Below are 72,089 nucleotides of genomic sequence, written 5' to 3'. Positions count from 1 at the left end.
CTTTATTAATTGCAGTGTACATATGTATAATATAGCATATAGTGTTTATTAAGAACGGTTATTTAATCAGTTACGTTATCTCGGTATTATGATATACGAAGTCATGTATATGATTTTGCATTTGAGATAAATCTTGATGATATAGTTTTTGCAATTCATCGTGACTCATTTTTTATTCGCGTATCTATAATAGCGTATACGCTTTATAATTCGACAAAATTTAGAATTGCTAGTTATTATTTCCAATTACATAGTAACAAGTTGGTCCATTGAATTCCGAATGTGTTAGTTGCTGTAACCATCAATTACGTTAGCGAATTCAAGTACGTTATATTCATCGTTTATTTAGATGATAGCTATCACAAAGTTTGCGAATCGCGTAAAATAGAATATTTCAACTATTAAACGAATAATAATATTTTGAAAAATAATTTTGAAATTAATATCTATTCTCTGTCTCGTTAGAAGAGAATGTGTTCAATTTTCATATTTTATCAGATTCTCCCACGGAAATCGTTCACTTGAGAACAAAAAAAGTGTGAATTATTTATAGATAATGACTCCGCATATGATATTGATTGAAAAGATGATACAATTTGTTTCTATTCTACTAATGTACACAATCGCACGATGAACAACATCAGTTTGATGTCAGATACACATTTGTGATTTTAAGATAGAGAAGATTTGAAAATATTACTGATTTTATTACGTTGCGTTAAAATAAACTTGTAACAGTACGCGAGTTACTATTTTTAAAGCATAATATTGAAACACGATTTAATCATAAATTTCATACAGAATGAGTGTTATATGCGTAGTTGATTATCTAAAAATTTTTTTATATATATCGTGTCTGCTCCTGCCCGCTTTATTTTCACTTTGTTAAATACAGTATTCTTTCATTTTCATAATAGAATATATTAAGATAAAGTAATGAAATTTTTCATTTGGTTAATTTTATTTCATTTGGTTAATTTCACAGTCCGGCTATCACTCACCACTCCTTCCTCACTTACCGTTTCGCCGCGCGCCTAGTATAAGGTTACAGTGGGGCGACACTCGTCTTCACGCAGTTTGGCCGATCTTTTTTAATTAATTTTTTATTCATTATTGCGAATATAAATAGTATAGGATCTTCCTTCTTAATTTGATCCGATCTACCTACACACTTCAGAGCTACGAAAAGTTTTGAGACACTCTGTATATGTGTATATATCAAGCGACGCAGTAGCGTCGCGATGCCAAGTATATAAAAAACTGATAAAAAATTGGATCCAAGTATTGAGAGTCACTGTTTTCGACGCGGCGGTACCAAGTAGCTTATCCGGAATTTTACGTTAAAATGACGTTAAATAAACTTTCACTTGAAATATTTCAGAAACTGAGTAGCCGTAATTAAAAATCCAACGGCATTTTTCTGATATAAAGTGAATACAAACTTTCGATTGTGACCAGTTTGAATAAAATCGGCAATCAATCCCGAGAAATGATAATGTCAGAATTGTGACTTTTTCATTTTCCTTCATAATAAAGTTCAGATTCATGAACGTATCTTCGCACGTACACATTCAAAGCGATTTTGTCCCTCAAACTGCGTTCACTCCGCGCATATATGATTATTCGCTTTGGTGTGCAACAATGCTTTAAGAGACAAAATCATTTATGTACCATATGTGTGCATACGTGTGATATGTGTATGTGTGTGTGTATGTATACGTGTGAGAGATTAATTCATCGCATAACAATTTTCAAAAACCTCTCGAGGGTAAAATCTAATATCTCGAAAAGGGGTATCACAAAAAACAGTACTATTAAATAAGAAGACTAATTCTAAGGAGACTAATTTATCGTATTATAACAATATTCAAAAACCACCCGTTGGGAGTGAACTTTAATATCCAGAAAATGAAGTCTTGTAAAAATACGGGACTTACCCTTAGTAAAGATTTATAAAATGCATATATATTTTTTGCAGAAATAATATAAATTTTTACAAACAGGTGGTGATATCTCTCTAAAAACAACCTTATAAAGGTAAAAAAATACATAAAATAACTTTTAACAAATCAAAAAATCTAAAGGAGTGATTAAAAATAAAATATTTAAAAACCGATATGAGATTAATACTATTAGCCAAGTACAATAAATTATGTGATATTAATTCGTAATCGATATTAAATGAGTTAAGATTGCTTTAATTCCTCAAGCATTTTTTATATGATGTATATAAACTAAAAGTTTTACACAAATTCTAAATCGCATAAATGACTTTCAGATCGAAGTAAGATATCATAAAAAATCTAGCTTTTTCCTGTTTTAAACTGTATGATTTAAATACGAAGCATGATAAGTTTTCATATAAGGTTACAGTGGGATGACTCTCGTCGCCGCGCGCTTCTATTCATGCAGATTGGCCGATCTTCTTTAATTAATTTTCTGTTCATTATTGCAAATATCATAAAATAAGACCTTCCTTCTTAAATTGAGAACTACCTTACACCTCGGGACTGTGAAAAGTTTTCAGACACTCTGTATATATATATATATATATATATATACAATATATATATTCTGTGAGGAATAGAATACAGATCGCAAATGAATCGATAAGTTTCGCAACGTTCCTCTGATTACGCTCGTCATCTTTCATATGTTACATTTCTCAATAACTAACGCTCGACCGACACATTAATTTGTCGCCGGGATCAATCTTTTTCACAAGTAATTATAAACATTCGAATATAGAATATTCTTAAATCGGAAACCGTTACATAACGGGTGGCTCGTCAGTATATCATATAATTTAAGTCCCTACAAAATCTATAAGCAATCTATTAATATTGATAAAATGCGATTGAAAAATTAGTTGCCATAAACTTATATTTCATTAAATATGCATTTGGCTTATCAAATTTTTTGCTAAATTTTAAATTTTCTAGAACGTTTTTTTTTAATGATAAAGTATTATTTTTTTTTAGCAAACGTCACTTGAAATAATTGATTGGTAGCTAAAGAACAATGGGATTTTTTGAAATACTATGCTTTATTGCTACTACATTCCTCGCTGTTTATTATTATTATTTTACATCGAACTACGACTTCTGGAAATCACGTGGTATTCGCGGTCCAAATCCAAAACCAGTTTTTGGTAATATTAAAGATTTTAATATTAAAGATTTTGTACTTAATAATAAGTTTATAGGTGATTATTTACTGGAAATATACAATAAGTATAAAGATGAATCCGTGATTGGAATATTCTCTGGAATGACACCCATTCTGATTGTAAAAAATCCAGATTTAATTAAGGATATTTTTATCAAAGATTTTTCTAAGTTCGTCGATAGAGGACTTCCTGTCAGTGAAAAAGTATGTAGATAATTTATATTTTATTATAATATAGTATTATAATATTTGAATTACATGAATGTATTTCTAATTATATAAATATCATAATTTTATATATTATACTTTACTACGATATTTTCTAATAACCATTTAACATTTTCTAATAACCATTATTCAAAAAAAATATTAGTTTTAAATAGTGAGTATCTTCAAATTATTATAATTTAAAAAAAATGATAAATTTATTTGAATATAATTACGTTTTTTATTATATCGTAGCATGACCCACTGTCACAACATCTTGTTGGTTTAGAGCCTAAAAAATGGCGACCTTTAAGAACATGTTTATCGCCCATTTTTACATCTAGTAAACTAAAAGAGATGTTCTTATTAATAACGGAATGCGCTGATCATCTTGAACAATATATAGAAAAATTAGTGAGCAAAAATGAACCTATAGAATGTCGCGAGGTAGCGGCAAAATATTTGACCGATGTAATCGGTACTTGCGCATTCGGCATCGAAATGAATGCTCTATCAGATGAAAACAGTGAATTTCGTAGGATTGGAAAAATGTTCTTCACGCCAACCTGGAAAAGTAATTTACGGTTGAGTATAAGACGATACATGCCACAACTTTTCAAAATATTCAGTTATATGATACCACGAACGGAGGTTACCCAATTTTTCACACGCCTTGTCATGGATACAATAAATTATAGAGAAACCAATAATATTATTAGACATGATTTCATTGATATTCTGCGCGAAATGAAAAAGAATCCAGATAAATTGGGCGATATCGGTGAGTGACGGTTATTTAGTATTGTGAAAATTTTATGTGATGCAAGAACTTTTTAAACAAAAGTATTAGTTTTTGCAAATATATAAATTTGTAAACTCACTATATATTAATTGTTAAATAATAAATATCTTTCTCATAATTGTTAATATTCGATGAAAGTTAAAACTAATAGTAAAAAAAAATATATTACATTTCAGAGATGACCGATAGCTTAATAACTTCTCAAGTGTATGTATTTTTCGTTGCCGGTTTTGAAACTTCATCGTGGGCCATGAGCCATGCACTTTATGAATTAGCATTAAATCAACAAATACAAGACATGCTACGTGAGGAAATTCAAGAGTATACTAAGCATGGTAACAATTTAACATATGAGAAAATTAAAAAAATGAATTATTTGGATAAAGTTTTCAAAGGTACGTCATCCAAAAAAAAAATTAGTAATTAAACATAAAAAGGGTTCACTTTCGCACAAATATTATTGACGTATGATGTGAAGATGTTATCCTCGATTAATATTCTGAAGGTTTTAGCCAGCGGTCGTTCTTTATTCAAAAGTTATTAACAATTAAATGTGAGAAATATTGACATAAAGATTCTACTTTATTTGTTCATCGGTTTTCATTCATTTTTAAATATGATGAGGGAGATTTTCCCGACTAATTTCACATATATAAAGGTCGGACTCAAATAGATTTGGCGATATATGCTGAAAAAGGATAAACATAAATATAAAAATAGCGTAAACCTTTTTGGAAAACCTACCTATATGAAATAAAGATTGAATTGAGTAAGAATATCCTATTTCTACGTATTTTTACCTCCTGAACACGAATATGAAATTTAAAAATAGAGGTTGAACTCGCAACTCCATAAAAAACTCATAAAATCGTAAATTAAATGATAAATAAAAAAAGGTAAACAATTTAAATTTATATAGAATATATTACAATTTAATACAATTAAAAAATATCACAAATGTATGTGTAAAAATTTTAAGCAAAAAATATAGCCGCTGAAAAACTGTACAAAAAAGGTTCTATGCATTTTTTTCATAAACCTACTATTTTAGATGTTATAAATAAATAAATTTAAATTCTATTAAATGTATTTAAAATTATTAATTTTTCGTATAACAGCTAGAATAGTAGGTTTATGAAAAAAATGCATATATCCTTTTTTCTAGAGTTTTACAGCAGCTTTATTTTTTGCTTATTTGTTTTCTCAAATCAATATTTTCGGAGATAAAAAGCATTAAAATTGTGAAATTCTTTAGTTAATAACTCTTTAATAAATAACAAACGCCGGCTGAAACCTTTAGAATATTAATTAGAGATATGACCCTGACAACATATGTTAATGACATATTTGGGCGAAGGTGGGACCTTTTTATGCATAATTATCAAAAATTTAATAAAAGAAAAATATCTTATTCATTTTCAGTGCCACTATAATATCAATAGCGCGAGAAAAAAAGTTTATATCTAATTACATATAATTATTGTTCGCGATCGCACCTTTGATTTGCGATTTTGTTTTGCCGGTACACACCCGAGTGGGTATCGCGAGCTTGACGTATACGTGATTTCGCGAGGTGTGAGTGATAGGGTTGAGTAAGATACACTTTGCTTCTTTTGATGTATCACAGTAATGTTGAGAGAATTACTGTCCGTTTTATTGAACTATAACAAGATAAATTTACACTGTTCATGAACGTTCGTGGGACGCTCTTTCTAATAGTTTGAGCGCATTGGACGCTATACAAGATTATGCGAGATCGCACGATACAATTGCTCACTTTAATTAGCGACACAGCGTTTGATCAGCTGTCCGTTAGATTGAGCGAGAGTATACAATTACACGGTTCGCGCGAGAGCGAGCGAGACAGCGCTCTATCAGATGTCCGCGAGATTGAGCGAGACCGCACTTTTTACGGTTGCACGCGCGAGATTGAGAGAGACAGCGCTCTATCGGCCGTTCGCGAGATCGAGCGAGACCGCACTACTCACGGTTGAACGCACGAAATTGAGAGAGACAGCGCTCTAATGGCCGTCTGCGAGAGCGAGCGAGACCGCACTATTCACGGCTGTACGCACGAGATTGAGAGAGAGAGCTTTCTAACAGCTGTTTGCTAGATTCAGCGAGAGCGCACTATTTACGGTTCGCGTGAGAGCGAGCAAGACGGCGTTATTTCAGGAGCACACGAATGAGCGGAGGCTCAATGGGAAAGAAGCTCTACCTCTCACTTAGAGTGGAGGCGCTCCGATGAATCCCGGCACTCGCGCTCAGAATGTTCACGTGTGATACGGAATCGATTGGCTGAACTGAGTTCGAAACTGATTCTCCGCGATACTAGATACAATGACTCGTCAATTTATGTACTCGCGATTTTAACGTCTCACTTCCAAGGCACTTAGGAAATTCTCGATTTTCCACTTCCGATTCGCTCTCGATTACTAAGACTTGAACTTTCAATGAACAAAGACTCTCACAAGGATTCCGCAATGATTCTGATAAGATCTCAGTCATGACTCAGCAATGACTCCGCAATTATTTAACGGGAGAGAGCCTTTTTCCCGATAATAAGGAATCGATTGCGCATCGGATGATCCGATTTGAGCCTATTTCGGCACGTCAATCGCGTGATGTTTCGAGTTTCTGATTGGCCAAGATCATGTATTCTTACGCGATCACGTGGATCCTGGCTGATTTCGAAAAACAGGACGGCATTACATTTCGGATCGAGTTCGATTGCGCACAAATGGATGGCGCCAGTATGACCGGGGGTGATATTTTAATTCTAATTTCAAGGCGAATCCTGAACATACCGGGGGTGATATTTTAATTCTAATTTCAAGGCGAATCCTGAACATACCGCCCGCCTCGAAATGATAATTTCGAAATAATAGCACTTTCTTATGCCTCCCGCCGTGACGGGATAATTTCGCAATCGAGGGCGATTGAGAGTTATAATTCGTCGTGGTTTTACATATTTGCATGTGTACATATTTACAGATTTGTATGTTTACATATCTACATGTTTACATATCTACATATATACATTTTTGCGGACTCATGTTCGCAATTCCGGGAATTTTAACTGTCGCTAGGAGAGTTATTTGCCGGATATTCGATATCGATAGGCAAAATGCATAATTTAACTATCGGTCTTTTGTACTCGGAATGTGCACTTTGACTACGCGAACGTATCCGTCGGATCCGGGATGGCATTGCGTAATCCGGCCTTGCATGGCGGAAGTAAGGGGTTGCGGATTAAGACCATTGTACCATTTTTCACGGAAGGTTGCACTTGCCTCCATTTTACTCGTTGCTGCAAAGTATTGACGTAATCACTCTGCCAAATTTTCCAAAACCGCTCCGTAAGTTGACAAATTAATGCCAGCGAGAAAGTCGATTTTCATTAACGGATAAAACGACGGTTCAGGATTCGTGATTGATGAACCGATTAAAAAATGACCCGGTCAGGGGGTTGTAGTCATCGAGAGTATCTGTGAGTGAACCGATAGGTCGAGAATTGAGGCAGGCCTCAATTGATAGCTTGATTCCCAGCGCTGCATCGTTTGTGAAGGAATGGCATCATACCAGTTTAATTTTAATTTTCACAACTGTTGCATGAAGACTTTAGCATTGATGGTAACGGGGGTGACCCATCCTAATGGATCGAATAATTTGGCAATCGTTGACAATATCTTTCTCTTTGCGTTAGGAAGTGCTGATGGAAATAACACTCGAAATTGAAACGCGTCGCAGGCGGGATTCCATGACAATCCAAGAACGCTAAAATTTTCCTCGATCGTTAACAATCTATTTCCTGCGAGTCCATGACATTCTTCCGGAATGTCGGATAGAAGAGCGAAGCTGTTGCTGGTCCATTTATGTAAGTTAAATCCGCCGCGAGATAATAAAGAACAAAGTTGTTCACGCGATTGACGTAGCAATGGGATGTCGTCGGCTCCGAACAAAACGTCATCCACATAAATGTTCTCTTGGAGAATCGGAATTGGAGGGGAAACGCGGCCCCTTCGTCCGTTAATAATTACTTCAGCACTCTCAGAGCAAGGAACGGAGCTGAAGCGGTTCCGTATGTGACAGTTGACAATTGATAATCCTGGATGGCGGATTGATTCACATTATACCAGACGATAAGCTGATAATCGCGATCATCGATCAAGATTTGTCGATACATCTTGGCAATATTCGCTGTAAACGTACTTATGTTGTTGCCATCTCAATAAAGTCGAGATTATTTCTGTTTGCAATTTAGGCCCGATCTCTAGATGCGAATTTAATGACTTCCCATTCGAAGTGAGACTGGAGGCGTTAAATACTACACGCAGTCTTGTGGTCGCGCTAGTTGCGCGAATTACGGGATGATGCGGAAGGTAAACTATTTGGGAATGAGGTGCGACTGGGAGTTACACCTTTTGCATGTGGTTTAGCTGTTTATATTTATCGAGAAAGGCGGAGTATTCCGACTTGATGTCGGAATTCTTGTCGAGACGTTTTAACGCTATTAATCGCTGTATAGCTATCGATCGAGATTCTACGATTTCAATCGGAGGCATCGTTTTAAGAGGAAAACGAACGATGTAACGCCCGTCGGAGGTTCGTGAATGAGTATTACTGAAATGATTTTCACAATGTTCCTCGGCAGGAGACAGAATTTTCGGTCGTGGGATTTCTTCAATCTCCCAGAAACGACGCAAGTCATGCTCGAGGGAACAGTGATAAACGTTAACTGTATGAGCAGAAGCATTTTGAGTTTGAGCTGATCCGGAAAGAATCCATCCAAAGTGAGATCGTTGGGCGATAGGTTGCCCGATTGGTCCTTTCCGGATTCCATTCTGAATGACGTGACAATAAATGTCAGCGCCAATTATGACATCAATGGGACTTGATCCTGTGGGATCGTCGTCCGCTAACGTGAGAGAGTTTAAGTGTCGCCAGTCAGCTACTGATGCTGACAATCGCAGGGCGTATTTAGTTAGCGCCTTGAGAACGTAAGCGACCGTTGTGAAAAGTGGCTTAGTCTTTCTGCGGGGTACGAGTTCAATGATGGCGGAGTATCGACATGTGTCAGCATCGATACCTCCTACCGCGGAGATTTGAGCGAAAATTCGCTTTCGATTTAAACACAATATTCTTGCTAATATTTCTGAAATAAATGTGACTTCAGACCCTTGATCAATCAGAGTGCGAGCTTCACAGACACGACCGTCGAGATAACGGACCGTTACTTTCGCCGTGGCCAGTAGGACGGATGAGATCGGAGCACTCGAACATACGACGGACATTACGACGGCCTTTGACGTCTCGGGAGCATCGACGGTATCGTTTACGCTTAACGCATTAGGTTTAGTCGCGCTTGTATCGATAGAAGAGGCCGAATCAATGTGCAAGAGAGAGTGATGCTTCTTTTGACAAGTGCGACATATATATTTACTTTTGCATTCTTGCGCGGAATGCTTTATGCCAAGATAGTTGAAACATCGGTTTGAATTTTTAACTAATTCGTGTCACTGATTCGGACTCTTATTTAAGAGTTGCCGACACTTACTAATAGAATGCGGTTTTTTACAGAGGGTACATTGACCGGGAGACTGATTAGAAAGTGTCGCATTATTCGCTTTTATGGATTGATGACCTTTATTTGAGGCGGAAGGCGACAATTCTTTAAGTGCGAGCGCGCGCGACGAAATAAAGTTTATTAAATCTTCATAATTCGGTGGCGTCGATTCCGATTCGTTTTGAGTTTCCAGGCGCGATGAGTGGCGGGGTCAAACTTGAGCGATACAAAGTAAACGAGAATATCATTAAGGATATCATCTTGTGTTCGGTTTAAATGTTTTAAGGCTGAGAGTGCTTTATCGGCTTTGTCTCGTAAAGCGTGCAATTCTACGGCAGACTCCCGTTTGACGGGGGGTAAATTATATAATTCCGCCACATGAATCTCAATGAGCTTCCGTTTATTTTCGAAACGAGAAGTTAACGCTTTCCAAGCGACGGCGAAATTATCAGCGGTTACAGGTGTACCGGCTACAACATCGCGAGCTCTATCGGTCAAGCTTGATACTAAAAAAGGCATGCGAGCAAAATCGGATAGTTCATGATTTTTAATAATTAACGCTGTGAATCTATCGCGTAAATTCTCCTACTCGTCCGCTTTACTGGAGAACGGAGGTAATTTGATCGATAGCAAATGCTTTAACGATAGCGCGGATTCCGATTGTATGTGAGATACAGATCGATCGCTTGATTGGAGTGGACTTACGCACGGTTCCAGCTCCTCCAAACACTCCGACATGAAATCCAGCGCAGTCTGGTAGATCTTTCCGTAGTGATCCAGCTGTTCCTCTCGAAAGTAGACGAGCGATTCGCGCTTTGACGCTAATGTTACAGCAACAGGCTGTGCCCTTCAAAACACTTACTCCAGATTTCCTTCAGGAACGTCATTCGAGATTGTATCTTGGCTGGAGTGATATTATTCCGACCAATCTTCTTAAAATTGTCCAATGATTCAGCTACGTGGCGCAGAATTGAGAGCTGGTTTTCCAGAAACTCATTCATGGTTATTGATATACACAACAATCACACTTTTCAAATTCACTCACAGTATTGTTATCAGTTGTTTTCGACTTCTCGCGATCCGGCTCGAAAGACCAAAATGTTCGAGAGCGCACCTTTGAATTGCTTTTTTGTTTTGCCGGTACACATCCGAGTGGGTATCGCGAGCTTGACGTATACGTGATTTCGCGAGGTATGAGTGATAGGGTTGAGTAAGATATACTTTGCTTCTTTTGATGTGTAATGTTCACGAGAGAATTACTGTCCGTTTTATTGCACTATAACAAGATAAACTTACAATGTTGATGAACGTTCGCGGGACGCGAGACGCTTTTTCTAATAGTTTGAGCGCGTTAGACGCTATACAAGATTATGCGAGATCGCACGATACAATTGTTCACTTTAATTAGCGACACAGCGTTTGATCAGCTGTTCGGTAGATTGAGCGAGAGTGTACAATTACACGATTCGCGTGAGAGCGAGCGAGACAGCGCTCTAACGGCTGTCTGCGAGATTAAGCGAGACCGCACTACTCACGGTTGCACGCACGAAATTGAGAGAGACAGTGCTTTAACGGCTGTCTGCGAGAGCGAGCGAGACCGCACTATTCACGGCTGCACGCACGAGATTGAGAGAGACAGCGCTCTAAAGGCTGTCTGCTAGATTGAGCGAGACCGCACTATTCACGGTTCGCGTGAGAGCAAGCAAGACCGCACTATTACACGGTTCGCGTGAGATCGAGCGAAACGGCGCTCTATCGGCCGTCCGTGAGATTGAGCGAGACCGCACTATGACACGGTTCGCGTGAGAGCGAGCGAGACGGCGTTATTTCACGAGCACACAAATGAGCGTGAATCGATTATTAAATATTCTGGTAGCTTACATCGAGAGCATTCCAAAACACTATAATTAAGTTAGTTTTCATTAAGTACTTTTCGAATTATGAGACTTGAAATCATTTCTTAATTTTACATAAACCGTAAAATACTCGTATCTTGTAAAATATTCATTTTTCGATTATCTTATCTTAATACTTTTATGTGCGAAATAAGGAGAGTAATCAATTGGTGTAAAGAAAAAACATAGTTGTTTTAAAAAAAAATATGTAATTAGCTATTCACAATTACATATTTTTGTAAAACAACTATGTGTTTTCTTTACAACAATTGATTCCTCTCATTATTTTGTATATAAAAGTATTAAGGTAAAATAATCGAAAAATGAATATGTTACTAGATATTTTATGGTTTATGCAAAATTAAGAAATAATTTCAATCTTTATAACTCGAAAAGTACTCAATGAAGAAATACTTTATTATAGTGTTTTGGAATGCTCTCGAGATAAGCTACACGAATATGTAATAAAAAGTGAGGGTTCCGTTTAAGAAATTAAATGTGACCTTTACGTCACTTTCAAATGACTCTTCAATGTCAAATCATTGCCACTATATGATGGCCCCCTTCAAGCCATATAACTTTTGTCTGAAACATTTCTTTCTAAAGTGCATAGTTTATGAAACATTAGATCGGTTCGGGTCTTTTGGGACACCCTGTATGTACATATATACACTCTTTAATGTCAAACTAATGACACCATCTTATGTCCTCCTTCAAGCCATATAACTTTTGTATTAAACATTTTAAAAAAATGCTTATTTTTCGAAATATTAAGAAGTTTCCAGACTTTTTCCTAACCCTATATATACATATATTGAGTAGAAACATTTTGAGTACATTTAATTATAATTTATATTTGACAAATAACTTTTCAAATAATTCTTTCTTACATTATTCTTAATATATGCAGAGACTGTACGAAAATATCCAGTAGCGACACATCTTTCAAGAAAATCGATGTCAAGTTATACTTTTAATAATACTTCATTTAATATACCAAAAGATCAAATGATATGGATTCCGATGTTCGCGATTCATCGAGATCCGGATATTTATCCGAAGCCAGATGTTTTTGATCCAGAAAGATTTAATGATGAAGCAGTACAAGCCAGACATCCGATGCATTATTTACCTTTTGGTCATGGACCGAGGAATTGCATTGGTAAAATGAAACACGCGTAGATTTAAATACATTTAATTCAACTTCTGCTTGTTTTAATTTATATGTAACAATATTTTAATCGAGAAACTTTTCTTATAATAATAATTTTTTATTTTCAGGTTCTCGTTTTGCCATTTATCAAATAAAGATTGGTCTTGTAAGGATACTACAAAATTATAAAGTTGAGGTCTGCGATAAAACGCAAATACCCTACATAATTAATCCCAAAGCAACTGTGTTAGCATCAAAGCATGGAATACATTTGAGGATAACTAAAATTAATCAAGTTTCAGTAATCAATCATCTTAGTTTAAGGGTCGGCTAAGGCAAGATAATGATGAAGAAACAAGGATAATAATAGTTATTATCTAATCATCGTATTCAATGATGTATATGTCATATACATCACATATAATGTTATGTACGTCATTAATGTCGCATTCGTATACTAAATATCACATTATGGAATTATCTAAAATTCTAAGATATGTGTATAAATATATTAAAATAAATAAATTAAAATAAAAAGAAATAAAAAATTAATATTTATATATGTATATTATTAATTATATGTATAATATTAATTTGATTAATTCCTTGGTTATAGAATATACACACACATAAATATATACATATATATATATATGTATATATGTGTATATATATATATATATATATATATATATATATAATGTAATTTATTAAATAAAATATATATTATACAAACTTTCATTGTTAGGCTTATTGTTTAAAAAAAATATTACTATTTATAAATATTACTATTTATAATATTAATATTTGACTTATTGTAAAAAAAAATTTAAAAAGGTTAATAAATATTAAATGTAAAAAATTGATTTTTTCCATTTTCCCCTCCTCTTAAGCATCCTCCCCTGTCCTTCCCGCGATCCCATCCCCTCCATTCTCTTGATAATGGCTGTCGTGGGACTGCTGGCAGTGAAGGAAATTGCTGGGATCGCAATGGTGGCGGCGGCGGCGGTTGCTGGGGTGGCAGTGTTGGCGGCGGTTACTGCTGAGGTGGCAGTAGTGGTTACTGGTATGACAGTGGTGGCGGCTGTGGCTGCTGAGGTAGCAGTAGTAGTGGCGGCAACTGCTGGAGTGGTAGCGGTGGCTGGGGTTGTAAATATCCTAATACTAGTTGCTGCTGCTGCTGTTGCTGCTACTGCTGCCGCTCCTGCTGGCGCCGCTCGCGACGATGTTAGCGATAATTATATCGCTAACATCGTCGCGAGCGGCGCCATCGTTCCTTGGAAAAGTAATAAAATAAAGTAAATTAATTCTTTTTAATTATATAAATTTATTACGGAAAACATTTTGCTTATATTTTATTTTTCTCTGTCTCTTCCTTATGTAGTTTATAATATAATTTAAATATTATTGAAAAAAGCATTTTGCATAATTTTTTTATGTCATTTATAAATTGTGTTCATACTAATATTTTTTATTCCAATAAATAAAAATATAGATTTTTTATATTTTTATCGGAATCAAAAGATATTATCAATATAAGCATAATGTTTATAATTAAATATTATAAATTACATAGAATGTTTTTTCCATAATAATTAAAGTTATGAAAGAATAAAAAAAAAGGTAATGTATTTGCCCTATTAAAATATACTTATATTTCGTGATTGTTGTGTTTACATTACAGGCACAACAATTACAGGTAGACGCCAGCCGGGTGTACAAGTTCATTTTTATTCATTTCATAAGAAGGCGGTAATGCCGGCGACAGAAACATTGTAAATAAAAATATATTTCATAAGATATATGTGATAATTATATATGCATATGTAATTCCGTATATGTTGAAAAATATAAGAGGTTATAAGACAAGTTACATGCAAGAAAATTCTATTAAAATCTTGTACTATATTCATTTTATTGTATTCTACTACAATATTTTAATAATTATATTATCTCATGCACATGTATTCATTTACATATTAGTGTGTACATATAAATGAAGAGAATAATTACTCCATACAGAATTACTATCATACTAGTAACCTTCGTGATCCGCCATCATTACAGCGTGTACATACTATCGAGATCGAGAGCCGGAGTTCGGTATTCTATCTCTTTAAGATCCCCTTGAACGTATATGCTACGGCAAAATCATATTATATTCATTAAATTTTTTAATAAATAGTGAGCGACACTTAAAACCTTTTGATACTTACTCAGGAGAATGAGCTTGACAACATATATCAAGATCATTGAAATCGATAAAGTCGTCCGTAAGGTGCATAATTACCAATTATTCTTTATTTAATAAATTTAAGAATAATTTTTTGCAAATTAACATTAGATATTTTTCTAAAGAAAAGCAAACTTATCGATATATTGAGAAAATACGAAAATAAATGTTAACTAGAAAACAACTATGTATAAAATTGTCCTAGTAGTAACACACTTTATTGCAGCAATATTGGCTAACAATATTTCCCATGTTGGTACAATATTGCAAAGTAGACGCGATTTCATTTTGAGCCAATATTGAATTGTAATATTGAACGAATATATTATTTTTATTTTAACTAAGATTGGCTAATTATACAAACCCAAATATTTTTACAATTTTACATTTTTTAATTTATGGAGCTCTGAAGCTCCTCGCAAAAGCTAGAGGAGGCTATAATAGTCCATAGTTTGCGGCTATAATAGTCCATAGTTTTTGACTGATAAGTCGTGATCAAAGCTGCCAGATCTCCGCCACAAGCAACATGCAACACCTTGTGGAGGGGATAACGGGGATGTGAGCGTAACGTACGTGTGAGCTCCGAACTCACACGTACGTTACGCTCACATCCCCGTTATCCCCTCCACAAGGTGTTGCATGTTGCTTGCGGCGGAGATCTGGCAGCTTTGGTCGTGACTCGTGTGTCGCGATCTTAATATACTGCTTTAGATGGAATCCCACTCTCGAGTTAGGTGTTTTCCTATTCGCCATCTAGTGGCGACGCGCGAAGTTCACATATAAGGTATGAACGTGCAATATTGGCACACATTTACATTTACATCATAACCAATATTGGTATTATAATGGATGCAACCATATTGACAAACACATTTATATTTATATCGTAGCCAATATTGGTCATCATGAGCACTGCAATATTAGCAGAACACTTGCATTTTGTTAACAATCAATATTAGTTTTATATTGAGAAATATTGGCCATGACATTTCCAATATAACCAATATTGAGCCAAGATATACCAATATTTTGCCAATGTTTTGTGCTACTAGGTGTTTCAGTCCTGCCAATTCAGAAGCCAACTTTCGAATGATTAAAGACATAACAAAACTCATGCACATGTATATAATAAAATGTATTAATTAAGTCTGAAATGAAAGTAAAATAATTAACAGAACATATGTTTTTAATTGACACACACAAATAATGGATGTAATTCACAGTAATACTATATATTATCATATTCTTAAAAAATTTATTTTTATTAAAATTTATTTTTAAAGAACTATTTCTTTAATAGTTTATCTACTCGAAACGTTATAATCTGGTATAATCTCGTTAATGTAGAATCTAGTTAAAAAGTTAATAATTAGTTTAATATATCTGACAATGTATAGTACAATGTATTTTATATTTCATGTCTTACACAGACAATTAATTATAATCAGCGAAAAATAATTAACATTTATCTTACGAGTTAATTTTATTAATAGCAGTATACATATGTATAATAGCATATAGCATATAGTGTTTATTAAGAATGGTTATTTAATCAGTTACGTTATCTTGATATTATGATATACGAAATCATGTATTTGATTTTGCATTTGAGATAAATCTTGATGATATAGTTTTTGCAATTCATCGTGACTCATCTTTTTATTCGCGTATCTGTAATAGCGTATACGCTTTATAATTCGACAAAATTTAGAATTGCCAGTTATTATTTCCAATCACATAGTAATAAGTTGGTCCATTGAATTCCGAATGTGTTAGTTGCTGTAACCATCAATTACGTTAGTGAATTTAAGTACGTTATATTCATCGTTTATTTAGATGATAGCTATCACAAGGTTTGCGAATCGCGTAAAATAGAATATTTCAACTATTAAACAAATAATAATATTTTGAAAAATAATTTTAAAATTAATATCTATTCTCTGTCTCGTTAGAACAGAATGTGTTCAATTTTCATATTTTATCAGATTCTCCCACGGAAATCGTTCACTTGAGAACAAAAAAAGTGTGAATTATTTATAGATAATGACTCCGCATATGATATTGATTGAAAAGATGATACAATTTGTTTCTATTCTACTAATGTACACAATCGCACGATGAACAACGTCAATTTGATGTCAGATACACATTTGTGATTTTAAGATAGAGAAGATTTGAAAATATTACTGATTTTATTACGTTGCGTTAATATAAACTTGTAACAGCACGCGAGTTACTATTTTTAAAGCATAATATTGAAACACGATTTAATCATAAATTTCATACAGAATGAGTGTTATATGCGTAGTTGATTATCTGAAAATTTTTTTATATATATCGTGTCTGCTACTGCCCGCTTTATTTTCACTTTGTTAAATACAGTATTCTTTCATTTTCATAATAGAATATATTAAGATAAAGTAATGAAATTTTTCATTTGGTTAATTTTATTTCATTTGGTTAATTTCACAGTCCGGCTATCACTCACCACTCCTTCCTCACTTACCGTTTCGCCGCGCGCCTAATATAAGGTTACAGTGGAGCGACACTCGTCTATTCACGCAGTTTGGCCGATCTTTTTTAATTAATTTTTTATTCATTATTGCGAATATAAATAGTATAGGATCATCCTTCTTAATTTGATCCGATCTACCTACACACTTCAGAGCTACGAAAAGTTTTGAGACACCCTGTATATGTGTATATATCAAGCGACGCAGTAGCGTCGCGATGCCAAGTATATGTATAAAAAACTGATAAAAAATTGGATCCAAGTATTGAGAGTCACTGTTCTCGACGCGGCGGTACCAAGTAGCTTATCCGGAATTTTACGTTAAAATGATGTTAAATAAACTTTCACTTGAAATATTTCAGAAACTGAGTAGCCGTAATTAAAAATCTAACGGCATTTTTCTGATATAAAGTGAATACAAACTTTCGATTGTGACCAGTTTGAATAAAATCGGCAATCAATCCCGAGAAATGATAATCGCATGTCAGAATTGTGACTTTTTCATTTTCCTTCATAATAAAGTTCAGATTCATGAACGTATCTTCGCACGTACACATTCAAAGCGATTTTGTCCCTCAAACTGCGTTCACTCCGCGCATATATGATTATTCGCTTTGGTGTGCAAAAATGCTTTAAGAGACAAAATCATTTATGTACCATATGTGTGCATACGTGTGATATGTGTATGTGTGTGTGTATGTATATGTGTGAGAGATTAATTCATCGCATAACAATTTTCAAAAACCTCTCGAGGGTAAAATATAATATCTCGAAAAGGGGTATCACAAAAAACAGTACTGTTAAATAAGAAAACTAATTCTAAGGAGACTAATTTATCGTATTATAACAATATTCAAAAACCACCCGTTGGAAGTGAACTTTAATATCCAGAAAATGAAGTCTTGTAAAAATACGGGACTTACCCTTAGTAAAGATTTTTAAAAATGCATATATATTTTTTGCAGAAATAATATAAATTTTTACAAAAAGGTGGTGATATCTCTCTAGAAACAACCTTATAAAGGTAAAAAAATACATAAAATAACTTTTAACAAATCAAAAAATCTAAAAGAATGATTAAAAATAAAATATTTAAAAACCGATATTAATACTATTAGCCAAGTACAATAAATTATGTGATATTAATTCGTAATCGATATTAAATGAGTTAAGATTGCTTTAATTCCTCAAGCATTTTATATATGATGTATATAATCTAAGTTTTACACAAATTCTAAATCGCATAAATGACTTTCAGATCGAAGTAAGATATGATAAAAATTCTAGCTTTTTCCTGTTTTAAACTATATGATTTAAATACGAAGCATGCCAAGTTTTCATATAAAGTTACAGTGGGATGACTTTCGTCGCCGCGCGCTTCTATTCATGCAGATTGGCCGATCTTCTTTAATTAATTTTTTGTTCATTATTGCAAATATCATAAAATAAGACCTTCCTTCTTAATTTGAGAACTACCTTACACCTCGGGACTGTGAAAAGTTTTCAGACACCCTGTATATATATATATATATATATATATATATATATATATATACAATATATATATTCTGTGAGGAATAGAATACAGATCGCAAATGAATCGATAAGTTTCGCAACGTTCCTCTGATTACGCTCGTCATCTTTCATATGTTACATTTCTCAATAACTAACGCTCGACCGACACATTAATATGTCGGGATCAATCTTTTTCACAAGTAATTATAAATATAAACATTCAAATATAGAATATTCTTGAATCGGAAACCGTTACAAAACGGGTGGCTCGTCAGTATAATTTAAGTCCCTACAAAATCTATAAGCAATCTATTAATATTGATAAAATGTGATTGAAAAATTAGTTGCCATAAACTTATATTTCATTAAATATGCATTTGGCTTATCAAATTTTTTACTAAATTTTAAATTTTCTGAAACGATGTTTTTTAATGACAAAGTATTATTTTTTTTTAGCAAACGTCACGAAATAATTGATTGGTAACTAAAGAACAATGGGATTTTTTGAAATACTATGCATTATTGCTATTACATTTCTCGCTGTTTATTATTATTTTACATCGAACTACGACTTCTGGAAATCACGTGGTATTCGCGGTCCAAAACCGATACCAGTTTTTGGTAATATTAAAGATGTTGCACTTAATAATAAGTTTACAGGTGATTATTTACTGGAAATATACAATAAGTATAAAGATGAATCCGTGATTGGAATATTCAATGGAATGACACCCATTCTGATTGTAAAAAATCCAGATTTAATTAAGGATGTTTTTATCAAAGATTTTTCCAAGTTTGCCGACAGAGGAAGTTTTCCTCCTGTCAGTGAAAAAGTATGTGCAAATATTAATTGTATTATAATATAGTATTATAATATTTGAATTACATAAATGTATTTCTAATTATATAAATATGATAATTTTATATATTATACTTTATTACGATATTTTCTAATAACCAGTTAACATTTTCTAATAACCATTATTGAAAAAAAATATTAGTTTTAAATAATGAGTATCTTCAAATTGTTATAATTTAATAAAAATGATAAATTTATTTGATTGTAATTATGTTTTTTATTATACCGTAGGTTGACCCACTGTCACAACATCTTGTTGGTTTAGAGCCTAAAAAATGGCGACCTTTAAGAACATGTTTATCGCCCATTTTTACATCTAGTAAACTAAAAGAGATGTTCTTATTAATATCGAAATGCGCTGATCATCTTGAACAATATCTAGAAAAATTAATGAGCAGAAATGAACCTATAGAATGTCGCGAGATAGCGGCAAAATATTTGACCGATGTAATCGGTACTTGCGCATTCGGCATCGAAATGAATGCTCTATCAGATGAAAACAGTGAATTTCGTAGGATTGGAAAAATGCTCTTCATGCCAACCTGGAAAAATAATTTACGGTTGAGAATAAGACGATACATGCCACAACTTTACAAAATATTCAGTTATATGATACCACGAACGGAGGTTACCCAATTTTTCACACGCCTTGTCATGGATACAATGAATTATAGAGAAACCAATAATATTATTAGACATGATTTCATTGATATTCTGCGCGAATTAAAAAAGAATCCAGATAAAATGGGTGATATCGGTGAGTGACAGTTATTTAGTGTTGTGAAAATTTTGTGATGCAAGTACTTTTTAAACAAAAATATTAGTTTTTGCAAATATATAAATTTGTAAACTCACTATATATTAATTGTTAAATAATAAATATCTTTCTCATAATTGTTAATATTCGATGAAAGTTAAAACTAATAGTAAAAAAAAATATATTACATTTCAGAGATGACCGATGGCTTAATAACTTCCCAAGCGTTTGTATTTTTTGTTGCCGGTTTTGAAACTTCATCGTCGGCCATGAGCCATGCACTTTATGAATTAGCATTAAATCAACAAATACAAGATATGCTACGTGAGGAAATTCAAGAGTATACTAAGCATGGTAACAATTTAACGTATGAGAAAATTAAAAAAATGAATTATTTGGATAAAGTTTTCAAAGGTACGTCTTTCAAAAAAAAAATTAGTAATTAAACATAAAAAGGGCTCACTTTCGTACAAATATTATTGACGTATGATGTGAAGATGTTATCCCTGATTATTATTCTGAAGGTTTTAGCCGGCGGGCGTTCTTTATTCAAAAGTTATTAACACTTAAATGTGAGAAATATTGACATAAAGATTCTACTTTATTTGTTCATCGGTTTTCATTCATTTTTAAATATGTTATAAGGGAGATTTTCCCGAGTAATTTCACATATATGAAGGTCGGACTCAAATAGATTTGGCGATATATGCTGAAAAAGGACATAAATATAAAAAATAATATAAACATAAATATAAACATAAATATAAAAATAGTAAACCTTCGGAAAACCTACCAATATGAAATAAAGATTGAATTGAGTAAAAATATCCTATTTCTACGTATTTTTACCTCCTGAACACGAATATGAAATTTAAAAATAGAGGTTAACTCGCTGATAAAATCGTAAATTAAATGATAAATAAAAAAGGTAAACAATTTAAATTTATATAGAATATATTACAATTTAATACAATTAAAAAATATCACAAATGTATGTGTAAAAATTTTAAGCAAAAAATATAGCCGCCGAAAAACTTTACAAAAAAGGTTCTATGCATTTTTTTCATAAACCTACTATTTTAGATGTTATAAATAAATAAATTTAAATTCTATTAAATGTATTTAAAATAATTAATTTTTCGTATAACATCTAGAATAGTAGGTTTATAAAAAAAATGCATATATATCCTTTTTTCTAGAGTCTTACAGCAGCTTCATTTTTTGCTTATTTGTTTTCTCAAATCAATATTGTCGGAGATAAAAAGTATTAAAATTGTGAAATTCTTTAGTTAATAATTCTTTAATAAATAACGAACGCCGGCTGAAACCTTCAGAATATTAATTAGAGATATGACCCTGACAACATATGTTAATGACATATTTGGGCGAAGGTGGGACCTTTTTATGCATAATTATCAAAAATTTAATAAAAGAAAAATATCTTATTCATTTTCAGTGCCACTATAATATTAATAGCGCGAGAAAAAATCTAATTATATATAATTATTGTTCGCGATCGCACCTTTGAATTGCGATTTTGTTTTGCCGGTACACACCCGAGTGGGTATCGCAAGCTTGACGTATACGTGATTTCGCGAGGTGTGAGTGATAGGGTTGAGTAAGATACACTTTGCTTCTTTTGATGTGTCACAGTAATGTTGAGAGAATAACTGTCCGTTTTATTGCACTATAACAAGATAAATTTACAATGTTCATGAACGTTGGTGGGACGCTCTTTTTAATTGTTTGAGCGCGTTGGACGCTATACAAGATTACGCGAGATCGCACGATACAATTGCTCACTTTAATTAGCGACACAGCGTTTGATCAGCTATTCGGTAGATTGAGCGAGAGTATACAATTACACGGTTCGCGCGAGAGCGAGCGAGACAGCGCTCTATCTGCTGTCCGCGAGATTGAGCGTGACCGCACTATTCACGGCTGCACGCACGAGATTGAGAGAGACAGCGCTCTAACGGCTTTGCTAGATTGAGCGAGACCGCACTATTTACGGTTCGCGTGAGAGCAAGCGAGACGGCGTTATTTCACGAGCTCACGAATGAGCGGAGGCTCAATGGGAAAGAAGCTCCACCTCTCACTTAGAGTGGAGGCGCTCCGTTGAATCCCGGCACTCGCGCTCAGAATGTTCACGTATGATACGGAATCGATTAGCTGAACTGAGTTCGAAACTAATTCTTCGCGATACTTGATACAATGACTCGTCAGTTTATATACTCGCGATTTTAACGTCTCACTTCCAAGGCACTTAGGAAATTCTCGATTTTCCACTTCCGATTCGCTCTCGATTACTAAGACTTGAACTTTCAGTGATCGAACAAAGACTCTTACAAGGATTCCGCAATAATTCTGATAAGAACTCAGTCATGACTCAGCAATGACTCCGCAATTATTTAGCGGAAGAGAGCCTTTCTCCCGATAATAAGGAATCGATTGCGCATTCGATGATCCGATTTGAGTCTATCCTATTTCGGCACGTCAAATCGCGTGATGTTTCGAGTTTCTAATTGGCCAGGACCATGTATTCTTACGCGATCACGTAGATCCTGGCTGATTTCGAAAAACAGGACGGCATAACATTTCGGATTGAGTTCGATTGCGCACAAATGGATGGCGCCAGTACGACCGGGGGTGATATTTTAATTATAATTTCAAGGCGAATCCTGATCATACCGGGGTTGATATTTTAATTCTAATTTCAAGGCGAATCCTAAACATACCGCCCGCCTCGAAATGATAATTTCGAAATAATAGCATTTTCTTATGTCGTCCGCCGTGATGGGATAATTTCGCAATCGAGGGCGATTGAGAGTTATAATTCGTCACGGTTTTACATATTTGCATGTGTACATATTTACAGATTTGTATGTTTACATATCTACATATTTACATATCTACATATATATATTTTTGCGAACTGATGTTCGCAATTCCGGGAATTTTAACTGTCGCTAGGAGAGTTATTCGCCGGATATTCGATGTCGATGGGTAAAATGCATAATTTAACTATCGGTCTTTTGTACTCGGAATGTGCACTTTGACTACGCGAACGTATCCGTCGGATCCGGGATGGCATTGCGTAATCCGGCCTTGCATGGCGGAAGTAAGGGGTTGCGGATTAAGACCATTGTACCATTTTTCACGGAAGGTTGCACTTGCCTCCATTTTACTCGTTGCTGCAGAGTATTGACGTAATCACTCATGCCAAATTTTCCAAAACCGCTCCGTAAGTTGACAAATTAATGCCAGTGAGAAAGTCGATTTTCATTAACGGATAAAACGACGGTTCAGGATTCGTGATTGATGAACCGATTAAAAAATGACCCGGTCAGGGGGTTGTAGTCATCGAGATTATCTGTGAGTGAACCGATAGGTCGAGAATTGAGGCAGGCCTCAATGCGGCAGAAGAGAATAGAAAAATCCTCGTAAGTTAAAGTGTGAGAACCCAGAATCCGTCGCAAGTGATGTTTGACATTGCGAACTCTGGCTTCCCAAAGCCCGCCGAAATGCTGGGTATGGGAAGGGATGAATTGCCAGCAAATGTTATCGGTTGCAATCTTATTTTGAAAATCGGAATTACGCATTGCGTTCTGGCTAAGCTTTTGATAGCTCGGTGTCGGCTCCCGCGAAAGTGGTACCGTTATCAGAATACATTGTGGATGATAGACCGCGGCGAGTGCAAAAGCGAGAGAAAGCGTCGAGAAACACTTCGGTGGAATAATTGTTCGCTAATTCCAAATGCACAGCTCTGGAAGCTAGGCAGATAAATAGAACGATATAGCCTTTTCGTGATGTAATTTCACGACCTGATGATGCGCGAGTGAAAATGGGGCACACGTAATCTATTCCCGAATGGCTCGAGCGGGCGTGGAGATTCGAGCTTGCGGAAGATCGCCCATTAACTGCGTGGGAACTTTGGCTCTTTCTCGTACGCAATTAACGCACTGATATATAATCTGTTTGACCTGCGTTCGCGCTTGGAGAATCCAATAGTCTTGGCGTATTGTGGCTAACGTCAGTTGAACGCTAGCCTGTAGAGCTCGAACGTGAGCGTGTCGTATTATGAGCTTGACTAATGGATGGGGAGCTAGAAGTATTGGATGCTTAGTGGCGAATGAGAGTGCGGAACGTTTCAGACGGCCGCCGATTCGAATGATATTTTCTTCGTCCAAGAAAGGTCGCAGCATCGTTAGCGGTGATTTTAATGGGAGTGATTGATTGTTCTCGAGCGCTTTAAGTTCTTCATCGAATACTTCCGACTGAATTACTCTGATCCAAAATTGATGCGCATTTCGACATTCACTTGCAGATAAAGCTTGGTCTTGAATTTCGGAATTAGATGAGGTTTGATCTCTTTTTCGGCATTTATTCGCAAAACGGAGGATATATGCCGTGATTCTTATTAATTTTGGCCAAGTGGAGTATCTTGTCGCTAAATCCCAACCGGCTTCTGTTTAAGAGGAATACACGATAAGACTCCGATTCTCCTCAGGTGTTTCCTTAAGCGGAGGAGCGATGTCCTTTGGCCATTCGGTTGAAGTGAGTTAAAGCCAGGGAGGACCGTGCCACTAAAAATGAAAGGAACCGAATTCGGAGTTTGAGATGCCTCGAGAGGCGCAATTAGCTGGATTATCCGAGGATGGGACGTAACGCCATTTGACGTGAGGTAATCGTGATTGTATATCGGCTACTCGATGAGAGACGAAAGTTTTCCATTTCGATGGATGCGAGCTTAACCACGCTAATACTACGGTGGAAGTCCAGCAATGACATGTAATATTTGACTAGCAATTTGATGTAGCGATGATTGAGTAAACTCGATTAATCGAGCAAGAAGGCAAGCTGCCTGTAGTTCGAGTCGAGGGATACTCATTGTTTTGAGTGGCACAACTTTCGATTTGCCTGCTAATAAAGTTATCGTTACTTCTCCTGATCGCGATCGTTTGCATATAAACTGCGGCGGCGTACGCAGCGTTAGATGCGTCTGCAAATCCGTGTAAGTCGCATTGAACAGTGTCATGATCCTGACCCGTCTATCAAGAATTTAAAGATTATTTAGAGCCGATAAGCTTTGATAGCTTGATTCCCAGCGCTGCATCGTTTGTGAAGGAATGACATCATCCCAGTTTAATTTTAATTTTCACAACTGTTGCATGAAGACTTTAGCATTGATGGTAACGGGGGTGACCCATCCTAATGGATCGAATAATTTGGCAATCGTTGACAATATCTTTCTCTTTGCGTTAGGAAGTGCTGATGGAAGTGACACTCGAAATTGAAACGCGTCGCAGGCGGGATTCCATGACAATCCAAGAACGCTAAAATTTTCCTCGATCGTTAACAGTCTATTTCCTGCGAGTCCATGACATTTTTCCGGAATGTCGGATAGAAGAGCGGAGCTGTTGCTGGTCCATTTATGTAAGTTAAATCCGCCGCGAGATAATAAAGAACAAAGTTGTTCACGCGATTGACGTAGCAATGGGATGTCGTCGGCTCCGAATAAAACGTCATCCACATAAATGTTCTCTTGGAGAATCGGAATTGCGAGGGGAAACGCGGTCCCTTCGTCCGTTAATAATTACTTCAGCACTCTCAAAGCAAGAAACGGAGCCGAAGCGGTTCCGTATGTGATAGTTGACAATTGATAATCCTGGATGGCGGATTGATTCTCATTATACCAGACGATACGCTGGTAATCGCGATCATCGATCAAGATCTGTCGATACATCTTGGCAATATTCGCTGTAAACGTACTTATGTTGTCGCCATCTCAATAAGATCGAGATTATTTCTGTTTGCAATTTAGGCCCAATCTCTAGATGCGAATTTAATGACTTCCCATTCGAAGTGAAATTGGAGGCGTTAAATAAATACTACACGCAGTCTTGTGGTCGCGCTAGTTGCGCGAATTACGGGGTGATGCGGAAGGTAAACTATTTGCGAATGAGGTGCGACTGGGAGTTGCACGTTTTGTATGTGGTTTAGCTGTTTATATTCATCGAGAAAGGTGGAGTATTCCGACTTGATGTCGGAATTCATGTCGAGACGCCGTTTTAATGCTATTAATCGCTGTATAGCTATCGATCGAGATTCTCCGATTTCAATCGGAGGCGTCGTTTTAAAAGGAAGACGAACGATGTAACGCCCGTCGGAGGTTCGTGAATGAGTATTACTGAAATGATTTTCACAATGTTCCTCGGCAGGAGACAGAATTCTGTCGTGGATTTCTTCAATCTCCCAGAAACGACGCAAGTCATGCTCGAGGGAACAGTGATAAACGTTAACTGTATGAGCAGAAGCATTTTGAGTTTGAGCTGGTTCGGAAAAAATCCATCCAAAGTGAGATCATTGGGCGATAGGTTGCCCGATTGGTCCTTTCCGGATTCCGTTCTGAATGTCGTGACAATAAATGTCAGCGCCAATTATGACATCAATGGGACTTGATCCTGTGGGATCGTAGTCCGCTAACGTGAGATAGTTTAAGTGTCGCCAGTCAGCTACTGATGTTGACAATCGCAGGGCGTATTTAGTTAGCGCCTTGAGAATGTAAGCGACCGTTGTGAAAACTGGCTTAGTCTTTCTGCGGGGTACGAGTTCAATGATGGCGGAGTATCGACATGTGTCAGCATCGATACCTCCTACCGCGGAGATTTGAGCGAAAATTCGCTTTCGATTTAAACACAATATTCTTGCTAATATTTCTGAAATAAATGTGACTTCAGACCCTTGATCAATCAGAGTGCGAGCTTCACAGACACGACCGTCGAGATAACAGACCGTTACTTTCGCCGTGGCCAGTAGGACGGATGAGATCGGAGCACTCGAACATACGACGGACATTACGACGGCCTTTGACGTCTCGGGAGCATCGACGGTATCGTTTACGCTTAACGCATTAGGTTTAGTCGCGCTTGTATCGATAGAAGAGGCCGAATCAATGTGCAAGAGAGAGTGATGCTTCTTTTGACATGTGCGACATATATATTTACTTTTGCATTCTTGCGCGGAATGCTTTATGCCAAGACAGTTGAAACATCGGTTCGTATTTTTAACTAATTCGTGTCGCTGATTCGGACTCTTATTTAAGAATTGCCGACACTTACTAATAGAATGCGGTTTTTTACAGAGGGTACATTGACCGGGAGACTGATTAGAAAGTGTCGCATTATTCGCTTTTATGGATTGATGACCTTTATTTGAGGTTGAAGGCGACAATTCTTTAAGTGCGAGCGCGCGCGACGAAATAAAGTTAATTAAATCTTCATAATTCGATGGCGTCGATTCCGATCCGTTTTGAGTTTCCAGGCGCGATGAGTGGCAGGGTCAAGCTTGAGTGATACAAAGTAAACAAAAATATCATTAAGGATATCATCTTGTGTTCGGTTTAAATGTTTTAAGGCTGAGAGTGCTTTATCGGCTTTGTCTCGTAAAGCGTGCAATTTTATGGCAGACTCCCGGTTGACGGGGGATAAATTATATAATTTCGCCACATGAATCTCAATAAGCTTACGTTTATTTTCGAAACGAGAAGTTAACGCTTTCCAAGCGACGGCGAAATTATCAGCGGTTACAGGAGTACCGGCTACAACATCGCGAGCTCTATCGGTCAAGCTTGATACTAAAAAATGCATGCGAGCAAAATCGGATAGTTCACGATTTTTAATAATTAACGCTGTGAATCTATCGCGAAAATTCTCCCACTCGTCCGCTTTACTGGAGAACGGAGGTAATTTGATCGGTGGCAAATGCTTTAACGATAGCGCGGATTCCAATTGTATGTGAGATATAGATCGGTCGCTTGATTGGAGCGGACTTACGCACGGTTCCAGCTCCTCCAAACACTTCGACATGAAATCCAGCGCAGTCTGGTAGATCTCTCCGTAGTGATCCAACTGTTCCTCTCGAAAGTAGACGAGGGATTCGCGCTTTGGGTCGACGCTGGGTAATGTTACAGCAACAGGCTGTGCCCTTCAAGACACTTACTCCAGATTTCCTTGAGAAACGTCATTCGAGATCGTATCTTGGCTGAAGTGAGATTATTCCGACCAATCTTCTTAAAATTGTCCAATGATTTAGCTACGAGGCGTAGAATTGAGAGCTGGTTTTCCAGAAACTCACTCATGGTTACTAATATGCACAGTCACAGTTTTCAAATTCACTCACAGTATTCTTATCACGTTGTTTTCAAGTTCTCGCGATCCGGCTCGAAAGACCAAAATGTTCGAGATCGCACCTTTGAATTGCTTTTTTGTTTTGCTAGTACACACCCGAGTGGGTATCGCGAGCTTGACGTATACGTGATTTCGCGAGGTGTGAGTGATAGGGTTGAGTAAGATACACTTTGCTTCTTTTGATGTGTAATGTTCACGAGAGAATTACTGTCCGTTTTATTGCACTATAACAAGATAAATCTACTATGTTGATGAACGTTCGCGGGACGCAAGACGCTTTTTCTAATAGTTTGAGCGCGTTGTACGCTCTATAAGATTATGCGAGATCGCACGATACAATTGTTTACTTTAATTAGCGACACAGCGTTTGATCAGCTGTTCGGTAGATTGAGCGTAAAATTACACGGTTCGCGTGAGAGCGAGCGAGACAACGCTCTAACGGCTGTCTGCGAGATTAAGCGAGACCGTACTACTCACGGTTGCACGCACGAAATTGAGACAGACAGCGCTTTAACGGCTGTCTGCGAGAGCGAGCGAGACCGCACTTTTCACGGTTCGCGTGAGAGCGAGCGAGATGGCGTTCTATCGGCCGTCCGCGAAATTGAGCGAGATCACAATATTATACGGTTCGCGTGAGAGCGAGCGAGACGGCATTATTTCACGAGCACACGAATGAGCGGAGGCTCAATGAGAAAGAGGCTCCACCTCTTACTTAAAGTGGAGGCGCTCCGATGAATTCCGGCACTCGCGTTCAGAATGTTCACGTGTGATACGGAATCGATTAGGTGAACTGAGTTCGAAACTGATTCTTCGCGATACTTGATACAATGACTCGTCAGTTTATGTATTCGCGATTTTAACGTCTCACTTCCAATGCACTTAGGAAATTCTCGATTTTCCACTTCCGATTCACTCTCGATTACTAAGACTTAAACTTTCAACGATCGAACAAAGACTTTCACAAGGATTCCGCAATGACTCTGATAAGAACTGAGTCATGACTCAGCAATGACTCCGCAATTATTTAGCGGGAAAGAGCCTTTCTCCCGATAATAAGGAATCGATTGCGCCTCGGATGATCCGATTTGAGGCTATTCTATTTCGGCACGTCAAATCGCGTGATGTTTCGAGTTTCTAATTGGCCAGGACCATGTATTCTTACGCGATCACGAGGATCCTAGTTAATTTCGAAAAATAGGACGGCATTACATTTCGGATCGAGTTCGATTGCGCGCAAATGGATGGCGCCAGTATGACCGGGGGTGATATTTTATAAATTTTGACCTGATCATCTCATCATATACAGGATGTCCCAAAAGTCCCGGACCGGTCTAATATTTCATAAACTATGCACCTTAGGGCCATCAGATAGTGGTAATGATTTGACATGGGAGAGTTTATCAGTTTAATTTCAAGCTGAATTTAAAATAATTTATTTAATCTGGATACCTTGTTGGGATTCAGAATATTAAAAGATTATTTGAAATTAGGCGGAAAAACACTTTTAGACCAATAATTAAACTTATTTGACTTCAACAAAATGTATTAAATCCAGAGAAATATTTTTCTCTGTGTATTAAAAATATCTCTTTAGAAGATTTTCCTCTTAACAGAGGATCCTCTTGCTCTTATTTTAGTGATATATATTCTAAAGATAAGTGGCATATTCTTAAGTTAGGATTACAATTTTTTCAGTGTAGAGATGAATGAAATACTAATTCTTAGTAATCTTATTCATATATTTGTAATAGAAATTAATATAAGTTTCATAATAATTATATCGGTACTAAAATGGTATATAGTATATATATATATATATATATATATATATATATTATATATATATATATTATATATTATATATATACATATATTATTATATATTTATATATATATATATATTATATATTATATATATATATATATATATATATATATATAATTATGAAAACTATATTAATTTCTATTACAAATATATGAATAAGATCACTAAGAATTAGTATTTCATTGATCTATTATAGAAACGCTTATTTTTTGTTACTTATCTTATATCTTATTAATTATAGTTAGTGAAAGTAAAATTCTATCGCAATTCTATCTAAAATCAGTAATGACTAGTTCGTTTGTTTATTGCTACAGTGCGCTATTTTTTTCCGTACTTAAGTTTTAGTCATGGGGATTATATAAAGCTTGCAAAAGACGACAGATGAAATTAAAAGTATCACTTCGATTTAATTTCTAATACAATCTCAATAGAGGAATTTCAAATATTAAATGGAATTTATAAGTCGGATATGTCCGGCGAATAAACGAAAATGATCTGTTCATTATATATTAAAGATGTAAAATAAGTCATTATCTATTTAACATTCCTGTTCTAATATGCATGTAAATATAAATAAAATGTAAATATAAATAAAATTTTTAATTTTATACGAAGTAGATAAATTAATATTACTAATTAAAACAGCCGATATATATATATATATATATGTATATATATGTATGTATGTATGTATATATGTATGTATGTGTATGTATATGTAGGTACATATGTATATATAGTATAAAATTAATTTGAAATTAATAAAAACTAGTTTTCATTTTGTCTATATAAACGTGAAAAATACATTTCCTTAACTATAATTTTAAAAGCGTTTCTATAGGAATGTTACTTATTAATGCTTTACAGTTAAAAAATATTGGATACGTTTAAGAAACGTATATAAAATGACCATGTGTTACCTGGGTAATATTTTTAATAATCTGGATCCGTTGGAATTCAGAAAATTCAATAAATTATTTTAAATTAAACAGATAAATAAGAAATAATCTATTTATTGCATATATTAAAGTATTCTTATTGCGAATGTATTTATATATTTTTATCAATTTCGAAGGTACTCATGTATCAGAAACTATAGCTTTGCCTTAAATTTACACGATTACACTAAAGATATTTTTTTGTTTGTCGATAACGAAGGATAAGACGGAATAATTGGAGACATAATTATTGTAATAAAACAGTTTAAAGTGCACGAAATCGCCGATTAAGCGAACTCGAAATCTCAACAAGCAGCGGCGGTTCATATACGAGCATTCCGTTCGTATTGCGGTGTATACGCGGCGAAAATTTGCCAGACAATAAATAATTCGAAAATATCATGAATATAGAAAAATTGAGTAAAAACAAAGTGTATAAACGAAATGTCCTTGCGGTTCTAGAATATTTGAGAAATAAATTTAACTATAAGGTTGTAATTACAGTTTTTCGAATAGAAACGAAAAATGTAATATTTTAATAATATTACCAAGATATTACTGAAATCTTAAAATAAGATTGCATTTGAAATAACTACAGATATTGAAACATTGCAGAAATGTTGCAGATATTGTCGTGAGATATTTCTGTAATAATGCTAATATATCAAATGGAATATTGCAGAGATGTTTAAGAAATGTTACACGCGAATTATATAGATAACATTAAATTGATTGAAATTTGACTTATAATCATCATAAAATCGATTTTTAAGTCGACTTATTAACTAACTGTCAGTTGACTATAATCGAATCATTTGTCGGCTGTTAGTTGACTATGGCATTCCAATATTTATTACCAGTACTGAAAATCTATTGTTTATATGACGTATACTATAGATTTTCAATACTAGCAGTGAATATTGAAACACAGCCTACAAATTAACATTTAGTCTGACTTTGAAGTCGATTTTAAACTTCTTCTGCCGATTGATAGTCAACTAACAATCGACTTGATGCTGTTTGAGTAGAAACATTTTGAGTATATTTAATTATAATTTATATTTGACAAATAACTTTTCAAATAATTCTTTCTTACATTATTCTTAATGTATGCAGAGACTTTACGAAAATATCCGATAGGGGCATATCTTACAAGAAAATCGATGTCAAGTTATACTTTCGATAATACTACATTTAATATACCAAAAGATCAAAAGATATGGATTCCGATGTTTGCAATTCATCGAGATCCGGATATTTATCCGAAGCCAGATGTTTTTGATCCAGAAAGATTTAATGATGAAGCAGTACAAGCCAGACATCCGATGCATTATTTACCTTTTGGTCATGGACCGAGGAATTGCATTGGTAAAATGAAACACGCATAGATTTAAATACATTTAATTCAACTTCTGCTTGTAATAATTTATATGTAACAATATTTTAATCGAGAAACTTTTCTTATAATAATAATTTTTTATTTTCAGGTGCTCGTTTTGCCATTTATCAAACAAAGATTGGTCTTGTAAAGATACTACAGAATTATAAAGTTGAGGTTTGCGATAAAACGCAAATACCCTACATAATTAATCCCAAAGCATTAATGTTAGCACCAAAGCATGGAATACATTTGAGGATAACTAAAATTAATCGAACTTAGTTTAAGGGTCGGCTAAGGCTAGATAATGAAGAAACAAGGATAATAATAATTATTATCTGATCATCGTATTCAATGATGTATATATGTCATATACATCACATATAATGTTATGTACGTCATTAATGTCGCATTCGTATACTAAATATCACATTACGGAATTATCTAAAATTCTAAGATATGTGTATAAATATATTAAAATAAAAAAATTAAAATAAAAAGAAATAAAAAATTAATATTTATATATGTATATTATTAATTATATGTATAATATTAATTTGATTAATTCCTTGGTTATAGAATATACACACACATAAATATATACATATATATATATATATATATATATATATAATGTAATTTATTAAATAAAATATATATTATACAAACTTTTATTGTTAGACTTATTGTTTAAAAAAAATATTACTATTTATAAATATTACTATTTATAATATTAATATAAAATATTACTATTTATAATATTAATACTTGACTTATTGTAAAAAAAAAAATTTAATAAGGTTAATAAATATTAAATGTAAAAAATTGATTTTTTCCATTTTCCCCTCCTCTTAAGAATCCTCTCCTTCCCTTCCCGCGACCCCATCCCCTTCATTCTCTTGATAGTAGCTGTCGTGGGACTGCTGGCAGTGAAGGAAGTTGCTGGGATGGCAATGGTTGCGGCGGTGGCGGTTGCTGGGGTGGCAATGGTGGCGGCGGTGACTGCTGAGGTGGCAGTAGTGGTTGCTGGTGTGACAGTGGTGGCGGCTGTGGCTGCTGAGATAGCAGTAGTAGTGGCGGCAACTGCTGGAGTGGTAGCGATGGCTGGGGTTGTAAATATATTAGGAGTACAAATAAGTCTCCGCCGTTTGACAAAAGATGGCCTCACCAGTAAATTATGGTTGAAATAGTCAAATGTAAAATGTCATATCGTAAGGTTGAACATCTGGCAACACCATAACCTTGAAATATTAGCGATTTTGTATTAGCATCACATAATTTTTTTTGTGCGAAAATGTCGAGTTTTGAGCCGAATAAGCGTCATTTCCGGGAACTTTTGATTTACTTCTTTAATTTGAAGAAATCTGCAGCTGAGGCGCATCAATTGCTTGTAGAAGCATATAGTGAGGCTGCTTTAAGTGAGAGAAGTTGTCGTGAGTGGTTTCATAAGTTTAAGTACGATGAATTTGACGTCGAAGACAAAGAACGTAGCGGAAGGCCGAAAGTGTACGAAGACGCAGAATTGGAAGCATTATTGGAGGAAGATTAGTGCCAAACGCAAGAAGAACTTGCACTTACATTAGGAGTGACGCAACAAGCAATTTCACATCGTTTAACATCGTTAGGAATGATTCAAAAGCAAGGAAATTGGGTTCCATATGAACTGAAGCCGAGAAACGTTGAACGCCGATTTTGCACATGTGAAATGCTGCTTGCCAGGCATAAACGAAAGGGTTTTTTGCATCGTATAGTCTGGTGATGAAAAATGGATCCACTACGATAACCCAAAGAAGAGGAAATCATGGGGTCCACGTGACCATGCTGCCAAAACTGCCAAAAACTCATATTGTGTATTTGGTGGGATCAGCTTGGTGTTGTGTATTATGAGTTGCTCAAACCAAACGAAATCATTACTGGGGCTCTCTACCGAACACAATTGATGAGATTGAGCCGAGCACTCAAGGAGAAACGCGCCCACTACTACTCCAGACACGACAAAATTATTCTCCTGCATGATAATGCTCGTCCACATGTTGCCGCGCCGGTCAAAACCTTCTTGGAAACACTCAATTGAGAAGTCCTACCTCACCCGCCGTATTCACCAGGCCTTCGGATTATCACTAGTTCCGATTGATGACACATGGTCTGTCTGAGCAGCACTTCACATCATATGAAGATACCAAAAATTGGGTCGATTCGTGGATAGCCTCAAAAGATGAAGAGTTCTTCCGACGCGGTATCCGTATGCTGCCAGAAAGATGGGAAAAAGTAGTGGCTAGCGATGGACAATACTTTGAATAAAACATAAGGTACCGTTCTTTCACAATAAATGCTCAATTTTTGATAAAAAACGGCGGAGACTTATTTGTACTCCTAATACTAATACTAGTTGCTGCTGCTGCTGCTGCTGCTGCTGCTGCTGCTGCCGCTCCTGCTGGCGCCGCTCGCGACGATGTTAGCGATATAATCGTCATCGTTCCTTAAAAAAGTAATAAAAGAAAGTAAATTAATTCTTTTTAAGGGACGACACCACTGTAACTGCCCATTTTCGACTGCTTTCTTTGATATTTTTTTTTAAGAAAGGAATAAAATATATGGTCAAAAGAACTTTTAGGCTTTATTAGACATATATTGAAGTACGTAAAAAAATTTTTTATTTGTTAAAAAAGTACAAAATGGCGGCGCACGAGTCGCTACATCACTACTGGTTTTCAGCCAACTCTCTCCGCGGCACGCAGTAGAACTATCGTAAATTTGATCTTGGAACAAAAAGTGAAATATGTTTGTTAATTATATTAGTTTTAGCAGTCAAGTACGAAGGGAAATAAAAAAAGATTAAAAAAAAAATAGAGACGAGTTTGAATAAAAAGTTCGATTTTTCGACCATAATTTTCGTATAAAAAGTATATATTTTTTATAATTTTCAATTAATCGAAAAAAGCGCTCGTACTTGACTGTTAAATCGATCTGAGAAGCTACAGTTAAAATTTCAAGTCGATCGGATAAAAATTGTTTGAGTTCTGCTGCGTACCGATTTCAAAAACCTGGTTTTGAGAAAAACGCGTTTAAAGTTTTCAGTACCAATAAATTGTTTATAACTTAAGAAATTCTTTATGTATCTTTATTCAGCGATTCCAGCTCCGTACAGTTGCCCTTCCACGTTGAGATCAGCCTCGTTTTCTTCTCTCCGAACTGCCAAATTAGTTCTTCGAGCATCTTTTGCCTGATCCGACATTGATCGCTCTGCCTTGGCGATTCGGATTGCGTCACTTTCCATGCAGAAATTATAGCAGTTGGGCCCGATTTTCACGCCTATTACTTCCAAAACTTTGGCAAGGAACATAAGGCCATCGTTAAATATCAATGTGGCTACATCAATTCCAACGTCGAGCAATAATTTTCCACCAGAAGAATTTTTCGGAGCGATCCACACGACTTTATTGAAGCACTCGTTCGTATTTTGCGTATATCCGCTTAAGCAGCGCTGAAGAAATTCATCTCTGCTTAAATCATCATAAATAGGCTTGATTGCCTCGTATACACATAGCCGGATTATGATTGTATTTTGCTAAATCATTAGCAGTTTTAGCACGTTGCCAAGAGCACCATGACTCTGAGCCGGCTGGGCAGTCGCGTAATGCTTCTTAGAGCCTATACTTGGTCTATACAGTTTACCCAGCGTAGACATTGCTCCAAAATATACAGAAAATACACACAAGAACTCGTAAACAAACAATAAGTAGAGAGAAACTGCCGCGCACCGAATACACGTGAAAACAAACGGCGTCTAGTCAACAGTTTTATAGACGCTACAGCTGATGAAATTTTTTTTTTTCGTAATGCAATACCACTTATGATAGAAAATAAAACTTATTTCAGTCGGTCAACTTTTTCCCCAAAAATAATAAACTCACAAGGGTCGAGAACTGCGTCTACCTGCGTCGCATCGCCGAAGGCGCTTTTTAGCGCTCGGTTTTTACACTCTTCAAAAATAGTTCGAAAACCATTAAAAAAAATTTTTTTTCAGCTATAAACGAATATGCATCGCACTTTTGAAGGTTCAAACAATTTTTTAAAAGTGTTTCCAAAAATCGATTTGTTGAAAATTTTACAGTGGTGTTTCCCTTAATTATATAAATATATTACGGAAAACATTTTGCTTATATTTTATTTTTCTCTGTCTCTTCCTTATGTAGTTTATAATATAATTTAAATATTATTGAAAAAAGCATTTTGCATAATTTTTTTATGTAATTTATAAATTGTGTTCATACTAATATTTTTTATTCCAATAAACAAAAATGTAGATTTTTTATATTTTTATCGGAATCAAAAAATATTATCAATATAAGCATAATGTTTATAATTAAATATTATAAATTACATAGAATATTTTTTCCATAATAATTAAAGTTATGAAAGAATAAAAAAAAAGGTAATGTATTTGCCCTATTAAAATATACTTACATTTTGTGATTATTTTGTTTACATTACAGGCACAACAATTACAGGTAGACGCCAGCCGGGTGCACAAGTTCATTTTCATTCATTTTATAAGGAGGCGATCATGCCGGCGGCAGAGGCACTGTAAATAAAAATATATTTCATAAGATATATGTGATAATTATATATGCATATGTAATTCCGTATATGTTGAAAAATACAAGAGATTATAAGACAAGTTACGTGCAAGGAAATTCTATTAAAATCTTGTACTATATTCATTTTATTGTATTCTACTACAATATTTTAATAATTATATTATCTCATGCACATGTATTCATTTACATATTAGTGTGTACATATAAATGAAGAGAATAATTACTCCATACAGAATTACTATCATACTCGTAACCCTTGTGATCCGCCATCATTACAGCGTGTACATACTATCGAGATCGAGAGCCGGAATTCGCCTATCTCTTTAGGATCCCCTTGAACGAACATGCTACGGCAAAATCATATTATATTCATTAAATTTTTTAATAAATAGTGAGCGACACTTAAAACCTTTTGATTCTTACTCAGGAGAATGAGCTTGACAACATATATCAAGATCATTGAAATCGATAAAGACGTCCGTAAGGTGCATAATTACCAATTATTCTTTATTTAATAAATTTAAGAATAATTTTTTGCAAATTAACGTTAGATATTTTTCTAAAGAAAAGCAAACTTATCGTTATATTGAGAAAATACAAAAATAAATGTTAACTAGAAAACAACTATGTATAAAATTGTCCTAGTAGTAACACACTTTATTGCAGCAATATTGGCTAACAATATATATCCAATATTTCCCATGTTGGTCCATTATTGCAAAGTAGACGTGATTTCATTTTGAGCCAATATTGAATTGTAATATTGAACGAATATATTATTTTCATTTTAACTAACAAGGAGAGGTCGCGACCTTGGGGTCACCGAATTAAATAAAATTTTAACTGCGTGTAGTACTCGACAAAAGAAGTTTTTGAGGAAAGTGAGAGGACGCGCCTCTCAGCCGTTTAAAAAAAAAATTAAGTGAAAAATAGGCCGTATCTTGTAAACCGGTAAGTTTAGACTAATCGTCAAGTAAGCGGCGTAGCTCGGGCGGTAAAGCCCGATACTATTATGCTGCTGGTCACAGGTTCGATCCCGACCTGTGGTAGTTTCATTTTTTTTCATTTTTTTTTTATGCGAAACGTACTATATTTTTTTAATGAAAAAAATTAAATAAATAATTTAATTTTTTGTTTTTATTTTATTTTTATTTCAGGAAAAACAATTATTTACGATATGTTAATTTATATTAAATTTTATAAAACGTCACAATTCTATATATTTTACTCGATACTAACAAAAAAAATATATAAAATTATTATGCCACTTATTAATTAATTATAATTTAATACAAAAAATATTCGGTACATAATTTTTAATCTCATTGTCAACTTCGCTACTGCTCCAACCATTACTTATACCTGTTTTCATCAGGTAACGGTTTTTAGTCCCTTCCTGCCTTTTCTATTGTGTTATGTATATACCTATACAATAACTTTTAAAATCTTGTTCAATCCTAGCCAGACTTTAACCAGAGCCATCAGTTTTATAAAATTTAATATAAATTAACATATCGTAAATAATTGTTTTTCCTGAAATAAAAATAAAATAAAAACAAAAAATTAAATTATTTATTTAATTTTTTTCATTTTCATTCATTAAAAAAATATAGTACGTTTCGCATAAAAAAAAAATGAAACTACCACAGGTCGGGATCGAACCTGTGACCAGCAGCATAATAGTATCGGGCTTTACCGCCCGAGCTACGCCGCTTACTTGACGATTAGTCTAAACTTACCGGTTTACAAGATACGGCCTATTTTTCACTTAATTTTTTTTTTAAACGGCTGAGAGGCGCGTCCTCTCACTTTCCTCAAAAACTTCTTTTGTCGAGTACTACACGCAGTTAAAATTTTATTTAATTCGATGACCCCAAGGTCGCGACCTCTCCTTGTAAGATTGGCTAATTATACATACCCAAATATTTTTACAATTTTACATTTTCTAATTTATGGAGCTCTGAAGCTCCTCGCAAAAGCTAGAGGAGGTGCGGCTATAATAGTCCGTAGTTTTTGACTGATAAGTCGTAACTCGTGTGTCGCGACCTTAATATACTGCTTTAGATGGAATCCCACTCTCGAGGTAGGTGTTTTCCTATTCACCATCTAGTGGTGACGCGCGAAGCTCATATATAAGGTGTGAACGTGCAATATTGGCACACATTTACATTTACATCATAACCAATATTGGTATTATAATGGATGCAACCATATTGGTAAACACATTTATATTTATATCGTAGCCAATATTGGTCATCATGAGCACTGCAATATTAGCAGAACACTTGCATTTTGTTAACAATCAATATTAGTTTTATATTGAGAAATATTGGCCAAGACATTTCCAATATAACCAATATTGAGCCAAGATATATCAATATTTTGTCAATGTTTTGTGCTACTAGGGTGTTTCAGTCCTGCCAACTGAGAAGCCAACTTTCGAATGATTAAAAGCATAAAACTCATGCACATGTATATAATAAAATGTATTAATTAAGTCTGAAATGAAAGTAAAATAATTAACACAACATATATTTTTGATTGACAAATACAAATAATGGATACAATGTAATTCTCAGTAATACTATACATTATTATATTTTTAAAAAATTTATATTTAGTAAAATTTATTTTCAAAGAACTATTTTTTTATAGTTTATCTACTCGAAACGTTATAATCTAGTATAATCTCATTAATGTAGAATCTAGTTAAAAAGTTAATAATTAGTTTAATATATCTGACAATGGTATACTGTATTTTATATTTCATGTTTTACAAAGACAATTTTTTATAATCATCGAAATATAATTAACATTTATCTTAAGAGTTGATTTTATTAATTGCGTTGCAGTGTACATATGTATAATAGCATATAACATATAGTGTTATTAAGAACAATTATTTAATCAATTACGCTATCTCGGTATTATGATATACGAAGTCATGTATTTGATTTTACATTTGAGATAAATCTTGATGATATAGTTCTTGCAATTCATCGTGACTCATCTTTTTATTCGCGTATTTGTAATAGCGTCTATGCTTTATAAATAGATAAAAAATTTGAACAAGTTAGTAATATTTCCTATCACGTAGTAGCAAGTTGTTCTATTGAATTCCGAATGTGTCAGTTGCTGTAACCATCAATTTCGTTAGCGAATTCAAATACGTTATATTCATCGTTTATTTGGATGTTAGCTATCACAAGGTTTGCGAATCGCCTAAAATTGAATAGTTCAACTACTAAACGAATAATAATATTTTGAAAAATAATTTCAAAATGAATATCTATTCTCTGTCTCGTCAGAAGAGAATGTGTTCAATTTTCATATTTTATCAGATCTTCCATGGAATTTGTTCACTTGAGAACGAAAAAAGTGTGAATTTTTTATAGATAATGACTTCGCATATCATATTAATTGAAAAGATGATACAATTTGTTTCTATTCATTAATGTATGTACACAATCACATGATAAACAACTTCAGTTTAATGTCAAATATACATTTGTGATTTTAAAATAGTGAAAATATTACTGGTTTTATTATGTCGCTTTAATATGGACATGTAATTTATACGCGAGTTACTATTTTTGAAGCATAATATTGAAACACGGTTTAATCTCAAATTTCATACAGAATGAGTGCCATATGCGTGATTGATTATCTTTGAAAATTTGTCTATGTATATCGTGTCCGTTCCTGCTTTATTTCCACTTTGTTAAACACAGTATTCTTTCATTTTCATAATAGAATATATTAAGACGAAATAATGACATTTTCTATTTAGTTAATTTCACAGTCCGCATCTCACTCACCACTCCTTCCCCACACACTGCTTCGCCGCACGCCTAATATAAGATTACAGTAGTGTGACTCTCGTTGCCGCGCGCTTCTATTCATGCAGATTGGCGGATCTTCTTTAATTAATTTTTTGTTCATTATTGCAAATATCGTAAAATAGTATAGATATAGAATCTTCCTTCTTAATTTGAGAACTACCTTCACACTTCGGGACTGTGAAAAGTTTTCAGACACTCTGTATATGTATATATACAATATATATATTCTATGAGGAATATAATACATCGCTAATGAATCGATAAGTTTTGCAACGTTCCTCTCATTGCGCTCGTCATCTTTCATATGTTAGGGCCTTCGCACAAGGTGTTTCCTATCGCATTACGTTACGTTAAGTATAGATCGTAAATTTAACTTCGTACGTAAACTTAAACTTCAGTTAACGCACAGAAAAAATCGTAACGTAAAGATATGTCTTTACGTTACGATTTTTTCTGTGCGTTAACTGAAGTTTAAGTTTACGTACGAAGTTAAATTTACGATCTATACTTAACGTAACGTAATGCGATACGGAATACCTTGTGCGGAAGCTCTTACATTTCTCAATAACTAACGCTCGACCGACACATTAATTTGTCGCTGGGATCAATCTTTTTTACAAGTAATTATAAATATAAACATTCGAATATAGAATATTCTTGAATCGGAAACCGTTACATAACGGGTTGCTCGTCAATATAATTTAAATCCCTACAAAATCTATAAGCAATCTATTAATATTGATAAAATGCAATAGAAAAATTAGTTGCCATAAACTTATATTTCATTAAATATGCATTTGGCTTATCAAATTTTTTATTAAATTTTAAATTTTCTAAAACGATGTTTTTTATTGACAAAGTATTATTTTTTTTTAGCAACCGTCACTTGAAATAATTGATTGGTAGCTAAAGAACAATGGGATTTTTTGAAATACTATGCATTATTGCTACTACATTTCTCGCTGTATATTATTATTTTACATCGAACTACGACTTCTGGAAATCACGTGGTATTCGCGGTCCAAAACCGAAACCAGTTTTTGGAAATATTAAAGATGTTGCACTTAATAATAAGTTTATAGGTGATTATTTACTGGAAATATACAATAAGTATAAAGATGAATCCGTGATTGGAATATTCACTGGAATGACACCCATTCTGATTGTAAAAAATCCAGATTTAATTAAGGATGTTCTTATCAAAGATTTTTCCAAGTTTGCCGACAGAGGAAGTTTTCCTCCTGTCAATGAAAAAGTATGTGCAAATATTAATTGTATTATAATATAGTATTATAATATTTGAATTACATAAATGTATTTCGAATGATATAAATATGATAATTTTATATATTATACTTTACTACTATTAGATATTTTCTAATAACCAGTTAACATTTTCTAATAACCATTATTGAAAAAAAAATTAGTTTTAAATAGTGAGTACCTTCAAATTGTTATAATTTAATAAAAATGATAAATTTATTTGATTATAATTATGTTTTTTATTATACCGTAGGTTGACCCACTGTCACAACATCTTGTTGGTTTAGAGCCTAAAAAATGGCGACCTTTAAGAACATGTTTATCGCCCGTTTTTACATCTAGTAAACTAAAAGAGATGTTCTTATTAATATCGAAATGCGCTGATCATCTTGAACAATATATAGAAAAATTAGTGAGCAAAAATGAACCTATAGAATGTCGTGAGATAGCGGCAAAATATATGACCGATGTAATCGGTACTTGCGCATTCGGCATCGAAATGAATGCTCTATCAGATGAAAACAGTGAATTTCGTAGGATTGGAAAAATGCTCTTGATGCCAACCTGGAAAAATAATTTACGGTTGAAAATAAGACGATACATGCCACAACTTTACAAAATACTCAGTTATATGATACCACGAACGGAGGTTACCCAATTTTTCACACGCCTTGTCATGGATACAATGAATTATAGAGAAACCAATAATATCATTAGACATGATTTCATTGATATTCTGCGAGAATTAAAAAAGAATCCAGATAAAATGGGCGATATCGGTGAGTGACGGTTATTTAGTATTGTTAAAATTTTATGTGATGCAAGAACTTTTTAAACAAAAATATTAGTTTTTGCAAATATATAAATTTGTAAACTCACTATATATTAAATGTTAAATAATAAATATCTTTTTCATAATTGTTAATATTCAATGAAAGTTAAAACTAATAGTAAAAAAAATATATTACATTTCAGAGATGACCGATAGCTTAATAACTTCTCAAGTGTTCGTATTTTTCGTTGCCGGTTTTGAAACTTCATCGTCGGCTATGAGCCATGCACTTTATGAATTAGCATTAAATCAACAAATACAAGACATGCTACGTGAGGAAATTCATCAAGAGTATACTAAACATGATAACAATTTAACGTATGAGAAAATTAAAAATATGAATTATTTGGATAAAGTTTTTAAAGGTACGTCATTCAAAAAAAAAATTAGTAATTAAACATAAAAAGGGCTCACTTTCGTACAAAGGTGTTATTGACGTATAATAAGAAGATGTTATCACTGATTAACATTCTGAAGGTTTTAGCCGGCGATCGTTCTTTATTCAAAAGTTATTAACAATTAAATGTGAGAAATATTGACATAAAGATTCTACTTTATTTGTTCACCGGTTTTCATTCATTTTTAAATATGTTATAAGGAAAATTTTCCCGAGTAATTTCACATATATAAAGGTCAGACTCAAATAGTTTTGGAGATATATGCTGAAAAAGGATAAACATAAATATAAAAATAAGGTAAACCTTCTCTCGGAAAACCTACCTATATGAAATAAAGATTGAATTGAGTAAGAATATCCTATTTTTACGTATTTTTACCTCCTGAACACGAATATGAAATTTAAAAATAGAGGTTGAACTCGCAAGTCGAGGAAAAACGCATAAAATAGTAAATTAAATAAAAAAAGAAAAACAATTTAAATTTATATAGAATATATTACAATTTAACACAATTAAAAAATATTACAAATTTTTGTGTAAAAATTTTAAGCAAAAAATATAGCCGCTGAAAAACTCTATAAAGAAGGTTATATGCATTTTTTTCATAAACCTACTATTTTCGATGTTTTACAAAAAATTAATAATTCTAAATACATTTAATACAATTTAAATTTATTTAGAATTTAGTACAATTTAAAAATGTATGTGCAATTAAAAAATGTATGTTTACACACACACACACACACACACACACACACATACGCGCGTGGGGATGCAAGGGGGGTCTTTGGTCCCCCTCCCGCAGCCATCCCGCCGATAGAGGATATATTGCAAAGAGGTCAATCACAATGGATATATGCTGTAAGTTGTAAAGTGAGGTCCACCTTGCTCTCCTTGCATCCCCCGCGCGCGCGCGCGTGTCTGTGTGTACACATACATTTTTTAATTGTATTAAATTGTACTAAATTCTAAATAAATTTAAATTGTATTAAATGTATTTAAAATTATTAATTTTTCGTATAACACCTAGAATAGCAGGTTTATGAAAAAATGCATATATCCTTTTTTTCTAGAGTTTTTCAGCGGTTTTATTTTTTGCTTAAAATTTTTTGTCTCAAATCAATATTTTCGACGATAAAAAGCATTAAAATTGTGAAATTCTTTTGTTAATAACTCTTTAATAAATAACGACCGAGGGCTGAAACCTTTAGAATATATTATATTATATTATATTAATTAGAGATATGACCCTGACAATATGTTAATGACACATTTGGGCGAAGGTGGGGCCTTTTTATGCATAATTATCAAAAATTTAATAAAAGAAAAATATTTTATTGATTTTCAGTGCCAATATAATATCAATAACGCGAGAAAAAAAATTTATGTCTAATTATATATAATTATTGTTCGGGATCTTTTGAATTGCGATTTTGTTTTGCCGGTACACACCCGAGTGGATATCGTGAGCTTGACGTATATATGATTTCGCGAGGTGTGAGTGATAGGGTTGAGTAAAATACACTTTGCTTCTTTTGATGTGTCACAGTAATGTTGAATTACTGTTCGTTTTATTGCACTATAACAAGATAAATTTACAATGTTCATGAACGTTCGCGGGACGCGAGACGCTCTTTCTAATAGTTTGAGCGCGTTGGACGCTATACAAGATTATGCGAGATCGCACGATACAATTACTCACTTTAATTAGCGACACAGCGTTTGATCAGCTGTTCGGTAGAGTGAACGAGAGCGCACAATTACAAGGTTCGCGCGAGAGCGAGCGAGACGGCGTTATTTCACGAGCACACGAATGAGCGGAGGCTCAATGAGAAAGAGGCTCCACCTCTCACTTAGTTTGGTGGCGCTCCAATCAATCCCGGCACTCGCGCTCAGAATGTTCACGTGTGATACGGAATCGATTAGGTGAACTGAGTTCGAAACTGATTCTTCGCGATACTTGGTACAATGACTCGTCAGTTTATGTACTCGCGATTTTAGCGTCTCACTTCCAAGGCACTTAGGAAATTCTCTATTTTCCACTTCCGATTCACTCTCGATTACTAAGACTTGAAATTTCAACGATCGAACAAAGACTTTCACAAGGATTCCGCAATAACTCTGATAAGAACTCAGTCATGACTCCGCAATTATTTAGCGGGAGAGAGCCTTTCTCCCGATAATAAGGAATCGATTGCGCATCGGATGATCCGGTTTGAGCCTATCCTATATCGGCACATCAAATCGCGTGATGTTTCGAGTTTCAATTGGCCAGGACCATGTATTCTTACGCTATCACGCGGATCCTGGCTAATTTCGAAAAACAGGACGGCATTTCATTTCGGATCGAGTTCGATTGCGCGCAAATGGATGGCGTCAGTATGACCGGGGGTGATATTTTATAAATTTTGATCTGATCATCTAATCATACAGAATGTCTCAAAAGTCCCGGATCGGTCTAATATTTCATAAACTATGCACCTTAGAAAGAAATGTTTCAGACAAAAGTTGTATTGCTAGAAGGGGTCCATCAGATAGTGGTAATGATTTGACATGGGAGAGTCATTTTAAAGTCACGCGAAGATCACCGTCAATTTCTTAAACGGAACACCCTACTTTTTATTAAATATTCTGGTAGCTCACATCGAGAGCTTTCCAAAACACTATAATTAAGTTAGTTTTCATTAAGTACTTTTCGAATTATGAGAATTAAAATCATTTCTTAATTTTATATAGACCGTAAAATATCATGTAAAATATTCATTTTTCGATTATCTTATCTTTATACTTTTATGTACAAAATAATGAGAGGAATCAATTGGTGTAAAGAAAAAAACATAGTTGTTTAAGAAAAAAATATGTAATTTGCAATTAACAATTCCATATTTTTTCTTAAAAACAACTGTATGTTTTCTTCACATCAATTGATTCCTCTCATTATTTCGTACATAAAAGTATTAAGATAAGATAATCGAAAAATGAATATTTTACAAGATATTTTATGGTTTATGTAAAATTAAGAAATAATTTCAAGCCTTATAACTCGAAAAGCCTTATAACTCGAAAAGTACTTTATGGAAAAATAATTTATTATAGTGCTTTGGAAAGCTCTCGAGGTCAGCTATAAGAATATATAATCAAAAATAGGGGTTTCCATTTAAAAACTTTTAATTGATTTTTCCGTGTCCTTAACACTATCCAAGGTCACACTAACCATGCTATGTAATGCGCCCCTTAAAGTCCTACAACTTTTGTTCGGAACATTTTTCAAGTAAATGCGTATTTTTCGAAATACCAGCCTGATATGGTCGCTCTGATACACCCTGTATATATAATATATATAATAGCATTATATATATATATATATAATATATATATATATATAATATATATATATATATATTATATATATATAATATATAATATATAATATATATATATATATATATATATACAGGGTGTCCGTAGATTTTCGACCAAAATGAAATAAATAAGTAGATTGGCTCGAATTAAGAAGGAATGACCTGTATTGTTTTGGGATTGTCGCAGTAATTAACGAAATATTAAATAAAACAGATTGGCCAATCGGCGTGAGTAAAAGCGCGCGGCGAGGAGAGTCGTCCCACCGTAATCCGATACTACGAGCGCGGCGAAGCGGTGGGCGGGTCGCTCTCCGAGACATGATGGTGGTTTGCGATATATCGCAATACCGCGCCGAAAAATGACCCGTCCCCCCTTTTCGTGGCGAGAAAATGATGCGCTATCATTTCCACACCACCTTGCGGTAGATAGCATGGTGCGCTTTTTTTATAGTGGTTTCCCCCATAGGCCTATTCCACTCTCAATTTAAAAATTATTCAAAATACCATTTACCATACGCTGAGTATATCGTAAATGTAAAAAATTAATGGACAGTACCTTTACAAAAATTGATTCGTGGTTGAAAATCCCTCGATAAAATGTATTGCACACGTTGATAATGTGATACGATGATAAAATTCTTCAAGAATCCTTTCTTCATCTCGTACACGAAGACGCACTGCTGGACCGGTTATCCCGATATTATGCACGACACTCAGTTTCACATAATTATTGCACAACACGTAAAATTGTACGGCCACTTGGTTTTCGTGCACGCCCGAGAAATGATTCCATGTAAATTGCAGCCGCACGATAAGTATTTTCTCCCGCTAGTTCGTATGCCACAATCATATCCGTATATTCCTGCAGAGTACACTTCATTTTCTCTGTTAATTTACTACGCAAACACAAGATTTTTATTAAAACGTCTTAGCTCTCGCACGCTGTTACCAGACTGCGTACGCCAGCAGCACGCAACTACAGCTGACAGCTGAGCGGACTAAGTGTAATCATAGTGCGCAGGCGTCGAACTCACACGTACGCTTACACTCACATGTCCGCTCAGTTGTCAGCTGTAGTTGCGTGCTGCTGGCGTACGCAATCTGGTAACAGTGTGCGAGAGCTAAGACGTTTTAATAAAAATCTTGTGTTTGCGTAGTAAATTAACAGAGAAAATGAAGTGTACTCTGCAGGAATATACGGATATGATTGTGGCATACGAACTAGCGGGAGAAAATACTTATCGTGCGGCTGCAATTTACATGGAATCATTTCTCGGGCGTGCACGAAAACCAAGTGGCCGTACAATTTTACGTGTTGTGCAATAATTATGTGAAACTGAGTGTCGTGCATAATATCGGGATAACCGGTCCAGCAGTGCGTCTTCGTGTACGAGATGAAGAAAGGATTCTTGAAGAATTTTATCATCGTATCACATTATCAACGTGTGCAATACATTTTATCGAGGGATTTTCAACCACGAATCAATTTTTGTAAAGGTACTGTCCATTAATTTTTTACATTTACGATATACTCAGCGTATGGTAAATGGTATTTTGAATAATTTTTAAATTGAGAGTGGAATAGGCCTATGGGGGAAACCACTATAAAAAAAGCGCACCATGCTATCTACCGCAAGGTGGTGTGGAAATGATAGCGCATCATTTTCTCGCCACGAAAAGGGGGGACGGGTCATTTTTCGGCGCGGTATTGCGATATATCGCAAACCACCATCATGTCTCGGAGAGCGACCCGCCCACCGCTTCGCCGCGCTCGTAGTATCGGATTACGATGGGACGACTCTCGTCGCCGCGCGCTTTTACTCACGCAGATTGGCCGATCTGTTTTATTTAATATTTCGTTAATTACTGCGACAATCCCAAAACAATACAGGTCATTCCTTCTTAATTCGAGCCAATCTACTTATTTATTTCATTTTGGTCGAAAATCTACGGACACCCTGTATATATACAGGGTGTTTGGTCGATTTTCGACCAAAATGAAATAAATAAGTAGATTGGCTCGAATTAAGAAGGAATGACCTGTATTGTTTTGGGATTGTCGCAATAATTAACGAAATATTAAATAAAACAGATCGGCCAATCTGCGTGAGTAAAAGCGCGCGGCGACGAGAGTCGTCCCATCGTAATCCGATACTACGAGCGCGGCGAAGCTGTGGGCGGGTCGCTCTCCGAGACATGATGGTGGTTTGCGATATATCGCAATACCGCGCCGAAAAATGACCCGTCCCCCCTTTTCGTGGCGAGAAAATGATGCGCTATCATTTCCACACCACCTTGCGGTAGATAGCATGGTGCGCTTTTTTTATAGTGGTTTCCCCCATAGGCCTATTCCACTCTCAATTTAAAAATTATTCAAAATACCATTTACCATACGCTGAGTATATCGTAAATGTAAAAAATTAATGGACAGTACCTTTACAAAAATTGATTCGTGGTTGAAAATCCCTCGATAAAATGTATTGCACACGTTGATAATGTGATACGATGATAAAATTCTTCAAGAATCCTTTCTTCATCTCGTACACGAAGACGCACTGCTGGACCGGTTATCCCGATATTATGCACGACACTCAGTTTCACATAATTATTGCACAACACGTAAAATTGTACGGCACTTGGTTTTCGTGCACGCCCGAGAAATGATTCCATGTAAATTGCGGCCGCACGATAAGTATTTTCTCCCGCTAGTCCGTATGCCACAATCATATCCGTACATTCCTGCAGAGTACACTTCATTTTCTCTGTTAATTTACTACGCAAACACAAGATTTTTATTAAAACGTCTTAGCTCTCGCACGCTGTTACCAGACTGCGTACGCCAGCAGCACGCAACTACAGCTGACAGCTGAGCGGACTGTGAGTGTAATCATAGTGCGCAGGCGTCGAACTCACACGTACGCTTATCTGGAATCATTTCTCGGGCGTGCACGAAAACCAAGTGGCCGTACAATTTTACGTGTTGTGCAATAATTATGTGAAACTGAGTGTCGTGCATAATATCGGGATAACCGTTCCAGCAGTGCGTCCTCGTGTACGAGATGAAGAAAGGATTCTTGAAGAATTTTATCATCGTATCATATTATCAACGTGTGCAATACATTTTATCGAGGGATTTTCAACCACGAATCAATTTTTGTAAAGGTACTGTCCATTAATTTTTTACATTTACGATATATTCAGCGTATAGTAAATGGCATTTTGAATAATTTTTAAATTGAGAGTGGAATAGGCCTATGGGGGAAACCACTATAAAAAAAGCGCACCATGCTATCTACCGCAAGGTGGTGTGGAAATGATAGCGCATCATTTTCTCGCCACGAAAAGGGGGGACGGGTCATTTTTCGGCGCGGTATTGCGATATATCGCAAACCACCATCATGTCTCGGAGAGCGACCCGCCCACCGCTTCGCCGCGCTCGTAGTATCGGATTACGGTGGGATGACTCTCGTCGCCGCGCGCTTTTACTCACGCAGATTGGCCGATCTGTTTTATTTAATATTTCGTTAATTATTGCGACAATCCCAAAACAATACAGGTCATTTCTTCTTAATTCGAGCCAATCTACTTATTTATTTCATTTTGGTCGAAAATCGACGGACACCCTGTATAATGCTAATATATCAAATGGAATATTGCAGAAATGTTTAAGAAATGTTACGCGCGAGTTATATAGATAACATTAAATTGATTGAAATTTGACTTATAATCATCATAAAATCGATTTTTAAGTCGACTTATTAACTAACTGTCAGTTGACTATAATCGAATCATTTGTCGGCTGTTAGTCGACTATGGCATTCCAATATTTATTACCAGTACTGAAAATCTATTGTTTATATGACGTATACTATAGATTTTCAATACTAGCAGTGAATATTGAAACACAGCCTACAAATTAACATTTAGTCTGACTTTGAAGTCGACTTTAAACTTCTTCTGCCGATTGATAGTCAACTAAAAGTCGATTTGATGCTGTTTGAGTAGAAATTTTGAATATATTTAATTATAATTTATATTTGACAAATAACTTTTCAAATAATTCTTTCTTATATTATTCTTAATATATGCAGAGACTTTACGAAAATATCCGATAGGGGCACATCTTTCAAGAAAATCGATGTCAAGTTATACTTTTAATAACACTATATTTAATATACCAAAAGATCAAAAGATATGGATTCCGATGTTCGCGATTCATCGAGATCCGAATATTTATCCGAAGCCAGATGTTTTTGATCCAGAAAGATTTAATGATGAAGCAGTACAAGCCAGACATCCGATGCATTATTTACCTTTTGGTCATGGACCGAGGAATTGCATTGGTAAAATGAAACACGCGTAGATTTAAATACATTTAATTCAACTTCTGCTTGTTTTAATTTATATGTAACAATATTTTAATCGAGAAACTTTTCTTATAATAATAATTTTTTATTTTTAGGTGCTCGTTTTGCCATTTATCAAACAAAGATTGGTCTTGTAAGGATACTGCAAAATTATAAAGTTGAGGTCTGTGATAAAACGCAAATACCCTACATAATTGATCCCAAAGCAACTGTGTTAGCACCAAAGCATGGAATACATTTGAGGATAACTAAAATTAATCGGACTTAGTTTAAGCTTTAATACTACTCTCCAGAAGCACAGATGAAATAAGATGAAGAAATATCTATAAATTAAAATAATAATAACTACAATTATTATTCTTATTCGTCTATTATTATTATTATTATTCGTCTATTATCATTTGTAATCGAAATTTTAATAATACATTTTTGAACAAAACTTAAAACAAAAATTCTAATACAAATATGTAGAGACTGCAATAGTTTTTGAGTATAAGCGATCAAAGTTTGCCAACCAATTTACATCGATCATCTATTATTGATTTTTTCATATTAGATAGTATTGATTTCTACTATACAGTTGATTGCACGTTTAAATATAATTACGAATCTGTGCGCGCGAATTCTATGCGATTATTTGATCGCTTTGATCAAACTTTGATCGCTTATAACTCAAAAACTTTTGTAACCTCAACATTTTTATATTAGAATTTTTGTCTTAGTTTTTGAAATATGTTATTAAAATTTTAATTGTGAGTGGTAATATATCCTGTAAATATATCGAGTGAGCCAAATAAAATGTTACAGCTTAATGTCGTTGAAATGGCTGGATGGATTTAATATTCTTGAATTCAATTTTCTCGATTCGACATGCTCTTTCGATATATGAACCAAAACGCGACGCGCGGCGCTTCAGCATTACGTTTAATGAGCATCTCATTACCACGTGTCTAATCAGGTTGCAATAGGATAACTCTCTTCGCCACGCATATTTGTACTTGCACGAATTGGCCAATTTCTTTAAATTAATATGTAATTAATTATTGTGAAAATGATACAAGATTTTCCCACTCAATTTAATATATATTGTTATATATTATTATATTGTAATATTTTATGATGATATGAAATAATTAATAATTCCATTTAATTATTTTCAATTTATGTTGTAAACATGTTATGTTGCTATATATGTAATATACATATAATCTGTTTAGTTTTATTTTAATTAAATATACATTAAATATACAAGTTAAATATACAAATTTTATTTTAATTAAATATACATATATACACAGCACATTAAAATTGAAATATATGTATAATAAAGTAAATGTATAAAATATTGACAAATTTTGATGTAAGATATTTTGAATACAAAATATTTCTTTTATAAAAATAATAAGAAAGTTTATAAAATTATTCATTAATTATCTCTTGAATTAAAACATCTAAATAAGAAATAAGAAATACTAAAATAAGAAATTTTTTGCTAGTTAATGTAACATATAAATACTATTTTTAGAGATTATTTTAGAGATTATTTTCAAACAATTATTTTGCGTATATCAAATATACGTGTCAATTTTAAGTACATCATATATTTGATGAAATATATGACTTAAAATTAAACTTCCAAGGTATTCTTTGTTAAAAGCTTAACAATTATGATCAAAGATAAAATATATAGTTACGTTTAATTTATTAAGAAAAAAATAATTACGTTAATTGAAGCTTATCTTTAAAAATTTTGATAAAATTTTATAAATGTATGATAACATATAAATATGAAGAAAAATACTGCAATATAATTTTTTTCATCAAGTTTAAAATATACAAAAGAGAAGAAGAAATTCAATAAATTATTTGCATGATCTCGACACATATTTAACGTTTTCTTACATTATATAAAAATATTTTGAGAATAATGTAAAATATTCATTTTTATGAATGAAATCAAAAGACACATATAATTAGACATATATAATTTTTCTAGATAAAGTAAACTAAACGATATTTTTCTAAATTTATTTCATTTCTCTATCTTCTAGAATAAGATAAAATTATCAGTTGATGATACAGTTTAAAATACAATATATTATGAAATTCAATTTTCAATTCAATTCAATTTAATATTTGCAATATATTTAAACTTTCTACATATATGTGTTGGATTTTTTAAATATATTTTCAAAAATAATGTGTAGGAGAAAAAGAGATCCGGATGATAAATAAAATTCATAGAATAAAAGGTTAAGGAAGAGATATTAGGTGTTGAGTACGTAAAAGCGATTTTAATGTGCTAAAATAATATTTACAAAAAATTTTAACAAAGTATGTTTGAAATAATAAATAATTAAAAAATAAACGTTTCAATTCACTTCGAATACTTATCAATATCGTTTATAATAAATCTTAAATTAATGCAAATCGAAGTTGTTCGAACGCAAAAAAACATCGCGGTAAAAACGTATAGTAAAATAGCAGAAAGAGAAACACTATCGAAAAAACGATCGCATAATTAAAAAATCACAAAAAATCTCGAGATAGACGAAGAAGACGACAAAAGGGGGATCTCTCGAACGAAGAAAGCCAGTCCATCCAAAAATTAATCTCGAGGATAAAATGCGTAAAGTTAGGTGGTAAATCCAACAATTAAACTCCAGTGACTCTCGAACATCTCAAATGCTAAAATCACGTTGTTAAAATAATAAAAATTAGTAACATCTGAAATTAAAATATAAAGTAACAGAAATGAGAAAATATTAATCTGAATCCAAGCACAAAAAATCCGTTATAGAATTATAAAAATTATTGATAAAAACAATATACTTGTCAAAAAGAAAATAATATCTGTGGGTGATCTGGCGAATAATTAACAACGCTCTTGCTAATTAAATAATAAATTTATTACAACGATCACAATGTTCGGTAGTGAAACGTAAACCCGTACAAGAGATGATAGCGAGACTAGTATAAGGCACGAGCACTGGATGTGACTCCTGTGAAGGCGTGGAAGTCAGTGAGTGTCTCGAAGTCAGGATTCCGCATGCATGATCCGAGGGAAGATTTTTATGGTAGAAGAAATTCTATAAAAAACCATGTGTTTGCCACGTGTTGTTTGGCGATATATAGGCTCGGTGGAAGGCTACGAAACATACAAGGGTTGTAAATTCTGCCAAAGTGAAAGTGGATGTCGGATGCATGCAGGGATTAGAAAGCTGACAGCATATGTGAAGATGAAGGAAAATTTAGTATAATATATAAGGGAGAATATATGTACACGTGTGATACAGACGGAGTAGGAGACAATTGTCCCTACAGTACCCCCCTGCTAGTGTTTAACGATAGGAATCATGCAAATCCTCCTTGTAGCCGGTCCGGGAAGCGGACACGTCTACCTGATTTGGTTACGTGTTTAGTCGAGTTTCCTAGTGCTGGTTTCTGCTGTGTATGTCTTTGTGTATCTGGTAGGTCTGTGATCACAGTGTCCTTTCCGGAGGGACCTGGAGCGTCCTCTACGTTGCTGCCATCCTGAGAGACGACTGGATCGTCGGCCATGATGTACGCTGGTTTAAGGCGGTCGATGGAAACGGTAACGTCGCGGCCGTTTATGCGAACCACGAACGTCTTCTCTGCCCGTTTGATTACTTTGTATGGGCCGTCATACGGTTGTTGCAGAGGCTGTTTGAGACCATCATGGCGTATAAAGACTTCCTCCGAGGTAGCAAGGTCTTTAAAAACGAATGTCTTTCCCGTACCGTGGCGAGATACCTTCGTCGGTCTCAATTCCCTCAGATGTTGGCGTAGCTCCTTGACGAAATCTGACACGTTGTCCGCTGCGTTGTTGCAATATAGAGATCCTAAGAACTCGCCGGGAAGACGCAGCGACTGCCCGTAGACCATATCGGCCGCCGTGGCTTGCAGGTCCTCTTTCCAAGCTGAGCGGATTCCCAGCAAGACGGTGGAAAGGCTCTGTGTCCAACGGCACTGTTGTTGGCACATGATTGCTGCTTTCAGTTGACGGTGCAGCCGTTCAACCATGCCGTTGGCTGAAGGGTGATAAGCGGTTGTTCTCAAGTGAGTCGTACCTAACAAGTGATTTAATTGCTTGAAAAGATACGACTCAAATTGTCCTGGTCTGTGGTTATTCTCAACGGCGTGCCAAATCGAGATATTCATCCGTCGTAGAGAGCACGTGCGACCGTTGAAGCTTCTTGGTCGTGCAGGGGGACAGCTTCTGGCCAGCGAGTGTATCGATCTACCATAGTCAGGCAGTATCGATGTCCTTCTGACAATGGCATGATTATGATGTCGATGTGAATATGCTCAAACCTGGCAGAAGGTGGCGCGAATGTGCCGACAGGTGAGGAGACATGGCGAGAGATCTTGGCACGTTGGCACTGGATGCAGCTGCGGGCCCATTGTCTGCAATCAGATTTAATCGACGGCCAAACGTAACGTTGGGTTACGAGCTTAACCGTCGCGTTGATTCCCGGGTGGGACAGCTGGTGCAATGAGTCGAATGCAATTTTCCTGAGCCCTTGGGTAACGAAGGGCCGCGCTATTTGCGTTGAGACGTCGCAAAATACCGCAACGTTGGTGCCAGGAATGCGTACTTCTTTTATTAATAGTGTGGAATCTTCTTCCAAGTATCGCTGGAGCTCTTCATCCTCTTGTTGGGCTGCTGCCAAGGCTTCAAAATCGAGCGTATGCTGAATTTCCTCCACGCGCGACAGAGCGTCCGCTACCACGTTGTCCTCCCCGGACACATGGCGGATATCGGTGGTGAACTGTCCGATGAAGTCTAGGTGTCTGAACTGCCGAGGTGAGCATTGGGCCGTCTTCTTGAGGAATGCATAGACGAGAGGTTTGTGGTCCGTGTAGACTGTGAATGATCGTCCCTCCACGGTGTACCTGAAGTGCTTAATTGCTAGGTAAATAGCAAGTAACTCCCGATCGTAGGCTTCGTACTTTGCTTCCGCAGGACTTAGCTTCTTGGAAAAGAACTCAAGGGGTTGCCAGGCACCTCCGATCCGTTGTTGGAGGGCTGCTCCGACTGCGTAGTCTGACGCGTCGCTGAAGATTGCGAGCGGTGCGTTGGGCTCAGGATGAGCCAGCAAGGTTGCTTGGGCTAAGCATTCCTTGCTTGCTTCAAATGCCTCTATGGTTGTTGATGTCCAGTTGACTGGCGATTTCCCTTTTACATTACCTAGCAGTAGATTGTTAAGCGGTGCTTGAGTCTCCTTGGGCAAGAATCTTCTATAAAAATTCAACATGCCCAAGAATTGACGCAACTTCTTCACAGTGTCAGATCGTGGATAGGCCCGTATAGCGTCGACCTTTTCCGGTAACGGGCGCGTTCCTGTGCCGGAAACGAGGTAGCCAAGAAATTTAACTTCGGGCTGTCCAAATACGCACTTAGCTGGGTTGATGACGATACCATACTTCTTCAGCCGCTCAAACAGTATTCTCAGGTGTTCTACATGTTCTGCTTCCGACGTTGATGCGATGAGGATATCGTCAATGTACGCGTAGCAGAATTCCAGCCCTTGCAGCACCTCGTCGATAAAGCGCTGGAAGGTCTGCGCGGCATTACGCAGCCCGAAGGTCATGTACTCGAACTCGAAGAGTCCGAAGGGCGTCGTGATGGCCGTCTTTGGAATGTCCTCCTCCGCGACAGGAATCTGATTGAAGGCTCGTACCAGATCGAAAGTGGAAAAGACGTTTTTCCCACGGAGTGACTGGGAGAAATCCTGGATGTGTCTCACGGGATATCGATCCGGATAGGTTCTCGCATTAAGGGCGCGGTAATCTCCGCAAGGCCGCCAGTCGTCGCCCCTCTTCGGCACCATGTGCAAAGGCGATGCCCAGGAGCTCTGCGACGGGCGAGCGATTCCCAGGCGCAGCATGGCCTCGAACTCCTTCTTCGCCGCCTCCAACTTCTCCGTTGAAAGGCGACGTGGCCTCTGTGCGACGGGTGGCCCTGGGGTGGTGGTGATGTGATGCCTCGTCGAGTGACTTACGGCCTTAGACGCTCCATCCGGTCGTGTCACCTCCGGGAATTGGTGGAGGAGCTCATGATGCCGCGATGAGCCTGAAATGGTCTTAACGCTCGGAATGTCACACTCAATCACCCTTCCACGAGAGGTGAGTTGAGTGGTTGCGTCCAATAGCCGCTGGTTCCTCATGTCCACCAGGAGTCCGTAGTGTACGAGGAAGTCTGCGCCGATGATCGGCTTGGACACAGCGGCAACGACAAATCTCCAGGTGAATTGCCGTCGCAGTCCAAAGTCCAGTGTGAGCGCTATCGTTCCGTATGTGGCGATGGTTGTTTCGTTCGCCGCGGAGAGCTCGTAGTTTGATTTCGCACGGGGTCCCGGCAGATGCGAGCGTGGGAATACACACACGTCGGCCCCCGTATCAATTAAGAACTGTGTCTTCGTGGACCGGTCACTGACGAAGAGGCGGCGCGATATCGCGGGGCTGATGTCGTCGGCCGCCATTAGCGACTGCCCTGTTCGTTTCCCGATGAATTATCGTCGTATTTACACGGCTTGGTGCAATTTCTTGCCAGCGCCCCGTACCAGCAAATATCGCTAGCTGCACTAGGAAGCCGGCTCCGCGATCGCGCACGCGACCGGGAGCGTGAGCGTGGCGGGGAACGTGAGCGTGATCCTTCGCAGGCTTCGCAGGATCCGCCAATAGGATGACGCGCTCCTTGCGTAATGACCTCGATGGCCGCGAGTCTTTGCACTATCTCCGTCATCATGCGGGTTAGACTGTCATCATGAGCCGGGCAGGGTGCGGTGGCTGTTGTCTCCGCGATGAGTCCAACTGGTCCGTACAAATCCGCAATTGAATCCGCGATATCGGCTCGTTTCTCGAGCGTGAGGTCCCGATGCGCCGCGAGGAGTGCTTGGACATGTCTAGGCAGACGGCCTAACCAGAGCGTCTGCAAGATGTCCTCTGGGAACTCCTTACCGGCAAGGCCACGTAGATGTCGGAGAAACTGTGACGGCTTGCGGTCTCCGAGAGGCTCGTTTTCTAGTAAACGACGCGTGTTCTGCTCGCGCGACGAGCCAAGGCGCTTGATAAGCTCGCTCTTCAAAAGCTCGTATGATCGTTCCTCTCTCATGAGTATATCGCGAATCTCCAGGGCATACCTTTGATCGAGGGCTATGATGACATGGCCATATTTGATGCTGTCCTGAGTTACCCCCGCAGCTGCGAAACCGCCCTCGAGCATCATAAACCACAACTCCGGGTCCGTGGGTATGAACGGTGGTACCTTCACTGACACTTGATCGATCGAGGTTGCACGCGACGGGTCCGTAATTTCGCGGTTCGTGACACCACTAGCGTTGTTGTGCGCCATACTGATAAACTCGGAGCGTCCAGCACTACGATGCACAGCACAGATCACTCACGATTCGCAAGAACAACAAATTTCAGATCACGTCGGGGTCACCAATTTGTGGGTGATCTGGCGAATAATTAACAACGCTCTTGCTAATTAAATAATAAATTTATTACAACGATCACAATGTTTGGTAGTGAAACGTAAACCCGTACAAGAGATGATAGCGAGACTAGTATAAGGCACGAGCACTGGATGTGACTCCTGTGAAGGCGTGGAAGTCAGTGAGTGTCTCGAAGTCAGGATTCCGCATGCATGATCCGAGGAAAGATTTTTATGGTAGGAGAAATTCTATAAAAAACCATGTGTTTGCCACGTGTTGTTTGGCGATCTATAGGCTCGGTGGAAGGCTACGAAACATACAAGGGTTGTAAATTCTGCCAAAGTGAAAGTAGATGTCGGATGCATGCAGGGATTAGAAAGCTGACAGCATATGTGAAGATGAAGGAAAATTTAGTATAATATATAAGGGAGAATATATGTACACGTGTGATACAGACGGAATAGGAGACAATTGTCCCTACATATCACTTAGCAGAACAGGAAGACAACAAATAATACACGCGATAGAATACAAACGCTGACAAAGGAATCATAACGGATACGGGATGCAAGAAACACAGGTGGTGGGAGAAATAGGTGACGTATTAGGAACTTAAAAAGCATGATGACATCTAAATAGTTTGAACATCTAAAATGATATTGAATTATTGGATAAGTTGTACCTTCCTATCATTAAAAAGGTATCGACACTTAAAAGTTCCTGCGAAATATCTTTCTTCTCTCTCTTCTCAGTAAACATGATAACATCTAAAGACATCTTAATAACGTTTTAATGATCTTTACGTCATTAATATGTCATTAAGACGTTTTCGCAATAAAGACTTTATATTTTACGTTGGAACGATATCCCTATTCTCTCATCTAATCATTCCGTATTCACGCAATCTACCGATCACGGATCATCATCATTCGCCTCTGCAGCTTATCAGAACTCGGATTCGAGTGTCTTTACAAATTGCCTTGAAAGAGGTAGACCTTTTAACTGTTACGATGCGAACTTGATATTGGAAGAGCGCGGGTGCGGACATAGGATCGTTTCTGGTGTAATAAACTCTTATGTACTTCTCAAATCTTGTGCGGTCGTTAGTGTCGAGTTCCATGTGAACCCGAGTTACGTGCCCATACAGCACATGAACATTGAATAAACATCGCAGAAACGTTGCAATACAATTTCGCAATGTTGCATCCACGTTATAAAATATAGATTCAACGTTGAAAATAAATTACAGAAACGTCTAATGTCCGCTGAATTGCAATGTCTTGTAGATATAGCAATTCAATATTCAAAAAACATTTATTTAATATTGATTTATTGTTGATTTAATATTGATTTAACATTGATAAATATTGACTTAATGGTTGCTTAGCAAAACATTTTTTTACAACTGCTTTTTTACAATTTAAAAGTTTTCTGTGTTGAGATTAGATTTTTTTAAGTCTAAAAAATTAATCCAATCTCAATTTAAGAAAACTTTTAATAGTTGGAAGTAAAATGTTCTACTAAACACAACTATATATATTATGCGATTTCATAATAAATAACTTCATAATAAAATGTTAAATTTGTATAAAGATGTTTTATTTAAAAAATAGAATATGTGTGTGTGTGTGTGTGTGTGTGTGTGTGTGTGTGTGTGTGTGTGTGTGTGTGTGTGTGTGTGTGTGTGTGTGTGTGTGTGTGTGTGTGTGTGTGTGTGTGTGTGTGTGTGTGTGTGTGTGTGCCCTAACACATGTAGATACTGAGAATGTTCGAAGAATATCGCAAAAGTACAATATATTCTCAGAATATTCGAGATACATACTATGATATATTAAGTATATACTAAGAATGCTCTAATGTCCGCCTATTTTGGTTAATAGTAAATACAGAGAATACCTTGTAATATAATTTATATATGTAATGTAAATATTTTTGATAAATGCCGTAAACACACACACTATTTCTCATTTCTTAATTTTAAATAATCTTTTTAATATTCTAAATCCAGGAATCCAGAACAACCAGGAATCCAGAACAACCAAACTACTAAACAAATTTTAAATTAAATCAGTTTATTATAAATTAAACTGACTAAAAAGAAAAAAGAAGAAACTTTGGAACTCATGTTCGTACCAGTCCTTTATGTCCATTTCACCAAAAATTAAGAACGAATTTGATAGCGCGTGTAGCGGCAAAATGAGGAAACACATGCAATATTATAGAATATCCTGAAAATATACGAGAAAGAATATACTAATATGAGATATTCAAAGTATATTCTGAGAATATATGTAAAATAATATACAACAAGTGATGTTATGAGATTATTCTCAGTATATTACATCTGTAATGTATATTTAGAGTATAGAATATTCGAATGCTGAATATCATGTGCTGTTAGGCTAATTAATATAAATTTTAAATTATATATAAATGTAAATAAATAAATAAATAAATGAATAAATAAATAAATGTATATATATATATATATATATGTGTATGTATGTATATATATATATATATATATATATATATATATATATACGTATATATGCAGGGTAATTCTAAATAATCTTATGTTTTTGCAAAGACATAATCTTGATCGAATTCTAAGACGATTTTTCCTTTGGCGAAATTTCGTACAAAGCATAGTTTTTGAATTATTAAGAGAAATATTTTACTTATTACGGGTCGGATACAAGAGGCATGCAAGGGCGGCGCAACTGACCGTCAGACGCGGGCGCTCACGCAGGGCGTCTTCGGCGATCAGCTGTTCGCTATACTGTGCACGAACATACATGCGAATACATACATTCTCTCTCTCTCTCTCTCTTCTCCTCCCTCCCAAAAATATGTAATTGTTAATTGAAAATTACATATTTTTTTTCATAAAAACAACAATGTGTTTTCTTTACACCAATTGATTCCTCTCATTATTTTGTACATAAAATTATTAAGGTAAAATGATCGAAAAATGAATATTTTACAAGATATTTTACGGTTTATGTAAAATTAAGAAATGATTTCAAGCCTCATAACTCGAAAAGTACTCAATGAAGAAATACTTTATTATAGCGTTTTGGAAAGCTCTCGAGATAAGCTACACGAATACGTAATAAAAAATAGGGAGTTCTATTTAAGAAATTGACGGTGAATTTCAAATGACTCTCCCATGTCAAATTATTGCCACTACCGGATGGCTCCCTTCAAGCCATACAACTTTTGCCTGAAACATTTCTTTCTTAAGTGCATAGTTTATGAAATATTCGACCAGTCCCGGACTTTTCGGATACTCTGTACACATATACATTTACAAGTTATTTATAGAAGATGGACCTCATATACACATATAGACATTTATTAGATATCTATTAGATAAATTTTTCCGTGTGGGTATTAACTAGAAAACAATTGTATAACATGTTTTAATCTTATCAATTCAAAAGTTAACATACTTTAAAACGATTAAAAAGACAATCAGGAAGTCTCATGTACATGCATATAACAAAAGTAATAAGATGTAAAAAAAATGTACTATAGTTTAGATTGTGAAATATAAATAATCAACCGAATGTATAATTTGATTGACAAATTCAAATAACAATGTAATCTACATGAATACTATACATTATTACACTTTATTATATTCTTAAAAAATTTGTTTTTATTAAAATTTATTTCCAAAGAGCTATTTTTTCTTGTATCGTTTATCCATACAAAACATCACGTGTAATTTAGTTAAAAAATTAATTGTTAGTTCAATATATCTGATAAAATGTACATTTTATATTATATGTCTTACACGGTCACATAATTAATTATAATTATCGACAAATGACTGACAATTATTTTATAAGTTCATTTTATTAAATGCAGAGTACATATGCAATAGCATATAGAGTGTAATGATTAAGGAAAATTATCTGATCAATTATATTTTCTCATTATTATAATATGCGAAGTCATGTATTCGAAATTTTGTATTTGAGATAAATGTTGATCATGTAGTTTCCGCAATTCATCGTGACTCACTTCCTTATTCGCACATCTTTTGTGTTGGCGCGTACACTTTATAATTTGATCCAACTTGGACCACGACAGCCAGTACCATTTCCAGTCACTTCGTGATAAGTTGATCGGCTGAGATAGATCCAAATGTGTCAATTGCTGTAATCGTCCATTACGATACCGCATTCAAGTACGTCATATTTATTATTTATCATTTATTATTATTATCATATATATTTAGTATTATTATCATATACAGACAGAGAACGTCCTTAATTTTTGTATTTCAATGACAGATTTCTTCGCGAAAATCGTTCATTTGATGATGAAAAGAATGTGAATTATCAATAGATAATTGATTTGAAAAAGTGATGCAATGTGTCTCCATTCATTAATTTACATACAATAATAATAACACGTGAGTTTGACATTTACCTAAGATAAGAATGACGTGAGTCAGATATGTTTATATTTTGAAGTGATAAACGATATTACTGATTATATTCGTTGCGTTAATACGATTGTAGCAGTATGCAAATTATTATTTTGCAAGCATAATATTAAAACACATGGTCCAATCCAAAACTTTATATAGAGTGTATAGTTCATTATCTTAGGAACTTTTCTACTTATGTTATTTACGGTTTTACTCATTTTATCTCCACTTCGCTATTATAAATGCTCGACAGCATTCCTTCGCGATTTTACGATATAGAAAAAAAATATTGATATAGAATATAGTATATTAAAGTGAAGAAATGAGATTTCTCATTCGGTTGATTTCAACGTGGCAAATTTGTGCTAAATAGATATAGAATTATATATTTAATTAAGATTATGTATTTATTAAAAGCATAAAATAAAATTTTATTTATTATTGCTTATCTTTAAATTACATTAATAAATTTTAAATGAAAAGTAATTTGCATGTCATAATTTAAATGCGTTACATTTTACGAAATTGCATCACTCTTTTGTTAACAATCTACAAAATTACAAATTGTTACAAATTCTTACAATTTACAAATTATTTACACATATCTATAAGTGACTTATCGATTATTCCGATATCGATAAAACTTGATTAAAAAATTAGTTCAAAAATTTAGTTTATTATTACGACGTTTTGACCATATGGTTGTGGTCCTTATCAAGTACATACTGCAAAGATTATAAATTGATAAATTAATTGACAGTTTCAATATATAACACGCTCAACAAATTAAAATGTAACAATGTTAATATACCGAAGCCAAAAATCAGGAGACCGGCATAGACGATGATCTTATAAATTGCACAAATCACATTAACAAACCATTATTTATTAAAAGATTTAAATTAGAGAGAAATTGATGTGTCCGTGAGAGACTTCGTCAAGAGACTAAAAACAAACGCTATGAGACGGGACTATGTGACCTTTATTATTTTATCGTAAATATTATTTAAATTATCTGTGTCTTTCTGTAGGTTGATTAAATTATTATTAAATTTTTTGATGAAAAACATCTCAGCAATTTCTCTCTTTCGAACATATTTTTCGTTATGCAAAATATTAGGTTTCGACCAGTCAAAATCGTGTCTAGATTCTAATCTATGTTTGCTAATAACCGAATGATTAGATTCGTGTAACTTTATATTGTTGCAATGTTCTTTTAATCGCGTACGTAAATGTCTTTTTGTTTGCCCGATGTATGACAAATTGCAATCTTTACAATTTAATTTATATACAACACCTGTCTTATCATTATTCTGTAAATTATCTTTACTACGTCTAATTAAATTATTTAGTTTTTTAGTTATTTTGTAGACGACGTTAAAAGCGCTATTTTTCAGAAGGCGATACAAATCATGACTCGAATTCTCCACATATGGAATTGAAATAAATTGAGTCTTGTCATTAATATTTTTTCAATAATCCTTTGATTATTCGACTAGCGATATTAAGATATTTATTAATTAAAAAATTAGTTATAATAAACTTATACTTTGTTAAATATGCATTTAATGCTTATCAACCTTTTTATTAAATTTTGGATTTGTTGAAATGGAATAAACAATGAGTTTTTATAATGAAATATTATTTTTTCTTTTTTAGAAAACATCGCTCTAAATAATTGATTGGCAACAACAGAACAATGGGACCTTTTGAAATACTATGCGGTATTGCGGCTATATTTCTCGCGGCTTATTATTATTTCACATCAAACTACGATTTCTGGAAGTCACGTGGCATTCGCGGTCCAAAACCGATACCAGTTTTTGGTAATTTTAAAGACGTTAAGCTTAATAAAAAGTTCGCAGGAGATTATTTAATGGAATTATACAATGAATATAAAAATGAATCCATGATTGGAATATTCAATAGAAAGACACCTATTCTTATTGTAAAAAATCCAGATTTAATTAAGGATATTCTTATCAAAGATTTTTCTAAGTTCGCCGATAGAGGACTTCCTGTCAGTGAAAAAGTATGTAGATAATTTAAATTTTATTATAATATTGTAATTATATAAAGATGATAACTTTACATATATTACGATATTTTCCAATAATCAAAATTATTCAAAAGATTATATTAATTTTAAATAGCCTTACGTTTTTTCAACTATTATTAAATTATTTTAAATTATTTTTAAATAATTATAATTTAATGAAATCGATAAATTTATTTGACTGTACTTGTTTTTTATTATATCGTAGGCTGATCCACTATCGCAACACCTTATCGCTTTAGAGCCTAAAAGATGGCGACCTTTAAGGATAAAGTTGTCGCCCGTTTTTACATCTGGTAAGCTAAAAGAAATGTTCTCTTTAATATCGGAATGCGCCGATCATCTTGAACAATATATTGAGAAATTGGTGAGGAAAAACGAGCCTATAGAATGCTGCGAGGTAACAGCAAAATATACGACTGATGTAATCGGTACTTGTGCATTCGGCATCGAAATGAATGCTCTATCAGACGAAGACAGTGAATTTCGTAGGATGGGAAGAATAGTTTTCACGCCAACCTGGCAAAATATTTTACGGATGACAATAAGACAAGCCCTTCCATGGCTCTATGAAATGCTCGGTTATATCCTACCACAATCAGAGATCAACCAATTTTTCAGACGTATTGTCATAGAAACTATGAATTATAGAGAAACAAATAATGTCATTAGGCATGATTTCATTGATATGCTGCGCGAGTTAAAAAAGAATCCAGATAAAGAGGGTGATATCAGTAAGTAACGACTGTATATTTTTATGAAAATTTTTTGTGACACAAGAAATTTTTAAAATGATAATTTTTTAAATTTTTGACAATGTTTATGAGTCTTTGTATATATAAATTTATAGATTAATAGTAATATATATTAATATTATACGTTAATTGTAGCTTAATAGTAGATTATTCATAATTTGTAATATTTGATGTAATATTTGAAGGATTAAAATTAATTGTAAAAAAATATCGTATTTCAGAGATGACCGAAAGTTTGATAGCTGCTCAAGCGTTCGTATTTTTCCTTGCCGGTTTTGAAACTTCATCGACGACTATGAGTCATGCGCTTTACGAATTGGCATTAAATCAACAAATACAAGATAAGCTACGTGAGGAAATTGATCACGAGTACACCAAACATGGTAGCAATTTAACATATGAAAATGTAAAAGAGATGAATTACTTAGATAAAGTTTTCAAAGGTACATCATTCAAAAAAAATAATTTGCTATTAATTTTCAGTAGCATTATAATATCAATAGTTTTATTGCTAATAAATTTTAATACATATATGTACACATTTCGATAATTTATACTTCACAAACAAATTTTCAAATAATTCTTTCTTGCATTACTTTTAATATATGCAGAAACTTTACGAAAATATCCACCAGCGACATATCTTATGCGACAATCGACATCAAGTTATACTTTCAATGGTACTACACTTGACATAACAAAAAATCAAAAAGTATGGATTCCGATTTTCGCGATTCATCGAGATCCGGATATTTATCCAAAGCCAGATACTTTTGATCCAGAAAGATTTAATCATGAAGCAATACAAACCAGGCATCCGATGCACTATCTACCTTTTGGTGATGGTCCAAGAAATTGTATTGGTAAAGTGATATACGTATATTTAAATACATTTCATTCAGTTTTGTTTGTTTTGCTTTTACATGTAATATTATTTTAATCGAAAAATTTTTCTCATAATTTTTTTTATTTTCAGGTGCTCGCTTTGCTCTTTATCAGACAAAGATTGGTCTTATAAAGATACTACGAAACTATAAAGTTGAAGTTTGCGATAAAACGCAAATACCCTACATAACTGATCCTAAAGCATTTCTATTAGTACCAAAGGATGGAATATACTTAAGAATAATTAAAATTAATCGAACTTAATTTAAGCTTTATTACAATTCTTAAGAAACAAAGGTAAAAAAATATCCATAAATTAGAATAACCATATTCCGAGCATCAATATATTTTACTAATATTGTTATATTGTAATACTTTTTATGGTGTATATAATAATTAATAATTTGATTTAATTAATTTATTTATGTTGTTAGATGCGTAATTTATTTATGTTGTTATGATGCGTAATATAGATATAACGTGTTTAATTTTAAGTTTTAATTATATGTATACATTGCACATAGAAAGTGAACTATGTAATGTAAATATATAAAATATTGTCAAATCATGTAAAACTATTTGTATGCAAAATATTTTTTGTTAATAAAAATAATAAAATGTTACATAAATATGTTATATAAAATATATTAAAATACTTAAAAAATATATATGTTGTACATAAAAATAATTAAAAATTAAATAAAACTAAAAATGTTCATTAATGTTCTTCACGAAAAATATTCATAATTATCTTTTGAATTAAAATAAAAGATCTTTTGCGAGTTAATATATCATATTAAAACACTATACACAGATCACTTCTAAAAAATTATTTTGATGTTATTTTCAATTTTAATTAAACTTCTACGATATTTATTGTTAAAAGTAATATAATAATTATGATCAAAGATAAAATTGAATTATATTTAGCTAAGACGAAATTGATTACGTTAATTTAGACCTTATTTTTTAAAATCTTGAAAAAGTTTTACTAATGTATAATGAAATAAAAAAATATATAAAGAAATATGTTGAAACATTTTCTTTTTCTGATTTTAGAACATAAAAAAATAACGAAAAAAAATAACATAAGTTATATGCACATTTTCGACACACATTTAACATTTTTTTAATGTGCGAACATTTTGCGATAATTGATATATTATTCATCTCTATAAATAAAACTACAAAAAAATCACAAGAGACGTATATCATTTTCCCAAAAAAATGAATTAAACAATTTTCAAATTTGTTTCGTTTTCCAACTTTCTACAAATCACAAATAAAACATTATCAGTAAATAGAATTAAAACAATATATTACAAAATTCAATTATTTTATTTTATTTTTTGTTATATATTTTGTAACGGCAAGGCTTACTATTGTCTCGCACACCGGACATCCGTCTGCAAGATATAACAATTTTAATTATTTTTAATCATAATATTGACATTCGATAGAGGTTCAGTCTAATCACATCAGAAATATATATAATAATAATTCGCTATATCTCTTTCCGAAATAATGACTTATCTTTTTACTCTTCGAGATGTCCCTCGTTGGCTCTCTCAGCTGTTCCAGAACCTCGAATTTCTTCTGTATTTTGTGAAAAAGACTGTGGAAATTATGAAGAAGCTGGCCAGATCTCACTTTCTGGATATTCACTTCTTCTATTTCCTTCTTCTTTCCAAATGGACAGATCAAACATAGGAAAATCATCGATTTCCCGATGTTTGCCGTGCCAGAATCTCAGAATGAAAGAAGATGAGCAGAGACGAGGCTCTCACACTTCGATCATTATAGATCGGCACGTTATATTAGTTAAACATTTGCATGTGTGAAATTGAGGGAAACAAATTTTGCCTTTAAAGGCTGCAGTTCAAGTTTGATTATCACTTGTTACAATTTTTCTTTTTTTATACAACACATTAGTGATGTGTGGAGCGTAAAGTAATCGTCAATAACTAATTCAAATTAGCTTACTGCCATGTCACATACATATACGTCAAACATTAATTACAATTTAACTAATTTCTATGAAGACATTTTTGTTATTACCTCATTCTACATATGATTCATACCTTTCACACATATATACATCAATATTACTAATAAAAATATACACACACACTTACTGGAATCATCATTAACAATAATTCAAAAGTAGTTTAGAGAGAAACCAAACACACATAATATTATGTTTTCTTACTTTTTTTGAACATTATTTTTATCACTGTAATATTTTCGGAGATTGCGACGATTATAAATGCCTATTTCCCTTTATTCATTTTGATAATCAACTAATAAAAACGCATTTTCATCAATATACTGAATTATTTTATATGAATCTTCAAAAAGATGAAAAAATTTGTCAACTATTTTGTCAAAGGCATTGGAGAGATGTCTTACCCTTAACAGATCCAAATCTCCAACTGATAATTTAACCTTCGAAATATTCTCTTATTGCTTTTTACGATATTTGAAATTTCTTTGTAAGTTTTCTTTTAGCCATCATAATGAGATATTCGTGGGAGGGTTTTTCGTTTTCCGGAAATTGAATTGAGAATTTCATCTTGAACCAGTTTATGAGACCTGTACTCTCATAGATCGTTACATTTAATAAATTCTCGATTGTCGGAACTAATTCAACCCACTTCGTATTGCTTTTCCGCAAAGTCCTAAAAAATCCCAATTCGCGCATCATCTATTCTGTAGGATTAGATTGAGGATGCCTAACCGATCTATATAAAACTTTTTCATATTTTCACCATTTAAACGTGCTTTCCGTAATGCAGATGAATTGACTACCATGATCTGATAAAATGCGCATTGGCTGTCCAAATTTTGGAATAAACCCACATAGAAATTGGCATTCTGTGAATGTTTATTAAACCATCATAGCTCCATAGAATATTTATCTCTATGATGGAAGTCAGATAGACATTTATTAGAGATCCATTAAACCGTCATAGCTCTTTGAGATGCTTACATCCACGATGGAAATCAGACAGACGTCCATCAAACATTTATCCTACCTCTATAATAAATATCCTCTTATAGACGTCCATTAGACAATAATAATGGATAATAGATTTACACATAAATAAATAATATTTAAGTAGATAATTAATATTATTAAGATTAATATTATTAAGATTAATATTTAAGTTTTAACATTAATGAAAATTAAAAAAAAATTTCAGCTAATTTTTCAAGTACATATAAACATTTACAATTTAATATTTTTATACATATTTCTAAATATTTATAAATTAATTTATAAATAAAATAAATTTAAACTGTACATAATTATATAAATTAATTGTAAAAATTATTATATTTTAGGTTTATTCATATAATTACTCAAGCTTTTATTAGAAAGAAAACTGATGAGCTGATAAAAAAATGATAAACGTCCATAATAAAAATCAAATATATACTTCTAATGGACGTCTACAATAAATATCAAATATAATACTTCAAATGGACCTCTATTAGACGTCTTTAACTGACATTACATGGATCATTAATAGAGGGCTCATGGAGCCTAGACGATTGATAGATGTTCCGCGGATCATTAATAGAAAGTTCACAAAACCTCATTTGAAGATTAATCGACGCTTCGTAGATCATTAATAGAAGGTTCGCGAAGCCTCAATGGATGACTAACGGACATTGTGTGGATCATTTATAGAGCATTCGCAAAGCATCAATGGACGATTAATCGACGTTCCGTGGACCATTAATAGAGGTTTCATAGAATATGGATGGATGAAATATATAATTATAAATAAAAATAATATTTAAAATTGTAAAAAAAACTTTGTTTATTGAAAATAAAATTACAAATCAACTTGATGTTTAAGGAAAATTAATTTAATGCTCCTTGGTACTCGCCGTGACCATGACGTTGGATTATGACGTCGGAAGCAAGAAATTCCACGCTGAAAATTTTTATGTGCCATTTTTCAATAAAATAATAATTACACAGACTAAGCTTAGCCAGTGCAAAGTTCGAGGCTACGCGCAAGTATACGCAGCCTGCCATCGATCCCTTAGATTACTAATCAACATATGGCAAGCACACGGCTTGTCCTTATGCAACGGTTACTCGTCCCTTAAAATTTTCCTATCATGAAACTTCTCGGATTATGCATACAGAATCCTGGTTTTCCAGAAGACATTCTACATCTCGCTTTCATGGAGTAAATATCGCGCCTGCAGAGAGTCTATCTTGCGCCTATATAGAGAGTCTATCTTGCGCCTCGATAGAGTACACATCGTGACTTGATTTAAATTACACTAAACTTATACAATAAACGGAACGTTCAAATTGTAGATAAAATAAATTCGGAGTATCCATTTAACACGAAACGACAATTATTTATCTCCCGAGATCATTCACATATACATAATCTATACACAAGATTTAAAAATAGATTTCTTGTGCAAATATTTGAATAGATATCTTGTATGTGTGTGTGTATTTATAATACTGCACAGACAATAAATTTGTTAAGAATTTCAAAAAAATCCCGAATCAATTTATTGTCGTGGAATTCTTTGACGGTATTCAAGTAATACCGAAAATGTGGCTACAGAGTAAGGATTTATGCAAATATTCTTCACATTATAAGATAGATTATAGAATTCAGCGATTAAAAAAGAAGAAACGCCAACTTCTGATATGTCTTTTTTAAAAATTGAACGGATTTTTGACGAGTATCGTATATAAGTATAAATAAAAGTTTTAATTTTTTTCTTCTTTTTCGTAATAATATTTGCTATTATTATTTAAAATATTTTCAGCGTCCTTATTGTTAC

At 34.3% G+C, this 72,089-nt stretch overlaps 6 protein-coding genes and 1 long non-coding RNA gene across 10 annotated transcripts; 4 read left to right on the top strand and 3 right to left on the bottom strand.

The window, feature by feature from the left end:
* The first annotated feature begins 234 nt into the window (after positions 1-234).
* Positions 235-13,262, top strand: LOC112637601 (cytochrome P450 6a2-like). Of its 2 annotated transcripts, XM_025407654.1 has the most exons (7): positions 235-323; positions 2,982-3,151; positions 3,206-3,372; positions 3,631-4,156; positions 4,354-4,572; positions 12,549-12,800; positions 12,920-13,262. In XM_025407654.1, exons 2-7 carry the CDS (start codon positions 3,022-3,024, stop codon positions 13,123-13,125), a joined length of 1,500 nt encoding a protein of 499 aa, XP_025263439.1. In that variant the 5' UTR covers positions 235-323; positions 2,982-3,021; the 3' UTR covers positions 13,126-13,262. The 2 variants fall into 2 exon arrangements, with proteins under 2 accessions (XP_025263439.1, XP_025263438.1); XM_025407653.1 differs by having other exon boundaries at positions 2,982-3,372.
* Positions 13,263-16,756: 3,494 nt separating this feature from the next.
* On the top strand, positions 16,757-33,431 carry LOC112637604 (probable cytochrome P450 6a13). 3 transcript variants are annotated; one of them, XM_025407657.1, is made up of 6 exons: positions 16,757-16,820; positions 19,508-19,884; positions 20,142-20,667; positions 20,863-21,081; positions 32,736-32,987; positions 33,107-33,431. In XM_025407657.1, the coding sequence occupies exons 2-6, from the start codon at positions 19,546-19,548 to the stop codon at positions 33,277-33,279; spliced, it is 1,509 nt and encodes a 502-aa protein (XP_025263442.1). In that variant the 5' UTR covers positions 16,757-16,820; positions 19,508-19,545; the 3' UTR covers positions 33,280-33,431. The 3 variants fall into 3 exon arrangements, with proteins under 3 accessions (XP_025263442.1, XP_025263440.1, XP_025263441.1); XM_025407655.1 differs by having other exon boundaries at positions 16,757-16,834; XM_025407656.1 differs by lacking the exon at positions 16,757-16,820 and adding an exon at positions 18,502-18,560.
* A 417-nt stretch (positions 33,432-33,848) lies between these two features.
* On the bottom strand, positions 33,849-37,936 carry LOC112637593. Its single transcript, XR_003122619.1, has 3 exons — positions 37,823-37,936; positions 37,465-37,582; positions 33,849-35,476 (listed from the first exon to the last, which is right to left on the bottom strand). It is a non-coding gene; the product is annotated as an uncharacterized LOC112637593 (long non-coding RNA).
* Positions 37,937-40,696: 2,760 nt separating this feature from the next.
* LOC112637590 (cytochrome P450 6A1-like) lies at positions 40,697-52,005 on the top strand. Its single transcript, XM_025407636.1, has 6 exons — positions 40,697-40,807; positions 42,317-42,695; positions 42,957-43,482; positions 43,679-43,900; positions 51,387-51,638; positions 51,758-52,005. The coding sequence occupies exons 2-6, from the start codon at positions 42,357-42,359 to the stop codon at positions 51,928-51,930; spliced, it is 1,512 nt and encodes a 503-aa protein (XP_025263421.1). The 5' UTR covers positions 40,697-40,807; positions 42,317-42,356; the 3' UTR covers positions 51,931-52,005.
* A 3,011-nt stretch (positions 52,006-55,016) lies between these two features.
* On the bottom strand, positions 55,017-55,844 carry LOC112637596. Its single transcript, XM_025407645.1, has one exon. It carries the CDS (start codon positions 55,842-55,844, stop codon positions 55,017-55,019), a length of 828 nt encoding a protein of 275 aa, XP_025263430.1.
* A 2,323-nt stretch (positions 55,845-58,167) lies between these two features.
* LOC105250333 lies at positions 58,168-59,040 on the bottom strand. The gene has a single exon (XM_011256358.2). The coding sequence runs from the start codon at positions 59,038-59,040 to the stop codon at positions 58,168-58,170; it is 873 nt and encodes a 290-aa protein (XP_011254660.2).
* A 4,211-nt stretch (positions 59,041-63,251) lies between these two features.
* On the top strand, positions 63,252-67,597 carry LOC112637591 (probable cytochrome P450 6a13). Its single transcript, XM_025407637.1, has 6 exons — positions 63,252-63,323; positions 65,229-65,601; positions 65,834-66,359; positions 66,602-66,823; positions 66,992-67,243; positions 67,357-67,597. Exons 2-6 carry the CDS (start codon positions 65,269-65,271, stop codon positions 67,527-67,529), a joined length of 1,506 nt encoding a protein of 501 aa, XP_025263422.1. The 5' UTR covers positions 63,252-63,323; positions 65,229-65,268; the 3' UTR covers positions 67,530-67,597.
* Positions 67,598-72,089: the final 4,492 nt, after the last annotated feature.

This window comes from Camponotus floridanus, unplaced genomic scaffold, assembly GCF_003227725.1.
Source record: "Camponotus floridanus strain SB8 unplaced genomic scaffold, Cflo_v7.5 scaffold181, whole genome shotgun sequence".
Taxonomy (NCBI): domain Eukaryota; kingdom Metazoa; phylum Arthropoda; class Insecta; order Hymenoptera; family Formicidae; genus Camponotus; species Camponotus floridanus.
This window is presented reverse-complemented; position numbering and strand designations above follow the sequence as displayed.

Excerpts from the sequence above, each read along its gene's own strand:
- LOC112637596 (XM_025407645.1), bottom strand. The coding sequence starts at position 55,844 with ATGAATATCTCGATTTGGCACGCCGTTGAGAATAACCACAGACCAGGA.
- LOC112637591 (XM_025407637.1), top strand. The coding sequence starts at position 65,269 with ATGGGACCTTTTGAAATACTATGCGGTATTGCGGCTATATTTCTCGCG. Across the intron at positions 65,602-65,833 it reads GACTTCCTGTCAGTGAAAAA|GCTGATCCACTATCGCAACA; the intron begins GTATGTAGATAA and ends ATTATATCGTAG. Across the intron at positions 67,244-67,356 it reads TGGTCCAAGAAATTGTATTG|GTGCTCGCTTTGCTCTTTAT; the intron begins GTAAAGTGATAT and ends TTTTATTTTCAG.
- LOC105250333 (XM_011256358.2), bottom strand. The coding sequence starts at position 59,040 with ATGGCGCACAACAACGCTAGTGGTGTCACGAACCGCGAAATTACGGAC.
- LOC112637604 (XM_025407657.1), top strand. The coding sequence starts at position 19,546 with ATGGGATTTTTTGAAATACTATGCATTATTGCTATTACATTTCTCGCT. Across the intron at positions 19,885-20,141 it reads TTCCTCCTGTCAGTGAAAAA|GTTGACCCACTGTCACAACA; the intron begins GTATGTGCAAAT and ends ATTATACCGTAG. Across the intron at positions 32,988-33,106 it reads TGGACCGAGGAATTGCATTG|GTGCTCGTTTTGCCATTTAT; the intron begins GTAAAATGAAAC and ends TTTTATTTTCAG.
- LOC112637590 (XM_025407636.1), top strand. The coding sequence starts at position 42,357 with ATGGGATTTTTTGAAATACTATGCATTATTGCTACTACATTTCTCGCT. Across the intron at positions 43,483-43,678 it reads AGATAAAATGGGCGATATCG|AGATGACCGATAGCTTAATA; the intron begins GTGAGTGACGGT and ends ATTACATTTCAG. Across the intron at positions 43,901-51,386 it reads TTTGGATAAAGTTTTTAAAG|AGACTTTACGAAAATATCCG; the intron begins GTACGTCATTCA and ends TAATATATGCAG.
- LOC112637601 (XM_025407653.1), top strand. The coding sequence starts at position 3,022 with ATGGGATTTTTTGAAATACTATGCTTTATTGCTACTACATTCCTCGCT. Across the intron at positions 4,157-4,353 it reads AGATAAATTGGGCGATATCG|AGATGACCGATAGCTTAATA; the intron begins GTGAGTGACGGT and ends ATTACATTTCAG. Across the intron at positions 12,801-12,919 it reads TGGACCGAGGAATTGCATTG|GTTCTCGTTTTGCCATTTAT; the intron begins GTAAAATGAAAC and ends TTTTATTTTCAG.